The 72,089-nt window shown below is 38.4% G+C and overlaps 3 protein-coding genes across 3 annotated transcripts; 2 read left to right on the forward strand and 1 right to left on the reverse strand.

Annotated features, from left to right (window-relative positions):
• Nucleotides 1-11,705: 11,705 nt before the first annotated feature.
• Nucleotides 11,706-14,107, reverse strand: LOC125471076 (transcription factor MYB75-like). The gene is made up of 3 exons (XM_048570951.1): nt 13,916-14,107; nt 13,580-13,709; nt 11,706-13,151 (listed from the first exon to the last, which is right to left on the reverse strand). The coding sequence occupies exons 1-3, from the start codon at nt 14,040-14,042 to the stop codon at nt 12,554-12,556; spliced, it is 855 nt and encodes a 284-aa protein (XP_048426908.1). The 5' UTR covers nt 14,043-14,107; the 3' UTR covers nt 11,706-12,553.
• A 33,353-nt stretch (nt 14,108-47,460) lies between these two features.
• Nucleotides 47,461-47,871, forward strand: LOC125471061. The gene is made up of 2 exons (XM_048570926.1): nt 47,461-47,758; nt 47,855-47,871. The coding sequence occupies exons 1-2, from the start codon at nt 47,461-47,463 to the stop codon at nt 47,869-47,871; spliced, it is 315 nt and encodes a 104-aa protein (XP_048426883.1).
• Nucleotides 47,872-52,141: 4,270 nt separating this feature from the next.
• On the forward strand, nt 52,142-52,828 carry LOC125471062 (ATP-dependent DNA helicase PIF1-like). Its single transcript, XM_048570927.1, has one exon. The coding sequence runs from the start codon at nt 52,142-52,144 to the stop codon at nt 52,826-52,828; it is 687 nt and encodes a 228-aa protein (XP_048426884.1).
• Nucleotides 52,829-72,089: the final 19,261 nt, after the last annotated feature.

The following is a 72,089-nucleotide window of genomic DNA, read 5'->3' on the forward strand; positions in this document are numbered from 1 at the left end:
TACCCTCTCTGGCGGAGCTCTAAATTGGTATTGTCATCTTCCACCTGAGACAGTAGACTCATTTGAGAAACTGAGGAAACTATTTGTCTCTCAACACATCTTCCAGACAGTTCGCTTGCATTTCGCAGGTGACTTGTACACTATTCGCCAGAAGCCGGATGAGTCACTACGAAAGTATGCCGGCCGCTTCAGCCATGAGTATTCTCGCTGCGCTGAGGCAGATGACAAGACCGCCCTTAAAGCCTTCACGGCAAGCCTACGCGACTGTTTCTTCAAGTACATGATCAATACTAACACTTGGAAGACTTACTCTGAGGTAATGGCACAGGCTTATAACCATGCCTCCGTCGAGGCAAGGACATATCAAGGGAAACCCCCTACAGCCATCCCTTATCAACAAATGGGGAGTGGAAGCCAAATCCAACCGAATAAGGGCTGGTTTGGTATTGCTGTGCTTTGAAAAAAAGTTGATTTTGCTGTGCTGTGAGAATAAACGGCTGTGAAATAAAGCAGCAGAGTGTTTGGTAAACCTTTTTGTAAAAGTGCTTTTGAAAAAAAAAAAACAGTATTATAATGTTTGGTAAACTTTTATGTAAAACAGATGTGAAAAAAAGCCGATTTTTCAAAGCTGGGTTTTGCAGCTTCTTGTTTTTGGCTTTTTTTCACCCAAAACTGTGAAAAAAAGCTGAAGCTGAATGTTTACCAAACACAAAAACAGCTCCCAGCTTTTTTTGATACCAGCTTTTTTCAGAATCACCTCAGTACCAAACCAGGTCGAAGAAGACCTCAACCTTCCAAACAGCAGCGTCGCTTCCCCCTGCCCTACCTAATACCTCGCTAAGTCAACAGGCGTATCATTCTCAGGGCAAGAGGAAAGACTTCCATACTCACCAGTCTCACTTTAATAAAAAGAGTAAGGGGCACTATCGCGATAACCAAAGATGTCACCACGACAATACCCGCCCCTAGGCGGTTAATGCAGTGGGCCAAACACGTGTCAAGAATGGTCCTACCCCGAGGTATGAGACATACACACCTTTGAACGCCACATGCACAGCCATTTACCCCAGTATAGCTCACTTGATACCAAAGCCAAGGCCGAGGGAGCCAGATTTCAAGTCCACGAAGAACACAGGCATGTTTTGTGGTTACCACGAGTATAATGGCCATGACGGCGAGAAATGTATCACCCTCCGTGATCATATTGAAGCTTTGGCACGTGAAGGAAAAATTGACCAGTTCCTCCTTCACCCTCCAAGGGATAACCGCAACCAACGCCAAGTGAATGTGATATATTCCATAAGCGGTGGCACACCCATATCTGAATCTTCCAATAGGGCCATGAAAAACAATGAACGAATGTTGAAGCCTGGCCACCAAGTGTTTCACGTGGAAGACATCAGGGGAGGCAAGTATCAAAAGCCTAACTGGGATCCAATATGTTTCTACCCTGAGGAAGAAAGAGGTATCATCTATCCTCACAACGACCGACTGATTGTGGAGGCTCACATAGCCAACTTTGATGTACGATGAATCCTGGTAGACACGGGGGCGTCGGTCAATATCATGTTTGCTGAAGCTTTCAAAACACTTAATGTAGTTGAACACTTGCTCGATCACTCGGTTTCTCCTCTGATAAGCTTCTCTGGTGATGTCGTGCAACCTTTAGGGAGCGTACATTTACCCTTCACCATCGGTACAGGCCCGTACACAGCCATCATCACCACTAACTTCTTGGTGGTCGACTGCCCAACGGCATACAATGTCATCTTTGGGCGCACAGGCATTAATGATCTCAAGGCCATGGTATCCACGCATATGTTGTTGATGAAATTTCCAACCCCCTATGGCAATGGTTACATCAAAGAAGATTAACTTAGTGCACGATCATGTTATAACACTTCAGTCAAGCAACAACACTTGCATGTACCCAAAGAAACACTTTCTATACATGACTAAGTTATCAAGACCAGCTCGGACAAAGCCAACTTGAATATTCACGGTGGTAACAATCAACCCGACGATCCTCGAGATTACTCTTTCACCCAGCAAGCACAACCTGCTGAATAGTTGGAGAAGGTCTTTATCTCAAAAGATTATCCAGATCGCATAGTGAAGATTGGCACCACTTTGTCACCACCCATTCGGTTGGCATTAATCTCTTTTTAGCAAGAGAACACGAAGTCTTCACTTGGTTATACGAGGACATGCCAGGCATCTCCCCCGATATCATCTGTCATCGCTTGAGTATTGATCCCAATACCAAGCCGGTGAGACAGAAGTGAAGATCTTATGATGTTGAACGATATGAAGCAATGAAGGCAGAAGTTAAAAAAATTAAAAGCATAGGCTTCATCCGTGAAGTCAATTATCCAACGTGGGTAGCAAATGTGGTCCTTGTTAAGAAAAATCTGACCAAGGAAAGTCTCTTGCTTCAAAAGATATTGTGGAGAATATGTGTCGACTACACCAACTCAAACAAAGGATGCTCGAATGATAGCTTTCCCATTCCTCTCATTGATAGACTTGTAGACTCTACAGCAGGGTGTGAACTCTTGAGCTTCATGGATGTTTACTCAGGGTACAATCAAATCTTCATGAACCCTTCAGACCAAAAACAGACGGCCTTCACCACTGATAGAGGACTATATTGCTATAAAGTCATGCCATTCGGCCTAAAGAATGCAGGGGCGACTTATCAAAGATTAGTCAATTTAATGTTCGCTGAACAGATTGGGAAAAGCATGGAAGTTTATGTTGATGATATGTTAGTCAAAAGAAAACATGCTGACCAACACATTGCCAACTTGTCTGAAACCTTCTCTATCCTGAAGAAGTATCGAATGAGGTTGAACCCCAACAAATGCGCTTTCGGTATGGGCTCTGAAAATTCTTGGGCTTCATGATTAGCCAACGAGGCATTGAAGCTAACCCCGAGAAGATCAGAGCAATCATGGACATGAAAGAACCAGTAACCTCAAAAGACATCCAGAGCCTTACTGGCAAGGTGGCAGCCTTGACCAGGTTCATCTCTAAGGCCACAGACAAATGCGCTCATTTTTTCAAAGCACTTAAGGGAAGTAAGAAGTAGATTACGTGGACCGATGAATGTGCCAAAGCATTTAAGAACCTTAAAGAGTACATGAGTAAAGCCCCTCTGCTTTCCAAACCTGAAGTTGGTGACACCCTAATTGTCTATCTATTTGTCTCAGCTTCAGCAGTCAGTTCCGTCCTCATTCGTAGGGATGGTAATATCGAACGACCTGTCTACTACGCTAGCAAAGCTCTACACGATGCGGAGACACGATACTCCAACATTGAGAAATTAGCTCTAGCATTAGTCATGTCTGCTCGAAAACTTCGCCCCTACTTCCAAGCACACTCCATCATCGTGCTTACGAATCACCCCCTCCGACAAATACTTCAGAGTCCTGACACTTCGGGGCAAATGATCAAAAGGGCCATAGCACTGGGAGAGTGACATCTCCTACCACCCAAAGCTAGCTGAAAAGGGCCAAGTAGTTGCAGACTTAATTGTGGAATTCACTTATCCCGTTGACATTTCTCCTACACCTGAGGCAGCGACTTCATCACCCCTAGAAACCCGGAAGATAGAACCAACACTCCCAGTATGGACTCTATATGTTGATGGCTCATCCAACCAACAAGATTGTGGAGCAGGACTAGTCCTAACTACCCCCGACAAAGTGGCAATGGAGTATGCTCTCCGCTTCAAATTCAAGGTGTCAAACAATGAAGCCGAGTATGAGGCCCTTTTAGCAGGCTTACGTTTGGCCAAACACCTTGGAGTTAAACAAATTAATATCTTCAATGACTCCCAATTGGTGGTTAACCAGGTCACGAACAACTTTGATGCTAAGGATAACTCCATGGCAGCGTATCTTGCGCAAACGCAGCTTTTGCTCAAGCACTTCCACTACTAGATCACCCAAGTCCCTCGAGCGGCAAACAATCATGCAGATGCTTTGGCTCGCCTCATCTCAGCAGTGGAAGACAAGATTGGGAGAAAAATTCATGTCGAATTGTTGGCAATATCAAGCACCATGGTCACAGAAGTGTGCAACTTGCAACAGGGGGATAGCTGGATCACCCCAATTTATAAATTCCTTGTTCATGGCACTCTCCCAGATGATAAAGTCCAAGCTAAACAGGTTCGATACAAGTCTACCCGCTACCTGATCATTAATAACCAACTCTACAAGTGAGGTTTCAACCTACCATACTTACGGTGCCTCACACCTGCGGAAGCGGAAATTGTCCTTCAAGAAATACATGAAGGAGTCTGCGGAGATCATGCTGGATCTCGATCCCTAGCACACAAGGCTTTTCACCAAGGATATTACTGGCCAACACTCCACCAAGATGCCATCAGAATATCCCGCTCATGTGATAAGTGTCAACGCTACGCAACTATTCATCACTCCCCTCTCGAGCCTCTTACTCCTATGATCAGCCCTTGGCCCTTCGCCCATTGGGGACTTGATTTGATCTGCCCAATGCCTGCAGGAAAGCGCAAGGTCCACTATGCAATCGTTGTAGTTGACTACTTTACAAAGTGGGCCGAAGTAGAACCCTTGGCAACCATTACTGAGGCAAAAATAGAAGACTTCGTATAGAAGAACATCCTTTGCAGATTTGGCATTCCTAATGCGATAATCACGGATAATGGGCGACAATTCGACAATAAGAAGTTCAGGATGTTCTGTTCTAAGTTCTACATCAACTTATATTTTGCCTCCCCAGCTCATCCCCAATCTAACGGACAAGTTGAAGCCATCAACAAAATAATCAAGCGCACTTTGAAAACCAGCTTGGACAAGGCTAAAGGTTGTTGGCCAGAATTTGTACCCCAAGTTCTTTGGTCATACTGCACTTCATATCAGACTTCAACAGGAGAAATTCCATTCTCACTTGCCTTTGCTATAGAGGCTATTGTCCCAGTTGAGCTTGAGCAAGCAAAGTTCCAAGTCCAGAACTACATGCAAAATGAAAATGACAAACAACTCACCCTCAACTTGGATCTAGTCGAGGAACACAGAAACCAGGCTCACTTGAGGAATGTCGCCTACAAGTAGCGCATCTCTAACTACTATGACTCAAGAGTCAAACCTCGCTCTTTCAAAGTGGGGGACTGGGTATTGAAGAAAAGACTACTCTGCGACAGAGTCCCGAGTGAAGGCACGCTTAGCCCAAATTGGGATGGACCGTTTGAAGTTATTGGCATCAGTCGCCCTGGTTCTTACAAGCTCAGGAGCTCCGATGGTAAGACCCTTGGCCATCCATGGAACGCTGATCACTTGAAGTACTATTACAAGTAGACTCACACTGTACAAGTGTTGAGCTACGGCCATTTGGCATCCTATGTAATGAAGGCCATTTGGCATCAATTCAATAAAGAGGTGATTTAGACAACTTGGTCCTAACTCCCTTACATCCCTATCACTGAAACGCTCAGGTTCAAAGCTTCAACACGAATGCTTACAACATGAAATAAAGTCTAAGTATATGTCAACATGACTTATATCCAAACAAAGGATCCCTTCATGCATAGCAAAACATTCATAAGCATCATTCATGTCAGTCAACATAAACATCATACATTCCAACACATTCATACATAAACATCATACATTCCAACACATCCATACATAAGCCAACTGTGCTTCAAAAGGGTTCAACACACTTTGTGTCATTCGACACTTGCTACAATGTGCCTCGACACCTTGCCCTTATTCTCACCAACCAAGTGATGAAATGTGAAGAAAGAACTCATCTTCATGCTACCAACAAGGTGATGAAATGTACAACCTGTACTCTCCTTCATGCCACCAACCAGGTGATAAAATGTACAACCTGTACTCTAATATCATTTGGCAACTTGCCATTCATGCCACCAACCAAGTGAAGAAGGAACTCATCTTTGTGCTACCAACTAGGTGATGAAATGTGATGAAAGGTGATAAAGGAACTCACATTAGTACCACTAACCAAGTGATGAAAGCAACTCACCATTCATTACACCAACCAGAAGACGAGTGGTACAACTTGTATATGTGAACTCCTAGTATTCACAAATAATAAAAAACTCTTAAGCTTTACAACTTAACTAGGGGAGCACTTATGCCTAACAAGAGTTATAGTCACCAACAAAGTCTTATTGCAAGCCAACAACAGCTTCAATGCATGGTATACGAAGATCAAGCTCTTCAGCCCTCTTACATCTGCTTCAAACATTTCTCCTCTGTAACAATGCAAACACTACAACTCGTAGAAAGCTTCACATACTCTTTATGTTTGAAGTAAATTCAATTTATATGGTTCATCCAAACCTTCGACTACTACAAGGTGTGGCTTGCATCACAATCTCTTGCTCAACAGTGTGGAAGCAAAATTGGTATATGTTGTCTCTCCCACATTTTCAAATTTCTAATTTTCCGCAAAAATAAAAAATAAATAAAAAAAAAAAAAAAAAAAGAAGAAGATGAAAAGAAATTGGGAAATTCAACAACTTCAACAAATGTCAAAAGCCTCACACACTCTTGATCAAGATAGTATGAAGCAAAATCAATTTATGGTGCCAACAAAAGCTTTAACAAGTGAAGGGCAAGAACAATTCTCAAAAAACTTCACACACTCTTGATCAAGATAGTGTGAAATAAAATTAATTTATGGTGCCAACAAAAGCTTCAACAAGTAAAGGGCAACAACAATTCTCAAAAAGCTTCACACACTCTTGATCAAGATAGTGTGAAGCAAAATCAATTTATGGTGCCAACAAAAGCTTCAACAAGTGAAGGGCAACTACAATTCTCAAAAGCTTCACACACTCTTGATCACAAAGCTTCAACACAAAAGCTTCACCTACAAAGTTTCAACATCAAACAAAGCTTCAACAACAAAGCTTCAACAATGGAGAGCAACTACAATTCTCAAAAGCTTCACCCACTCTTGATCAAGATAGTATGAAGCAAAATCAATTTATGGTGCCCAACAAAACTTCAACACAAAAACTTCACCTACAAAGTTTCAACATCAAACAAAGCTTCATCAATGGAGAGCAACTACAATTCTCAAAAGCTTCACACACTCTTGATCAAGATAGTGTGAAGCAAAATCAATTTATGGTGCCCAACAAAGCTTCAACACAAAAGCTTCACCTACAAAGTTTCAACATCAAACAAAGTTTCATCAATGGAGAGCAACTACAATTCTCAAAAGCTTCACACACTCTTGATCAAGATAGTGTGAAGCAAAATCAATTTATGGTGCCCAACAAAGCTTCACCTACAAAGCTTCAACACAAAAGCTTCACCTACAAAGTTTCAACACAAGAGCTTTACCTACAAAGCTTCAATACAAAAGCTTCACCTACAAAGCTTCAACACAAAAGCTTTACCTACAAAGCTTCACCTACAAAGCTTCAACACAAAAGCTTCACCTACAAAGCTTCAATACAAAAGCTTCACCTACAAAGCTTCAACACAAAAGCTTCATCTACAAAGCTTCACCTACAAAGTTTCAACACAAGAGCTTCACCTACAAAGCTTCAATACAAAAGCTTCACCTACAAAGCTTCAACACAAAAGCTCTACCTACAAAGCTTCAACACAAAAGCACAAAGCTTCAACACAAAAGCTTCACCTACAAAGCTTCAAGACAAAAGCTTCACCTACAAAGCTTCAACACAAAAGCTTCACCAACAAAACTTCAACACAAAAAACTTCACCTACAAAGCTTCAACACCAAAGCTTCACCAAACAAAGCTTCAACACAAAAGCTTCACCTACAAAGCTTCAATACAAAAGCTTCAACACCAAAACTTCAACATCAAATCTTCACAAAAAAAAAAAAAAAAAAAAACAATTTCGAAAATTCAAAAAAAAAAAAAAAAAAAAAAAAAAAGGGAAAGAAAGAGAGAAAGATGAGCCTAGGCCTTCCTTTCTTTGGGCCTAACAACTTTCATACCAAATATATATGAATGAGGAGTTTTGGGCAACCACTTAGAAAGGAAAATGGTGAAGTTTTGTTTGGAAAATTGCCTACTAGCAAGACACCTCCCTTGTCAACTCCCTCGATTGGAGACTTGGGGGACTTCTACCATATACCACTACACCTTGGTACTCAGAAATTTCGCGACTACTCAGTGCCTTGGATTTTTCAAGTCCCCAACCGAGAAGTTTTCCTCACTCAAGAAATTAGGGGAGCACTATTTCAACCCACAGGGTCCACCCACGAAGTTTCAACATTCAAACTTCAACAAAATAAAAAATTCAAAGATTTAGTGTTGAGTACTATTTAACACAACACGTTGAATGAAGTAAAGCTTATTTATTGATATCTTCGATAAATTACAAATACATGCATACACATGAATCAAAATAAACAAACAGGAGGGCGCCTTCACAAAGGCTGCTCAGGAGAAGTCTCAACACTCGGCAAAGTCCCAGAAATAGGAGGCACCGGAGGGTGATTATTTGAAGCCTCAGTATTGGGCAGAACCCCAGAAAGAGGAGGCACCAGAGGTTGATCATTTGGAGCTTCAGTATGTGGTACAGTCCTCGAGGACGAAGGCAACAAATGCCTTTCGAACAAACTCATAAACCTCTGATGATCATTTAAAATCTAACCCTCGGATTCCTGTAACTGGTCAAGCTTTCTCTTCATGGTTGTAGCATAGCTATGTGCGAGCATGTGTAATTGTCTATTCTCGTGCTTAAGCCCTCTGATCTTCTGTTTGAGACTTATTACTTCAGTCGCCAACGATTCAACTTGGCGGGTTCGAGCAAATAGGCGTTGGGCCATATTAGACACAGAACCTTCACATTGAACACTGAAAGCCAGAGAATCCTTAACAGCCAACTCATCGGATTGTTTGAAAAGTAGTCTGTTGTCTTTGGGAGTAAGAAGATTCTTGACCACCATCACAGCGGTCATATCATTCTTCATCACAGAGTCCCCAATAGTAAGGGGACCAGTAGGAGATAAGAAGGATGGGCGCCATATATTATCTTGAGGAGACATGGCTACCTCTTCTATAGTATTCAAGTCCAAACGACGGTCGGAGGGGTTAGACATTCTGAGAAAAGATGAAGAAAAAAATGAAGTACAATAAGTCTCAAAAGTACGAAGATAAGGGAAAAAATCCTACAAGCAATAACTTTCAGAACGGACTCCTTGAACTTAATTGGTGCTCCTATAAAAGAAAGAGCCAAATCTTCAATAGGGCTACTTGTTCAAAAATCGAAGAGGCACCACTTTCCAAATTTCGAGAAGCGGATTTCCTGGGTTAAAATTTATTAGCAATCTCCACACGCGACATCAATTCCTCGGATACCAAGGACAACTTTGCCAAAGAACTCTGACAAAGTTAAGACAGGTAAATGTTGAAGGCCCAGTTACCCTACTATTACCCACAAAGATAAAGGAATAGCACCACTGCTTGATTATTGGAAAATCCTTATGTGTGTCAACCTCTGTGCTCCGTGGCAAAGCAGACTTGCAAAAATGCCCAACCTTTCTTCACATCAGAGAAAACACTCCCAACAGGATTGCTTGCCCAGAAATCGAAGAGGCACCGCTCTCCGAATCTTGAGAACCATATCCCAACAAGATTGCCTGCTCAGAAATCGAAGAGGCATTGCTCCCCGAACTTCGAGAAGTCGGATTTCATTGGATAAAATTTGTCCACAATTCTCACACGCAACATCAGCTTTCTGGATACCACAGACCACTTTTTCAAAGTGCTCTGACAAAGTTAAAACATGTGAACCTTGCAGCGACCACTACATTGTTTTGACCGAGAAGGGTAAAGGAACAACATTACCACTCGCTGTTGGGACAATTCCTATATATGTCGACCTTCATCCTCCACAGCCAGGCAGACCTGCCAAACAAAAAAAAAATGCTCAACCCTTCCCCACATCCAAAATGGCACTCCCAATCTAGCCTTTCGAAATACTTCGTTTTCTTCTCCTTCGATAATACCCATGCCAACCAGCCACATCAGAGCAAGAATATCTTATATCATCAGGGTTGAAAGCAAGAGTATCCCATATCATGCTTTTTCCTTGTCTTTTCCTTTGTCATTGCTCTTACCTGCAGGACAAGGAGAAAGAATGCAATCAGTCGGAACCTGAAATCAAACTTCCGATCTAGAATTGATTGCCCAGAACCTTTGCCTGGTCGCTTGCCTAGTATTACTCTCGAGTACTCATCCTCAACTGTTGTCAAGGTCATGAATTCCTTCGGCAAATACCTCAGAACAGTTGGTACGATATTGGCTCTTTACACTGAAGCTGCCAAGCATGGATGAGTCACTGAGAAGTAGTGCTTTGGAGGACCATTTAAATGCAAAGGTTGCGCACCATTTCTGCTGTACAAAAGATTAAAGCAGAAGGTTCAACGGTGAGCTAGAACAGATCACTACAACACGACGCCCTTTCTTGTGGAACCGCACAATCCAGACGGAAGAGTCTAAGTCAAATCCAAGCTCGGCATCATTGCTTTAATTGAAGAGATCGAGAAGCCTCAACAGCCTTTTGCTAGCACCGTTGTCGAAGAACAAAGCTTCGCCATACCACATCTACTACTTTGTCAAACAGCAAAAGTATCCCATATCATCAGGATCGAACATACTCCAGGTCTGACGGACTTGTTTTGACCCTCAAATTCTGGAGTCAGCTCGCTTCTTTGGAGGAAACCAGAAAACCCTCCAACCCAGTTCAAGAATACACCTGTGGAAAGTCAAGTACAGCAAAGCATGTGCCAATTCGTCCATCTTTTCCAAAAACAAGAGTACCTTATATCATCTATTCTCCCTGTTTCTTCTCTTTATCCTTATTGCTGAATGAGAGACAGGGAGAATGAGTGCAATCAGTCGGAACCCAAGATCAACCTACCGATCTGAGACTGATTGCTTGGAACCTCGATTGCTTACCTTGTCTGTCACCTCCTACTATATGGTTTGTATCGCACTTGACCAAACCCGAAACTACAAGTAAGCTTCAAATGAAAATGATACATTACCTTGTGCGTCAACGCCAACCAAAGATACCACTCCTGGATGAAGGAAAAGTACTTCCAAGAAAAGATGCCACATCTACTTACAGGACAAAGAAGGCAAGTGAAGGCGACACCACACTTCGGTACTTGGAACTTTCGTGATTACTCAATGGCTTGTATCTTGCAAGTCCCCAACCGAGGAGCGTCCCTCACTCGAGAACTTAAGGGAGCACTGTTTATACCATACTTGACCAATTCCGAAACTACTAAGCACCGGTCAACAGCATACTGTCAAGGACCCACAAGACTTTTCCTCCAACCAGGAGGCCAATCACAACACGACACATGTCGGTATCAGAGGCCAATCACAGCGCAACACGTGTCGATATCAGAGGCCAATCACAACACGACACGTGTCAATGTCAGAACAAAGCTAGAAACTCTCTTCTATAAAAGGGGATCATTCTCCCATAATAATCTCTAATGTCATTTGTACTAAACTATTCACTAGAACTCACTAAAAGAGAGCTTGAACCTATGTATTTGTGTAAACCCTTCACAACTAATAAGAACTCCTCTACTCCGTGGACGTAGCCAATCTGGGTGAACCACGTACATCTTGTGTTATTTACTTCCCTGTCTCTATTCATTTACATACTTATCCACACTAATGACTAGAGCAACCTAGCGAAGGTCACAAACTTGACACTTTCTGTTGTCACTTTGTGCAGCAACAAAAAAACTGAACGGTTTCAATTATGAAATTTATATGGTGAATATATGTTATTCAAATGAAGGATATGTGCATTTCCCTATGGGGGAACACAAGCATATCCTAAACTAAAAAAAAAAAAAAAAAATGGAATAATACTTGCATTTCCCTTTTGGAACCCCTTTGTGGGATGAGTTCATTCCCTCACTTGCAAACAATGTATCTTCACCATACAAGTTTCATAATCAAAACCATATATATGTTCAATATCTTCATCCTCGTTTGAAGATCATTCCTACAAAAAAATAATTTGAATCCGAGATCATTGGGTCATTCAGATGTATCAAATAAATCAGTGGTATAATTACCAAGTAATGATGACGAACTGTCCATTTACTTGATATTTTTGGATGACTAAACGATCGCTATTTCAAATGATTTTTTGTATAGATGATCTTCAAATGACGGTTAAGATATTAGATGGTTCCGATTTTAAAATTTCTAAAGTAAAAATACTTTATTTCCATGAAGGAGAATGAGCTCATTCCCTAGGAATATACAGTATTATTCTAAAAATTATAATACGTAACATACTACAATAAGGAAAAAAAATTATATTAGATTAATTATTATTTATTCAACAACCATACTAAAAAATGATAGTACCCAACATACTACAATAAAAATTAAAAATTAAAAATTAAAAAAAGACAAAAATAAATAAAAAAATAAAAAACAACAATACAATGTAGAAGAATTCCAAAAAAAAAAAAAAAAAAGCAGGAAAAAAAAAGAAAGCCATATACAAATTGCTTTAGTTCAAATACATGCTTTTGAGTTGTTCCAAATATCCATGTCATCAAAGGAGAAGAAGTAGTCCATCCTACTCATCAAACCTTCTTCCTGTTGAGTAGTACTACAATTGACACCTATTCTTCTTGTTGTTGATGTTGTATGGGCCATAACATCATCTTCTTCAATCCAAAAGTTTGTGAAGAGATCATGTTCCTCCTCTAACTGCAAACCAGACCATAATAGTGCTCTTTCAACAGTACTACTACTGTCTTTGTTATCATCACCTAACAAGGTTTCACTAATTCCATTAATCTCTATAGGTGTTGATGATGAAGTCACTGCCAATGGCTCTTGTAATAACACTAGATTATTGTGCTGTTGTAAATTAGAATTAGTTGCAGCTAATTTACTGCTCAAATAATTCAAGTTTTTGGAGAAGGTTCGTGGTCGAGGTCGTATTACGACGGTCTTTGTTGTTTCTACTTTAGCTACTTGTTGTAGGGGTTTATGATTTTTCAACTTGTCACATGAAGCCGACTTCTTCCTCCTTAATCGAGTACTCCAGTAATTTTTCACATCGTTTGCTGTTCTTCCTGGAAGTCTTCCGGCAATCATTGACCACCTAAATTGTGTACATATGTGGAGAAAAATTAGAAAATCATTCTATGTATTCATTCACCAGAGCCAATGAAGCCCAAGTCATTCATTTCATAAGTTGGAGCAATCATAACTTTTCGAAAGCCCAACTTAAGGAAACAAATTTGAGCACACCACTAATATCATCGATATTGTCCCCAACTTAACATCTATTAGTAAGGCCTTGGTGATATTAAGAGTTGAATCTTGCATATGTAAATTGTAGATGTTTGGTTATATTTCTGATGTAGAACTCTATTCTCCAACCGTTATTTTCAATCCAAATCTTCTAAAATATATATGTAATTTTGAATTGTAGATATTTTGTTATATTTCCGACGTAGAACTCTATTCTCCAACCGTTATTTTCAATCCAAATCTTCTAAAATATATATGTAACATTGCATGACTTGCCTGTTTCCTACTAGTTTGCGAAGTCTGATCATTAGATCTATTTCATCCTCTCCAAAGTCTCCTCTTTTGATACTTGGCTTCAAGTAGTTCAACCACCTCAGTCTGCAGCTTTTCCTGCATCTGTTTAAACCTGCAAACAAACTTACATTCACTTACGTACTGCAAATTAAAACCCTAAAACCCTCTCTATCTCTCTATCTCTCTATTTTATATATATATATATATATATATATCGTGAAACACATCCGTATAATGTTGGACTATGAATCTAAATAAGCTAGCTGACTCTCTCAATAGATTACTTACACTTGAATATATGTGTTGTTTGATAATTACCTGCTTTGAGAGGAACCTGATGCCATTTTCCTTCACCATGCTGTTGAACGAAGTGCCGGAGAAGATCGTCTTCCTCTTTAGTCCATGCACCTTTTCTCACTACTCCCAACGAATTACGCTCTTCCATCCCTTAATTTTTAGCTTGATGCTATGTACGTCTGCGTTTGCTTGCTTCCAAACACGTCGTCCTGTCCGTCTAATAAAGGCCATCTAAATCCCAGGTACGTACGTGCATCTCTACCATCCACACAAGTTAAGGGAAGACAAAAACTAACGTTAACCCTTACTCGGAACATTTAGGTCCAGTTGGTATCCTATTTGAAAACTTTTATCATTTCTCAAAACATTTCTTAAGAACATTTCTTGAAAACAATTTTCTTTAAGACTCAAAAACTTGATTGGTTTGCGATTTAAAAATTTTAAATCTTTCAACTTAAACTAGACAAAGAGATCTAAAAAGAGGGAGTCGCATGAGAGGGAGAAACAAGAGAGAGAAGGAAAGAAAGTAAGAGATGATTGAAGGAAAGAGAAAGAAGAGAGGGGACCAAATGGGATAGAGAGGAAGAGAAGTGAGAGAAAGAACCGAGAGAATGAAGAGAGCGGATTGGAGGAGAGACGAAAAAGGTAAAAAAAAAAAAAAAAAGAGGGGAGAGAAAGAAGAAAAGATAGAGAGATAGATTTGGAGTGAGAGTGGAGGAGGGAAAGAAAAGAAATGAGTGAGTTCAAGTTTAAAAACTCTAAAAACTCACTTGTTATGTTTTTAGAGAATAGACTATATTTTTTAGTTAGTCTTGAGTTTAATTTTTGAAAATAGTCCTACCAAACAAGTTTTTAAGGCTTAAAACTTGAAAATTATTTTTGAGTTTAAAAAGTTGGATTCAAGTGCCCTTATTATTTTTGACTTTTTTTTCGACGTATAACGACTAGGCTAATATTTATGGAAACATTTTCGCTCAGGTACGCTAACTTTTAATTTCGTTCTATCAACAAATAAGTTGTGTCTCGTGGACGAAAATAATTGACAAAAATTTCTGCATTTTTTGTAATATAAAAGAAGCTTGAATTTATTGACATTTCAGAAAAGGCATTTTGTTGTAACAGGAAAAAAAAAAAAGACATTTTGTCTTATATATTTTTGCGTTTGAAGTGTCCTTAACAGCTCTCATTAGTTGTTTTGACGCAAGAGTATCTTTAACAATTTTGTTGAAAAAAATTTGCTAATTTAGTAGGTAAATAGTCTTAAATTTTTTTTTTTTATCTATTCTCTTTAACTTGTCATCTCCAATAACGATTTCTATTTCAACGAATTTTAAATATTTTATTATAAATCATTTCAAAAGAAAAAAAAAATCACATTATTACCACTTCCTTTTCCCTATGACTTAAGGAGTTTTATTAATTTTTTGATGTTTAACAATCAACAATTGCTTTATTAATTTTTCAATTCCCTATGCTCACACCCAAACAATGTTGTAGAATGCAATCATTAAATACCTTTAAATGATCGTACAAACACTTGGTAGCGAGCTGAGCAAGCTTCCGGTTTTCTGCATAGAGCTATGTAATATTGCATGTAGTTATGTTGGTTCACCTGAGGTCATGCTACCCAATCTTATTTTTGGCGTTACAATTGGTAACTGGGTACAAACCTGAGGTTTCGTACCTACACGCTTTGGGTCTACATTTTATGTGCCAATTGCAGTGCCGCAATGTATTGCTATGGGTCCTCACAAAAAAGGTATGAATCAATGTCGATTATGATTCTCCTACGCCCTTGTAAGCGACCTTTTTACTTCTTAATTAGTAGATTCTCACTTCAATGAGATAGTCTTCCCACCATTAGGGGAAGATAAGAATGTCAACGTTCCTAAAGAACTGAGCGAATTATTGTGGAAGTCCCCACTACGTCTCATCTCGATCCTTGTTCTAGATCATCAGAGTGTTACTAGACGCTTTCTCTAATCTAGCAAACATAACAAGATTTCATACCAGCTGTAAACATCGTTGCAAGGATAGATGAATCTAACAAATGTTGTTCTCCTAAGAGGGATAAGACGCTGCTAGTAGGTGGCTGCACTTAGTGGTCGATCTCAGTACATCGGTGACTAGCCAATCAATTTTCCCTCACTCAAAGTGCAACAAATTACTTGGTTCGAAGGATTTACCTCCCCAAAAGTGGAGGAACACGGCACAATCGAATCCCTTCCTTGATCGTTGTCTCAATCATTTCCACCTCATGAGATTAATTTGGATTTCGATTTGAAGTTCTTGGTCCAAGATACTAGTTTGGTTGAGATATAGAATTGGAATGAGATTATCAACGATGATGTTTCACTTATATAGTAACTATTGACATAAATGAAAAGCAATGATATCGAACCTCATTCTGTTGATTACCGGCAACGTAGAACTGATTGATCAACAAAAAAGAACAATCCATGTCGAGTGAAAGGAATGAAATATTGCAATATAGCGCCGCCTTATGGCGCTAGGCTTCTCTCATATGCCTTGTGATTCATTGCAGCATTATAAACATGGTTGTAACGTATCTCTAGGATCAGGATACGAAATCTACATTAAGTTCCCAAATAATTACATAGACTGATTCAATAGTTCTAGATCATAAAACACCCTATCGATTTTAGATGAGGCTTTCACTTAACCAATTCAGAACAATCTGGGCGGATGTGGTATACCTGTCTAAGTGAATTTTGATCTAGTAAGGATATATACCCTGCGAATACGAAATTTGAAATTGCTAGAGACTAGAGTTGCAGTTTATGTCAATGGCATGAATCTCACTAAGACTCCAGAATAGCTTGAGAAAGCAGACTGGCACCTGAAGTCAGACTTTGAGATGAATGATCTTGGAAAAACTCAAGACTAACTCAACCTGAAGTTTTGAGCATAGTTCTGAAGATATTCTAGTCCACTAGTCGAACTATACCCGGAAAGTGTTACTTTTGAGTATACCCTTGATCGTCTAGACGCTAGATGTAAGTGAGACCTTCGAGGAGATTATGGAGCTAATAGTTCTATATCTAAGTGCAGTTGGCGTTTGTTATACTTAATTCAATGCACTAAATCGGACATCTCAAGTGCTAATAACTTTTAGGATAAAGCAGCATTGCACCTACATTCCACCACCAAATTTGTGTTAAAGATGTTTTCCGTTACTACAAAGTTGGACTTATCATGTCCCTATGCATCTTAGAATGAATCGCACCTCCTTGGTTCTCGGAAAAATGCTTACTTTATGGGATACACTGACTCAGACTATCTTTCTAATCTACACAAGGTACGTGCCCTTGGTTCTTGAAAAGAGGCCTACATTCTTTCTCTTTCGTTTCCCTTGGCTGAAGGAGTTCTATTAATTTTTTAATATTTAGCTTATAAACAGTTGCTATAATGAAAACTCTTTTTTTATAAAATCTGTTGGAGATGAGTTTATTAAATTTAACCTTAAAAATAGAGTTTTCAATTTTATAGATTTCTTTTGAAGATGCTCCAAGTGTTTACTAGTCAATATATTAATCGACAAAAAAAAAAAATTCTAAATAACAATGAACTATCACTGTTAAACTAATAATGATGGATCCTCTCTGGAACCCTTCCTCCTAATCCTTTTTGTATTCTTTGATTTATATCCATACAATGCTTGTTGATTGAGCCGATTCGATGTTAATAAATAAAAGTATATAGAAGTTTTTGTTTATATTATTTTATTTTAATAAACACAAAATAGAATTTTATTAGATAATAAACTCGCGTCAAGAAAATTATTTTTGAAAATAAAAATCGAGAAGAGATTTTACATTTTATTATCATTTTGTTAACATTGTATTTCAAATAAGATATTCTAATTTATTTATTTCTACCCAGAAAAGAATTTAACAGTACGAACGTGACATATTTGCTCTAGGGAAAAGGATTCTTGTCCCATTTTTTTTCTAATGATTCAGTAATTGTGTCCGTTCATCGTACATCGTAAAGTCAATTTTTGTTAAGTATTATTTATATTTGAATTTTAAATTTTAAATAATTTCTAACCATATAATGTACGATAAATTGACACGATTATAAAATCCCTAAAAAAATGTATTCGGCGAGGATCCTTTTCCTTGCTCTAGAATGGTAGCTACCGTGTCAGTATATGTTTGTCATGTAAGCCGACATGTGGCTCGATGTCTGGTCACTATAGAGATATATCAACGTCGCAGAGACCGTTTTGGTACTAAATTACGAGAAAGGCCTGTACCTTCGAGTCGGACTGGCTTGCAATTTGCATGGCCGTACGTGGTAAGCCCCCCAGCCCCACTACCCTTCTTTACTCATGAACTTGGCCTTGCCACGTTTGTTTGTGCATGGACTATTACGTATTACCCACTCTATTATTAAGATATGACGCCTATGCTATTCTTACAAAAATGACGCCTTCTCAACCTCTTTCTCCAACTTTTAATACACAGTAGTTACAATATAAGGACAAAACAGTAATATGATATTTACCTACGTTAGAAGAAACTAAGGTTCTAAAAGATGCTAGGCAGTTTGGGGTTTAGCGCATAGGCGATTTATAAATAAATATCTGCTTATACTTAAAAAATAGATAATGAAATATATTGTGTGTTCATCTAAGTATTCAACAAGTTTCTTACAATTTATTGGAAAAAAAACATGCATAATGAAAATTATGTATTTTCTGTGTAAGTGAAAATCGTAACTTAGGCGGGCACCTAAGTAGGTTTAGGTGCCCTTTATTAATTTTCAAACGCCCAAGGATTAATCGAGGTGGTGGCCAACCGCCTAGCTAATGCCTAGGTGGGGATTTTTAGAACAGTGGAAGAACTGCTCCATTATTATCCCATTTTTCATCGTTGAATTTTTCTTTTTGGAATTTTAAAAACTAATCACACTCCTAAGTGAAAAAACAAAACAAAATGAAATTGTTCACACGCACAAAATGTATGGGCATCAGCTGGAATTACTTATGTATAGGAGGACCCTTCCTTCTCATATGAAACCACTAGTTTGAGATCATCTATTTTTAAAAAAACTTTATGATATTTCCTTTGTGAAGCCTTTAATCCACATCCATGATTCTAAAAGTCTGTTTAGGCATTGGGCAGTTAGTCAATGTGTCGATTAACTTATAATTGCTCAAATAATCTAATAGTTTATTACAAGGGGCCTAGGCAAGCGCCTTAGAGGGTTACACAAGTTGGGCGGGCATGCCACAAAGTGACTTTTTATTTATTATTTAAAAAAAAGACTTAAATTGACACACCCCTGATCCAAAATTTGGGGCGTGCTGGCCGTCACGTGAGGGTGACGTAGCCAAGTGCACAATTCGGAAGTAAAAGAGTGAAAATATGAGGAAACAAAGTCAACAAAATAATTACAATAAAAAGATCAGCGAGTGATAGTGACAAACATGGAAGGAAAAAGGCAAAGTAGAAGTTCAAGTATCCTAGGTGCAGTCCAGAATAAACAAACACTACAGAAGTGATAACTAGAAAATCCTACATGGAGGGTGATCTGTCAGAACTACCTTGATGCCTCGTTCGCCACCCACGTCCTTGCTACCTAAAACCTGGAGGGGCACAAAACATAAAACGTGAGTGGGTAAAAGCAAAGTTTTCCAAACCATTTCAATACCAAGTTATAATCCTTCGTTGTAAAACCTGTATACTTTCCAGAAAATATTATACGTACTCGTATATCAAATCATACTAAAAACGATAAAGCTCAAATATGCCATGCCAGAATATGCCTCATCAGAATATCCAAACAAATAGTATAAGCATCAAGCAGGTGAGATAAAACAATCAAAATATGCCGATAATATCAGTACGTCAGCCGGAGTCACCGAAAGTGACCTGTACGGTTGAAACTATAGCTCCTCAACCACTATCCTGCACACGAGTCGGAACCACCTATAGTGGTCTGTACGACAGGTTGGTGTATACAAATACGCTCAGCGCTATGATCATATGAAGGTTGTGCGATGTATCGCAAGTCACCTACGAGTCGAAATCACCTATAGTGGTCTGTACGACAGACTGGCACCTGCCTTGGATCTAAGGTGAGCGTACGGTGCGGGAGGTGGACGATCATGTGAAGGCTAGGCCCTACTCTGGCGGAGCACAATCATCGAGGTGCAGGAATATAAGTTATAACTCAATCTCAACAATGCCACATCTATCACTAACAACATACTCACCTGACTTACCTGAGCGTCCGTGGCACCAAAGCATAACCAACATAATCACAATAATAATAACGACGATATTTGATATGGCATTTCAATTATAAACCATTTCGATTATAAAATCATTAAAACGTAATTTCTGGAAATATACCAATCATAATATATATATATATATATACTGAAAACAAAAGTCCACTCACTGGTATGTAGAAGGGTTGTAAGCCCCGATCCTCACATGGCTACGCTCGTCTTTCGGATAGTCCTCACCTATATGCGAAACAACTATAAACCATCAATTTAAGGCACATAACCAACCTTAGGTAATAACTTCTCATACATTGCTCAATTAGGGTGTTTGAATATACCACCATGATTTACTCAACCTCACGAACATCCCCATACATTTAAAATAATTTTTCGACCATCCACACGCCAGCCAAGGCACGGCCAGACGCGCCAGCCACATGCGGGCACGTGCCAGGCACCCTGACGGAGACCCTAACGACCTTAGGGAATATTCCATCCAAGAATGGAATATACCGTTAAAACTAACATGACGCCGTTAACTGCCATTAGAAATATTCCGTCAGAGTTGACGGAATATTCTTTGTCTTCTTTGGTGATCCTCGCCGGAGCCGCCGCCGACTGCTGTTTGCATCGCCAAAATTGGGAAAATTTTCAAAACTTCATATCTTCTTCATTTCTCAACCAAATTCCATGAAATTTGAATCAAAATGAAGCTTACAATGAGTAGAACAAAACCTTACCACTTTGGGGGACCTAAAACCAATGGAAACTCACCTAGAGAAATTCCACAAAATCCGGCCAACCTTAGAACTCGCTATCCCCACGTCCAAAATCCTTCAAACTTGTTCCCCTAGCTTCGTGAGAAGGTTTTAAAGCTCCCTACGACCTCAAAACTCGATGAAACCTCCGCGATCACGAGTGCATGAACAGTGCATGAAAACTGGGTTCTCGGGTTCTCAGGTTTTCAAAGGTCTCACGTCCTAAAATTGGTATAGATGAGTTCCTGGGCTTGCTAGGAGTCCAAAACCAACCTTCAAACCTTCGATCAGTGCATGGAAAGTTGGCTTCGAAGTTTGTCTATACATTTGCATAGGAATGGAAGAAATCCGAGAGAGAGAGAAGAGAGAGAGAGTCATGGGAAAGAAGAAGACGGGTGTATGTGTGTGTGGTCCAGATGGCAGCCCACCAACCAAAACAAAACAAATAACACTTTACAACGCCAATTAACGTTCAGGGGCAAAATCATCTTTTCACACCTACGGTAGAAATAATTCGGGACGGGCTGTCACAACCTACCTACCTTAAGAAAATTTCATCCCCGAAATTACACAACAAAACAAACCACTAGTAATCATAAAATAAGCGGGGATACAAATCTCTCATCTGATCCTCCGTCACCCAAGTAGCCTCATCCACTAAGTGATTCCTCCATAAAATCTTCACCAAGCACATAGTCTTGTTCCTCAGAACCTTATCTTTCCTGTCTAGAATAGTCACCGGCTCTTCATCGTATGTCAAATCAGGATTAATTTCCAATGGCTGCGGAGGTAGCACATGTGATGGATCTGAGACATAGTGACGAAGCATCGAAATGTGAAATACATTGTGCACTCAAGACAGCTCTGGAGGTAACTCAAGTCTACAAGCTCTTTTGACGATCCTGGGCCGTTTTCAGGTTAGACTTGATTACTTGAATATTTTGGGTAGCCTTATCCACTATCTCTGGGCCCTTCAAAACTCTTTCGCCTACCTCTAACCATCATAACAGCGTACGACAGGATTTACCATACAATGCCTCGAAAGGGGACATATCAAGGCTTGAATGGTAGCTGTTGTTGTAGGCAAACTCCATCAGATTTAAACGTTTATGCCATGCATCACCAAACTGCAAAACAGAGGATCTCAGCATATCATCCAGTGTCTGAATAGTCCTCTGAGATTGCTCGTCTGATGATATGTCGTACTATACAGTAATCTCGAACCAAGAGCTTCTTGAAATGCTGTCCAGAATTTAGAAGTAAATCTCGAATCTCAATCAGAGATGATGCTGACTGGTACACCATGGTACTTAACAATCTTCGACACAAAGAGCTCATCTAACCATTTCAAGGAAAACTTCTCTTGAACTGGAATAAAATGCACGGACTTGGTGAGCCGATCAACCACTACCCAAACGCCATCATAACCATTTCGTGTACGGGGAAGCTTATACATGAAATCCATGGTAATATTTTCCGATTTCCACTGTGGAACGGGAAGTTGCTACATCCGTCCAAACTGTTTCTTTCTCTCGGCTTTAACCTGCTGGCATACAATACATCTGCTAACATACTCGGCAATCTCTCTTTTCATACCCGGCCAATAGTAAAATGGTCGTATGGTATGATACATTTTAGTGCTCCCTGGATGCATAGCATATGCCGATACATGTGCCTCATCCAAAATATCCCTCTTTAACTCTGCGTTGTTCGGTACAAACATTCTACCTTCTAGCATGAGCATGTTATCTGATTCTCGAATCCGAAGGTCTTTCTTTTTCCCCTTATTTCTTAGCCGAATCAACTCTTAAGTTTCATCGTCATCCATCTTTGCCTCGAGTATACGATCAATCAAGATTGGCCTGACTTGAAAATGAGCAAGTAAAGCTTCCTCTCGAGCTTCTACTTTTAACTTCACTCCGGTCGACCTCAAATCAGTAAGAAGAGGAACACGGCTTGCGTAAAATGCATCAATTCTGCCTTGAGATTTCTGACTAAGTGCATCAGCATCCACATTTGCACGTCTTGGGTGATACTCGATCGTTCAGTCGTAATCTCTTAAGTTTCATCGTCATCCATCTTTGCCTCGAGTATACGGTCAATCAAGATTGGCCTGACTTGAAAGTGAGCAAGTAAAGCTTCCTCTCGAGCTTTTACTTCTAACTTCACTCTGGTCGACCTCAAATCAGTAAGAAGAGGAACACGACTTGCATAAAAAGCATCAATTCTGCCTTGAGATTTCCAACTAAGTGTATCCGCATCCACATTTGCACGTCCCGGGTGATACTCGATCGTTCAGTCGTAATCACTTAGCAACTCTATCTACCTTCGTTGGCGAAGGTTCAAATCTCGCTGAGTAAACAGGTACTGGAGACTCTTGTGATCTGTGAAGATCTTACATCTCTCATCATAAAGATAGTGTCTCCAAATCTTCAATGCAAACACGATCGCCGCCAGCTCAAGATCATGAGTAGGATAGTTCATCTCATGAGGCTTCAATTGTCTCAAAGCATAAGCGATAACCCTGGCGTGTTGCATTAGTACGCAGCCCAAACCATTTAACGATGCATCGCTGTAAATCTTAAAGTTACCACTATCATCTGGAAGTGCCAACACTGGTGCATGAGTGAGACAGTACTTCAATTGTTGAAAATTCTACTCGCAACTATCGTCCTACTCGAATCTAACGTTCTTCCTGGTTAACCTCGTAAGTGGTAACGTAATAACGGAAAAATCTTGAACAAACTGTCTATAATAGCTTGCCAGACCAAGGAAACTCCGTACTTCAGAGACGATTCGTGGCTGCTCCCAATTTTCCACCGCTGCTATTTTCTAGGAATCCACCTGAATACCTTGAGCTGAGATAACATGTCCCAAGAACGCTACTTGATCTAACCAAAACTAACATTTACTGAATTTAGTGTATAACCGATGCTCCCTCATTTTCTTTAACACTAAAGTAAGATGTCTCACATGATCTGCTTTGGATTTGGAATAAATCAAAATGTCGTCAATAAAAACAATGACAAACCTGTCCAAGTACTGCTTAAATACCCGGTTCATCAAATCCATAAAAGCAACAGGTGCGTTAGTTAACCCGAACGGCATCACTAAAAACTCATAATGACCATAACGGGTTCTAAACGCCGTCTTAGGGACATCCTCACTCTTAATCTTCAGCTGATAATAGCCAGACCTTAAATTGATCTTCGAAAACACGCAAGCTCCTCGTAGCTAATCAAACAAATCGTCGATATATGGCAACGTATAACGGTTCTTAATCGTCACCCAGTTCAGCTGCCGGTAGTCTATACACAGCCTTAAGGTACCATCATTCTCTCGCACAAACAAGACTGAAGCTCCCCAAGGCAAAGTACTAGGTTGTATAAAACCTTTATCTAATAACTCTTGCAACTGAATTTTCAACTCTCTCAACTCAGCAGGAGCCATCCGATAGAGAGTCAAGGATATAGGGTCTATACCTAGCAATAAGTCGATAGCGAACTCTACATCACGATCAGTTGGCAATCCTGGTAAATCATCTGGAAATACGTCGGGAAAATGTATGACCACTCTAATGTCCTCCACATGGCTAGAAACGTTATCATTCAGTACAATATGTGCCAAATATACCGGACAACCCTTCTGTAGCAACTTCTTGGCTCTCACTGCCGAAATAATGCTGTGTTTCACGCCGCTACGCTCGCCAACAAACGTAACCATAGGTAGTCCCCGGCGATGAAATGTAACTTTCTTCTCATAACAATCAATATTGGCTCGATTAAAGTGTAGCCAATCAGTGCCCAAAATGACATCAAACTCAACAATATCCAACGAAATGAGGTTAGCTGGCATAACCTCATCCTCTACTAACATTGGGCACCCTGAGTACATCCAGCCCACCTGACACGTCTCTCATCTAGGCATCCAAAACTCTAACTCAAACCCGAGAGGTGTGAGATTATGTTGTATCAATTGAGCAAATGTATGAGAAATAACCGAATGAGTAGCACCACAATCAATCAACACTTTAGCAAAGTGACCAAGGATATTTAACGTACCCATGATCAAATCTGGGTTGTTCTGGGCATCTTGCACTGTGAGGTTATAAATACGGCCCTGAGGCTGCTAGAAGCACCCTCTTTCTGCTGAGACTGTACTCTTGAATACCACTGTGATTCGTCGGCTGGATAAGGAGGATATGGGGTATACCCTCCAGGGTACTGCTAATATCCGCTCTGGTAGCCACTTGGATAATACGGATCCTGAGATAAGGGTATGGTGCTGCTGAATAAGGGGCAACATCTCCTTGGTAATGGTAAGTACCCCCATGACCTGTCTGCCCATAACCGCTCGGCGCTAGAGCCTACTGACTAGGAACTGGTGGTGGTAAGGAAGGCATTTGGGGCCTCTACTGACCCTGTGGACAATTTGCTGCCTGATGTCCGACCTGTCCATAAGTAAAACATCCTCGACTGCCTGTCTACACTCGCCAAAGTGTCGGCTGTTACATCTCTGACAAAACGAAGCTCCTGAACCACCAGAACCGCCAACATCTCGCTGCCTCTGAAAACGTGGGCCTCCGGCAAACCTACCACATCTACGTTAGCCCGTAGAACTTATGTGTCCACTAGACGAACTAGAGCTAGCCCCGCTTCTTTTAAAACTCTGAATCTTCCAGGGTCCCTGAGATGCTTGACCTTTACCACTATCCTCTTTCTTTTGATTACCATCATTCTCTTCTTCTTCACTTTCACTAGGCATATTCTCAGAATCATCAATCCTCAACAAAATCTAGTAGAACTCTTGATAAGTATCGTAAGGAGTAATGGTCGCCATAGAATGCCACTTCTTCTTAGTACGCAATCTGAAACGACGAAGCATCTTAACTGGATTAGCAACAACTTCCAGGTGATAACGGGACAAATCAGTGAATCTTCTGTAGTACTCATTTGCTGTCAACTTCCCCTGCTTCAAATCAATAAGTTCTTGCTTCTTGCGATCAATATACTCTGGTGGAACAAACCTTTTCTGAAACAACCATTTAAACAATTCCCAGTCAGCAGCTTCCTCTAGGGTCAAATAACGAACCTCCTGTCCCCACCAGGACGCCGATTCTTTACCTAAGAACCATGAAGTCATCTCTACCCACCTTTCAGAAGGAAGATTCCCTTGACTTTGCAACACTAGAAATGTCTTTTCAATATGCTCAAGCCACCGCTCAGCTCCCTCATAACCTTTATGACCCTCAAACTTATCCAGCTTAAGATTATACATGGTCTCCAGAGGAGTCCTCTGAGGACGGCAGAGTGTAGACTGAATTGCATGAGCTATAGCTTCCCCAACTGAGTTATATCGGGGAAACTAGGCTCAGCTGAGCGACGTGGTTCTCAACAAGGCGGCATAGTTCTGACAGAAAACACCAAAAATAATTAGAATACTCATGAATAATGTAGGACTGCCAAACCTAGGCTCTGATACCAAACTGACACACCTCGATCCAAAATTTGGGGCGTGCTGGCCGTCACGTGAGGGTGACGTAGCCAAGTGCGCAATGCGGAAGTAAATGAGTGAAAATATGAGGAAATAAAGTCAACAAAATAATTACAATAAAAAGATCAGTGAGTGATAGTGACAAACATGGAAGGAAAAAGGCAAAGTAAAAGTTCAAGTATCCTAGGTGCAGTCCAGAATAAACAAACACTACACAAAGTGATAACTAGAAAATCCTACATGGAGGGTGCTCTGTCAGAACTGCCTCGATGCCTCGTTCGCCACCCACGTCCTTGCTACCTAAAACCTAGAGGGGCGCAAAACAAAAAATGTGAGTGGGCAAAAACAAAGTTTTCCAAACCATTTCAATACCAAGTTATAACCCCTCGCTGTAAAACCTATATACTTTCTAGAAAATATTATACGTACTCATATATCAAATCATACTAAAAACGATAAAGCTCAAATATGCCATGCCAGAATATGCCGCGTCAAAATATCCAAACAAATAGTACAAGCATCAAGCAGGTGAGATAAAACAATCAAAATATGCTGATAATATCAGTACGTCAGCTGGAGTCACCTAAAGTGACCTGTACAGCTAAAACTATAACTTCTCAACCATTATCCTACACACGAGTTAGAACCACCTATAGCGGTATGTACGACAGGCTGGTGTATATAAATACGCTCAATGCTACGATCACGTGAAGGCTGTGCGATGTATCGCAAGTCACCTACGAGTCGGAACCACCTATAGTGGTCTGTACGACAGGTTGGCACCTGCCTTGGATCCAAGGTGACCGTACGGTGCGGGAGGTGAACGATCACGTGAAGGCTAGGCCCTACTCTGGCGGAGCACAATCACCGAGGTGCAGGAGTATAAGTTATAACTCAATCTCATCAACGCCACATCTATCACTAACAACATATTTATCTGACTTACCTGAGCGTCCGCGGCACCAAAGCATAACCAACACAATCACAATAATAATAACGATGATATTCGACATGGCATTTCAATTATAAACCATTTCGATTATAAAATCATTAAAACGTAATTTCTGGAAAGATACCAATCATAATATATATATATATATATACTAAAAACAAAAGCCCACTCACTGATACGTAGAAGGGTTGTAAGCCCCGAGCCTCGTATGGCTGCCTCGTCCTCCGGATAATCCTCACCTATATGCAAAACAACTATAAAACCATCAATTTAACGCACATAACCAACCTTAGGTAATACCTTCTCATACATTGCTCAATTAGGGTGTTTGAATATACCAACATGATCTACTCAACCTCACGAACATCCCCATACTTTTAAAATAATTTTCAGACCTTCCACGCGCCGCCACGTGCCAGGCACACTGCGGAGACCCTAACGGCGTTAGGGAATATTCCGTCCAAGAATGGAATATACCGTAAAAACTAACTTGACGCTGTTATCTGCTGTTAGGAATATTCCGTTAGAGTTGACAGAATATTCTTCGTCTTCTCCTGTGATCCTCGTCGGAGCCGCCACCGACCGTCGTCTGCGTCGTCGAAAACTGGGAAAATTTTCAAAACTTCATATCTTCTTCGTTTCTCAACCAAATTCCATGAAATTTGAACCAAAATGAAGCTTACAATGAGTAGAACAAAACCTTATCACTTTGGGGGACCGAAAAACAACGGAAACTCACCAGAGAAATTCCACAAAATCCGGCCAACCTTAGAACTCGTTATCCTGACATCCAAAATCCTTCAAACTTGTTCCCCGAGCTTCGTGAGAAGGTTTTAAAGCTCCCTACAACCTCAAAACTCGATGAAACCTCCACGATCACGAGTGCATGAACAGTGCATGAAAACTGGGTTCTCGAGTTCTCAGGTTTTCGAAGGTCTCACGTCCTAAAATTGGTATGGATGAGTTCCTGGGCTTGCTAGGAGTCCAAAACCAACCTTCAAACCTTTGATCCGTGTGTGGAAAGTTGGCTTCGAAGTTTGTCCGTACACTTGCAAAGGACTGGAAGAAATCCGAGAGAAAGAGAAGAGAGAGAGAGTCACGGGAAAGAAGGAGATGGGTGTGTGTGAGTGTATGGTCCAGATGGCAGCCCACCAACGAAAACAAAACAAACAACACTTTACAACGCCAATTAACGTTCAGGGGGAAAATCGTCTTTTCACACCTACGGTACAAATAATTCGAGACGGGCTGTCACATAAATAACTAGTTTTTCATTTAGTTTTATTTTATGTTCTATCCATTGCGACTTCTCTCTCTTAAATAATTTTACTTAATTTTTAAAAATAAGTATATTATATAGAACTATTTATATCTTTTCATTTTTCATCTTTAATAATAAATTTAATTTTTTACACAAATAATAACAAAAATTAAATAAAATAAAAACACCTTGGGAACTAGGCCTCTTTTTTCCACCTACCTACCGCCTAGCGATATTTTGAGCATTACAAAAACTTGTAAACCCAAATCTTGCATAATATTATTTATCACTTTCATGCGAAGATCTAATTTGAGTCGACGTAGATCCTTGATGTCTCTTCATTTTTGTCAATCATACAGTATGCACTTATGTGGAAAGCGTGGGGCCCACGGCTGTCAACTTGTCATTAACGATCCAAAATCACGAAAAGAACAAAAGAGCATGCAGGTGGCCACAGAGGTTTTAAATTTTATAGGCCGGTTGGTGATGAATTGTGTCCCCATCTGCTCGATCTGTCAGGACTCCGGACTCCGGACTCGATACCGCAGTGGGAAGCTGAGAAAAGCAAACTGGGACGGCGGTGGTCCACGGTTACTTTTGCTGAAAGGGACGCATCAACCACGCGTCTGGTATATTATTAATTAGCACATGAGAGATTCTCTCGTGCCGTTAATTTAGCACTTGTCGATCATCTGTTCCATGAACGACATATTTTTTTAAATACGTAATAAATATTTATTATACAATAATATTTTTGAAAGTAAATCTTGATTACATGTACAAGCATGCACGCTCACATCGGTAATTTTAGAGTGTGTGTATATTACAGTCCAACTTAAACATTACTGTTTCCAACCACCAAAACTAATTTGAACGCTAAAAGGATGTGAAGCGAGTCCTACGTCGGAGGAGAAAACAATAACTTAAGATTTAAATCCAGGCGGTTCACTTATAATTGCATCAGGGTCTTGAGATAAAATCCTATACCCAATACCATCTAGGATAGTTAGCCTCGTTGGTTAAGTTGAAAATAATATTAGTGCATGGTTTTAAGATAAAAACCTATGCTTCGATATCATCCACAGTACTAGGTTTGGATAATTAAATTGGAACAATATAAGTGCACTTTGGACTTGAAAGTAGAAAGTTGTCTATAAGTTTGAACTGAGTGTCATTGAACTAGACCTGATAATTTCTTACACAACTCGTAAATAACATGAAAATAACAGGTTTCGAATCAACACGATAACTAATGGGATCGTTATCGGTTCACACGATAAGAACCCGTTAATAACGGATACTTAACAAGTTTACACGAGGATGACACGCAGGTAACCTGTTTCGGCACGTTAAGAAAAAAGTTACTTTAATGATTTTATTTTTTTAAAGTACTAAAAATACTTAGTATAAAATACAATAGCCATAGTTTGTATATATTGTGTATTAAATATGTATTATTGTATTATTATTATTATTATAATAAATTTTAAAAAATTAAGTTTTATTTATTTACTTATTTTTATAATAGACTATAGGTAAAGAGTGACAACCCGTCCCTAATTCTACGATTTTATAAATTTTTAAAAGTATGAATTGACGAAAATGCCCTTAGAGGCAAGGATGTTGATTTTCGTTGACCAATGGATTGTAAGATGTATGAAACATTCTTGTAGTATATTCTCGTAGTGCTAGTCGCTAGGAACGCATGGGTACAAGCAGATTTGAATTTGGAACAAAAACAAGATATTACGGAATTCGAAATGTAAGGATATTTTGGTAATTTCACAAACGGAGATATTTCTTCACTTTAGGCCTCTACATGACTGACATGTGGTGCCCTTTTTCTTTCCCCTACCGTGATCTCTCCCTCTAGAACTCTCTCTCTCATCTCTACCCTTTTCTCTCATCTCCAGCAAGCATATACACAGACAACAACCACAAAGACCACACCATCATCACCACCATTTGGATCCCCCCTCTCCCTCACCTCTCTGTGATGCGAGAATTATACGCACTCAAATTAAACCCTCTTTTTATCAATTGTAGTAAGTATGTAAGTAGGGATCGTTCTGGACCGGGGATTAGGAGGGATTGTTAATCACTTGGATTTGACTCAAAAACGTAAAAACACAATATAAGACACCAAATTAAACCATATTCTAAAAACACAAACTAAATTGATTTCTAACTACTATGACTCAACAAAGTAAAAGGGGGGGGATTGAGGTTTGGATGAATTCAAACTAAAATGGATAGATTGGAAAGAAAACAAATTGTAAATACGAATTTGACGGAAATGAATGGATGGGAAGCTAGCTAAGGGGTTCATCTCCACACATGTTATACTTGCATACAAAATGATTTCTAATTGCTTTTCAATAAACCATGAATTCTCAACACCCCGGGTCAATTAGGTCCGTTTAAATTAACCGTCAAGTTTTCCTTAAGTTAATGAATTGGATGATTGCATACGACAACCCAAAGCATTCCCCACAAGTTCCCTACATGAATTGCATAATAGAGATACAAGCAAGAATCATTAAGTTCTTTGAAAACCATAAGTGTTGACGAGGCATTCGTTACTATGATTGCATGAAACTTATGCCAAGAATTTACTTAACGCGATTGTTTATAAGCAACCTCCACTACTTGTGAATATAAGTTCAAAACTATTAGGTGAAACTCACTTATATTCTAGCGTCATATTCATGCATGAAAATTAAGCGTGCACTCTCAATAAACATACATAAATAAGTTATCAATCAAACAGTTAAACAAATTGAATTCACAACTTATGAAACGTAATTAGAAGTAATCAAATCATATTGCAAGCATAAACATATATTTCGAATCCCCCCTTAGCCAAGGGGGGGTTTAGTTCCTCATACGTACAAGACAAAGAGAATTGAAATTAAACTTTGAAATCGAGGAAAAGCAACACCTAAAAATTCCAACAACTCAAACTTGAATTGTATGAACGTTTAGGCACTCTTCTCCTCCTCTTCGTTGTGGCACAAGGTCTAAGGATAGGTTGATGGTTGGATAGTGTTTTGGAGGGTTGGGGAGTGGTGGAAATAGAAGAGAAGAATGATAGAAATGGAGTGGAGGCCATGGCAAGGGAATTTCAGGATGGATCTTTGTGTTGTGTTGTGTGTTGTTGTGGTATTGTTTAATCACAAATGAATGGGAATGCAAGGGTTTTTATAGGAGGAATGGAGGTGTATATGGCTGTTTGTTTAGGATGCATATGGCTAGTTAATGATGGAAAAACAGCTAGGAAAGCATGTGAAAGCTGGAATTGCATGTGGCAAGGTGTGTGTATGTGCTGGAATGGTGTGTGAAGGCCACGGCAAGGCTGTTTTCTTGCTGATTTTCTGGCTACATGATGAAGGGTTAATAAATAATGCATGTAGGTGGCTGCAATGATGAAGAGTGAGAGCTGGAAAGGGTATGAAATGCACGGCAAAGATGTTAATGGTGCTGAAAATGCATGTGAAAGCTGGAAATGGGATGGGTAGCCACGACATTGAGTGTGGATGAGCTGGAAATGCATGTGAATGCATGCTGGAATTGCATGTGAATGATAGCTAGGGTGTGTGATGATGAATGTGAAGGAAGATTTGTGAAAAACATGTTCATTTAAGCAACATCAATAGCATGCAATTAACAATTAAAGGGGGAATCATGCTTGTATGCACTTAAAAACAAAACATTTACCCATGAAATTCAAAGCCTAGTAGATAGGTGAACCAAGACTCAACTCAAAACAAAGTGAGTTGAGAAATCAATACCTTTGTAGATTCCTCTTTGCATAAGCAAAGGCTAATCACCCAAAGAGAGGGCCTTCATTCCTTGCATCTTAGATCCATGGATTTGGATGGATGAAAAGGTTTCTCCAAGTTCCCAAAATTGAGAACCTCTAATGATTCATCACCAAGGCATAATGAAGAAGAAATGAGTGACCTTGGAGGAGTTTGATTGCTAGATGATCCCTCCAAGGTGGCCTAAATTTTAGAGAGAAAGGAGAGCTTGTGTTCTCATCCTTTCCCCAAAAATTACCATATGTAAATTTTAGGCTATAAAGTCCTTTATATAGTCCCTTCAAATAAGTGACCTAATGGACCAAAAGCCCTATTCTTCTAATCATGGCCGGCCATAGGGTTTATTGGGCTTTCAAGCCCTTTGTTTATTCAAGTTGTTGTTGGAAATGTGCCCTAAAACCAATCATATGATGATACTTTACGGACATTTCAAACTAATGTAGTTTAAATGTAAAGGGCAAAGATTATTGTTTGAGCCGTCTCATATAAATGTTATATGCTTAAACGATAAGTCCAAGGAATATGTGATTGGAAGAATGCGATCTAAAGAAGTTAGATTCATGAGACCATTCTTTCGTTGACACATCCTAAACGTTCCTGATCATAGGATTGTCAATTGGGCATTGACAGTCCGTTAAGATCAGTACGTGCTATGTCTTCTCTCAGGGAGAGTGACTAGTCTCGAGTCATTGGTGTGTGTGACATCAAGACAAGTACGTAGGTGCTCAATAGAGAATGAGTTCACTAAACACGATCAACAAAGAGTTCTCATATTCATGTCACATGAGAACTCATGGTTGGGATAATGCAAATTAGTCTTTTGACCTGAGGCATCACAGTTGTCTTGTGGTTAGGTCCTTAATCTTTGATTATGTCAAAGTCACTCTATCAGGGTGTCCACGGCATCGTCGGGGTTAAGCCACTTAGCCATGGAGGCAAGTGAATGCGCAACAAGGGATCTCTAACCTTCAAACTGTTTGAGGGAGAATACTCTATGATATGATTTAGAATCTCTGGCCAGAGTATGAATGAGATGTTGGAATGCGTTCCAGATCACATTCAAGGTAATCATATAAGTACAAGATTCACATTGGATAGTAGACATGAATAAACTATCAAACCAAACAATGTGGTCAAGAGTATTGTATTAGAGAAAGACCGTATTGCATTTGTAATCCTAAAACTGAATAGGTTCTCCACCTCTTCTGATTAGCTTGGGTAACCATGACATGCTGCTAGGCGTCAACCATGGTTTGTGGAAGCCCTAAAAGTGTATTATCACTAACGGGAGAATTGAAAGTAAGTTTCAATTCACAATCGATTTGAAAGAGTTTGAATCGCCCACTGCCTCGCTAAAAGGAACCTAATGGATCGTACACCGTGTAAGGTAGAGATTGAAGATTCAACGGAGATGAGTAAGAATAATTAAATGGTTTAATTATTTATGGCAAGGATTAATTAATATGATTATTAATCAAACGAATAAGTTCGTTAAAAGACCTCGGGATAGTTTTGGACCTTAAGGCCCAATGGGCTTCGAACGTCAAGTCCATTGACTTAAGTTGTATGACAACTTAATGAATAATGATTCACAAAGGCCCAAATAGCCCAATAAATCCCTAAGGCCGGCCATGTTAGAGAAAGAGTGGGTTTTGACTTATTTACAAGTTTGCCACTCAAATGAATTAAGGTATAAGTGTGACTTAATAGCCAAAATTCATTAAGGGTTATTTTGGGGGAAAGGATGAGAACACAAGCTCTCTTTTCTCTCTAAAATTTCAGCCACCCTTGAGGAAAACATCTAGCAATCTTACTTCCTCAAGGTCACTCATTTCTTCTTCAATCTTACCTTGGTGTGGAGACTTAGAGGTTCTCAATTTTGGGAACTTGGAGAAACCTTTTCATCCATCCAAATCCATGGATCTAAGATGCAAGGAATGAAGGCCCTCTCTTTGAGTGATTAGCCTTTGCTTATGCAAAGAGGAATCTACAAAGGTATTGATTTCTCAACTCACTTTGTTTTGAGTTGAGTCTTGGTTCACCTATCTACTAGGCTTTGAATTTCATGGGTAAATGTTTTGTTTTAAGTGCATACAAGCATGATTCCGCCTTTAATTGTTAATTGCATGCTATTGATGTTGCTTAAATGAACATGTTTTTCACAAATTTTCCTTCAGTTGTCATACAACTTGAGTTAATGGGCTTGACATTCAAATCCCATTGGGCCTTGCGGCCCAAAACTAACCCGAGGTCTTTAACGAACTTATTCGTTTGATTAATTAACATATTAATTAATCCTAGCCTTAGATAAATAATTAAACCATTTAATTATTCTTACTCATCTCCGTTGTTTCTTCAAACTCTACCTTACTCGGTGAACGATCCATTAGGTTCCTTTTAGCGAGGCAGTGGGCGATTCAAACTCTTTGAAATCGATTGTGAATTGAAACTTATTTTCAATTCTCCCGTTAGTGATAATACACTTTTAGGGCTTCCACAAACCATGGTTGACGCCTAGCAGCATGTCATGGTTACCCAAGCTAATCAGAAGAGGTGGAGAACCTATTCAGTTTTAGGATTACAAATGCAATACGGTCTTTCTCTAATACAATACTCTCGACCACATTGTTTGGATTGATAGTTTATTCATGTCTACTATCCAATGTGAGTCTTGTGCTTATATGATTACCTTGAATGTGATTTGGAACACATTCCTAAATCTCATTCATACTTTGGCCAAAGATTCTTAATCATATCATAGAGTATTCTCCCTCAAACAGTTTGAAGGTTAGAGATCCCTTGTTGCGCATTCACTTGCCTCCATGGCTAAGTGGCTTAACCCCAACGATGCCATGGACACCCTCCTGATGGAGTGACTTTGACATAATCAAAGATTAAGGACCTAACCACAAGACAACTGTGATGCCTCAGGTCAAAAGACTAATTTGCATTATCCCAACCATGAGTTCTCATGTGACATGAATATGAGAATTCTTCGTTGATCGTGTTCAGTGAACTCATTCTCTATTGAGCACCTACGTACTTGTCTTGATGTCACACACACCAATGACTCGAGACTAGTCACTCTCCCTGAGAGAAGACATAGCACGTACTGATCTTAACGGACTGTCAATGCCCAATTGACAATCCTATGATCAGGAACGTTTAGGATGTGTCAACAAAAGAATGGTCTCATGAATCTAACTTCTTTAGATCGCATTCTTCCAATCACATATTCCTTGGACTTATCGTTTAAGCATATAACATTTATATGAGACGGCTCAAACAATAATCTTTGCCCTTTACATTTAAACTACATTAGTTTGAAATGTCCGTAAAGTATCATCATATGATTAGTTTTAGGGCACATTTCCAACAGTTTAGCAGGCTCGTCATCGTCTTTGCTTGAAGATGGCACGGTTTGCCCTTTTTGCTTTGCTTTTTAGGCATGGCTTGCCACTCTTGTTTTTTAGGTGCTGCTTTGCTCGTGGATTTGATCTCTTCTGGAAGAGGTTCAGGCACCATGTTTTTGGGAGAAGGCGAAACATTGCCCGTCATCATTTCATCAAGTCTCACGGCAATGGAGGAGGAGAAGCTTGTGAGGGTGCTGCGAGAACACAAAACGGCCATAGGGTGGACTTTGGCCGACATTAAAGGAATAAGCCCTACCACATGCATGCACCGTATACTTCTTAAGGAGGGGACTAAGCCATCCCGAGAGGCTCAACGCCGTCTCAACCGTCCGATGATGGAAGTGGTGAAGAAGGAAATAATCAAGCTTTTGGATTGCGGAGTGATCTACCCTATCTCCGATAGCCGTTGGGTCTCTCCAGTTTAAGTCGTTCCCAAGAAGTCCGGAGTAACTGTTATCAAGAATGATGAGAATGAGCTCGTGCCTACACGCATTCAGACTGGATGGCGAGTATGTATCGATTACCGGAAGCTAAATGCCATGACTAGGAAAGATCACTTTCCTTTGCCATTCATCGACCAGATGCTCGAAAGGTTAGCCGGTCATGCTTTTTACTGTTTTCTTGATGGATACTCTGGATATAACCAAATTGTGATAGCCCCGGATGATCAAGAGAAGACCACATTCACATGTCCCTTTGGAACATTTGCTTATCGTCGCATGCCATTTGGCTTATGCAACGCATCGGCCACTTTCCAAAGGTGTATGGTAAGTATATTTTCCGATTTTGTTGAAAAGATCATTGAAGTTTTCATGGATGATTTCAGTGTTTTTGGGAGTTCATTTGATAATTGCTTGGATAATCTGACCTTAATTTTGAAACGATGTGTTGAAACTAACCTTGTCTTGAATTGGGAGAAATGTCACTTTATGGTGAAACAAGGTATAGTTTTAGGACATATTGTTTCAGAAAAAGGAATTGAAGTAGATAAATCAAAAATAGACCTTGTACGTCACTTACCCTCTCCTACTTCGGTTAAAGAGGTACGTTCGTTTCTTGGCCATGCAGGGTTCTATAGGCGTTTTATCAAGGACTTCTCCAAGATGTCCAACCCTCTTTGCCAATTGCTTCAAAAAGATGTGCCATTCAAGTTTGATGAAGAGTGTAATTCGGCATTTAACCAACTCAAGGAGAAGCTAGTCTCGGCCCCCATTATTGTACCTCCAGATTGGAGCCTTCCGTTCGAGCTCATGTGCGATGCATCCGACTATGCATTAGGAGCTGTTCTAGGACAAAGAAGAGACAAGCGGCCGCATGTCATATACTATGCCTCTCGGACTCTCAATGATGCCCAATTGAACTACTCCACGACGGAAAAAGAACTTCTAGCTGTGGTTTTTGCTTTAGATAAATTCCGTTCATATTTAATTGGTACTAAAGTAATCGTTTATTCTGATCATGCAGCTTTGAGGTACTTGCTCACGAAAAAGGAAGCAAAGCCGAGGCTTATCCGTTGGATTCTTCTTCTTCAAGAATTTGATATTGAAATCCGGGATAAGAAAGGAAGCGAGAATGTAGTGGCTGACCATTTAAGCCGAATGATCCACGAGGAGCATGAACATGCCGTACCTATCCCTGAAACTTTTCCCGATGAGCAGCTGCTATCCATTGAGGTAAGTGAACCATGGTATGCAGATTTAGTGAATTACTTGGTGGCTAAACAATTTCCAAATGAACTAAACAAGCACCAACGTGATAAGCTTAAAAATGATGCACGTTTCTATGTTTGGGATGACCCTTATTTGTGGAAGTATTGCTCAGATCAAATTGTACGTAGATGTGTGCATGATTCTGAATTTCACTCAATTCTAAGCTTTTGTCACACATATGCATGTGGTGGTCATTTTGGCACACAACGCACTGCCCTCAAGGTTCTAGAGTGTGGTTTTTATTGACCGACTATATTTAGGGATGCTAGAATCTTTTGTATGTCTTGTGATCGTTGCCAACGAATGGGTAACATAGGTACCAAGGACCAAATGCCGCAAACCCCTGTCTTTAATGTTGAAATTTTTGATGTTTGGGGCATTGATTTCATGGGCCCTTTCCCTCCATCTTATGGTTTCACTTATATCTTGCTAGCCGTTGATTATGTTTCTAAATGGGTGGAAGCAAAAGCCACCCGTACTAACGATTCTAAGGTGGTTGCAGATTTCGTGAAAACTAACATTTTTGCTAGGTTTGGAATGCCGAGAGTAATCATAAGTGATGGAGGGTCTCACTTTTGCAATCGGACCATTGAGGCGTTGCTAAGAAAGTACCATGTCAACCATAAGGTCTCCACACCTTACCATCCTCAAACAAATGGCCAAGCCGAGGTGTCTAACCGAGAAATCAAACAAATTTTGGAGAAGACCGTTGGACCAACAAGGAGGGATTGGAGCTTACGTTTAGATGATGCACTGTGGGCATATCGTACGGCGTACAAAACACCCATTGGGATGTCACCTTTTCGGCTCGTCTATGGTAAGCCATGTCATTTGCCCGTAGAGTTAAAGCACAAGGCACATTGGGCCGTGAAGACTTTCAACATAGACATAGATGCAGCGGGAGTTCATAGGAAGCTCCAATTGAATGAACTTGAGGAGATTCGGAATGAAGCCTATGAGAATGCCCGGATGTACAAAGCCAAGACCAAAGCATTCCATGATAAAATGATTCGAACCAAGACCTTCACAGTTGGGCAGAAAGTGTTACTTTTCAACTCTCGCCTACGTTTGTTTCCTGGTAAGTTGCGTTCTAAATGGATTGGCCCGTTTGTTGTTACTAACGTTTTACCTTATGTTGCAGTCCACATAAAAAGCTTAAGGAATGGCGTAGAATTTAAGGTGAACGGGCATCGGTTGAAGCCATATTACGAGCATGGTGTGGGGCAAGTGGTGGAAGACATTCCTTTCCATTCCATGGGCTCAAATGAAGATTGAAGAGAGTACTCGTCCGGCTGCAAGACGTAAAAGAAAGCGCTACTTGGGAGGCAACCCAATACAGTAAATAAAACAAAGCTTGTTCATTGATTTTTTTTTGATAAATTACAATTGTATTTAAACATGGCAGAAAGATGGAGTCTTTACAAAGGTTGTGTACGTGAGGCCCCACTACGTGGCAACACTCTCGGAGCAAGAGGTCTCGGAGCTGGAGGTCTCGGAGCAAGAGGTATTGGAGCAGAAGGCATTGGAGCAAGAGGCATCGGAGCGGGAGGCACCGAAGATAGATCATTCAAGGCCCCAAACCTTGGTGGAACGCTGGATGACCCAGGAAAAATGTGCCTTTGGAAGAAAGCCGCAAGCTTTTGACGGTCATCAAGCTCATCAAGCTTCCTCTTCATGCCTGTAGAATAATTGTTGGCAAGCACGTGCAGACTTCGATTCTCGTGCTTAAGCTGTCTGATCTCCTGCTTAAGACTCTCCACCTCCGCCATCAAGGATTCAACCTGACGGGAGCGAGCAAGAAGGCGTTGGCCCATGTTGGACACAGATCCAGCGCACTGAACACTCAGAGCCAGGGATTCTTGAACGGCCAACTCATCGGACCGTCCTGAAAGCAGCTGACTGTCTTTGGGAGTGAGGAGGTTCCGAGCCACTATCGTAGCCGTTGTGGGATCCGTCATCACAGAGTCCTCATCTGTAAGAGGGCCATGAGAAGATAAGAAAGACGGGCACCATACCTTACCCTGACGAGGCGCGACCGGATCACTGCTTAGACTCAAATCTAAGCAAAGGTTCGATGGGTTGGATGAGCTAGCCATTGTTCAAGAAGTTAAAAGAGAAGGGTTGGATGAAGGAAAATCTCGACGGGCCAAAGATGATTTTTGGGAAGTCTTCAAAGTGTGCAGATAGAGGTGATCGATCACCTCTATTAAAGGAGAGGCGTTCACCGATTCAGAAATGAAGAGACACCACTCTTCAAAACCGGAATTTCCGGCGTAAAGATCGCCAGCTCGTCAGACGCAATCCCGGCTTTTCAGAAAGCGTGTGTAACTTTGTCAAAAGCTCCCAGCTTTTCAGAAGACGCGTGGAAGGCGAGAAATCTGCTGCACACTTTAGCCGACAAACGTGGGTGACAAAGCCGAAAGCTCCAGGCTTTTCAGAAAGCGTGTGCCACTTTGTCAAAAGCTCCCGGCTTTTCAGAAGACGCGTGGAGGTAATTTCTGCATCCGCATTGCCACTTGCCATTACAATTCCTATATACATCAACATTCATGGCAAGGCATACACCCAGAAGCGCATGATTTTCCTTCTCGGCCGAGAATGTAAATGCAACCAACCGGCACAAACATGCTCAGTTTTCTCCTTCTCTTGAGAACACACTTTCAACCATGGATGTATCCCCCAAAGAAGATACCAAAGGCCCGGAGAACAAAGGAGGCAAGAGGAAACGGTGTATCGAAGCATGTCGATTCATTTGTTGCCTCCTCGAAAGCAAAGGTATTTCATATCATCAAGGGCGAAAGCAAAGGTATCTCATATCATGCTCTTTCCCTGTCTTTTCCTTTGTCCTTGATATTACTTGCATGGCAAAGTGAAAGAAGCAATCAGCCGGCACTTGGAGTCTATCTAGACTCTATTCCCTGGTTGCTTACCTAGCTTTGCTGAGCTATCCTCTAACCTCTTCAATACGAATTGGAGAGATTGAACAAAGAAACAGATAAGAGGAGGAAGCTCAGACCTTCGGGGGAGACCAAAAGAATCCTGCTACCCAGTTCAAAAGTAACACAAAGGAAAATCAACGATCGGAGGAAACCAAAAGAATCTCCAGCTTAGTTCAAGAGGAAGCCTGTGGTCAACAAAGGAAGGCCGAGAAAGCACTCCAATTTCAGATTTGCATCTCTAAACTCTTCTCTTGTTAGATACATTCTGCTATGTTTAGTATGTTTAGTTGCTGTTTATGTGCTTACTTTTGTTTGGTGTGTTTTAAGCTTAAAACATTGAGGACAATGTTTGATTTAAGTGTGGGGGGGTAACTAAGTTTATTTGATGCAAATTCGTTGGATTTTATCACCTATCACTTCACATGTTGTTTCTCACTGTTTTAAACTGTTTTAGTGTGTTTTGTTTTATAACTCCGAAAATCACATAAAAATTTGAAAAACATGTTTTGAAAAGCCTAAAAAGAGTGTTTTGAGTCGTTTTTGTGTGTTTGTGTCTTAGGGTACCTTCCAACACAATGATAAGGATTTGGTTTGTAATTGCATGACTTTTAAAAAGAGTTATGAACATAGAGAAAAGTTTGATTTACTCTTGGTATATGCTTGGTTATGGTTATAATGTATGACTTCACATGCAATCATAAAAGAAAAAAAAAATTGTTTTTGTAACATGCTTGAAGGAAGGAACTCAAACAAACGCTACAACCTTGTGAGACTTGAGCCTAAATGTTCTTTGGAGAGTCATTTTCTGTGATTCTTTGTTTTCTAAAGTTGTTGCATGATCTCATTATTCCTTGCTTGGTTGCTACTTAGAATGCAATTGTATCATGATAGAACTAAATGCTAGAACTTATATCCGTTTCATTCAAAGCATGACATTGAATTGCATAACATATATCAAGATGAAGTTGTGTAGTTGCCACCATAGCCAAATAGCCTCACTTCCCATATTTTCGTATATGTTGTAAGTTTTACCCCCGTTGAGCTTTGTTTAGCCTTTATTCTTTGTTAACCCGCATCACCCCTTACCTAGCCTAGAGTAGGACTTTTCTATACACTTGTTCTTAAAGTATAGTGAGCATGACTTAAGTGAATTCCTTTTGAGTACATTATGCAAGAAAATGAGTGTGGGGGAGTAAAAGTTTGTTCTTACGTTTATATGTATGTTTTGAGATTCAAAAGAAATAAGTAAGAATGAACTCACGAGCGTTGATGGTTGAAGAAAGGGTCCAAAAAGTGAATATGGCCCTAAGTTTTGTGTGACTTTCCCTTGGGTGTTCAAAGTTGACTTCTGCGTTCTTAAGGGAATTCTAAGTGCCTGATTCAATACTTTGCTCACTATTGCTTTAAGAATGTTTGTTTATCCTTCACCTTTCATTGTTAGCCAATACCCTAGCCCCGTTACAACCCTTTGACTTCTATCTTGAGTGTTATGTGTTTCAATTTGTGGAGTTTGAACTTGGTATGAGCATATGGTGTCACTGGTTCTCGCATCTAAGTAGTAGCATTCCATTCATGAGATCATATCTAAACATGCTTATTAACTCCAGAAATTGCATTCTTTGTGATACATATATGTGAGTGTTCGTTTTCATGTTTACATCAATCTTCTCACATATGACTAGATTAGGGTGTGTAGTTAGAAAATCTGAGTGAAAATTGAGTGCATATCTTGAAAGGAATTGAGCAAATTCTCTAAGGCATGTTACTACATTCAAAACATGGTTTTAAATGCTTAATTGCGAACTAGTATGTGGTGACTATGATTAAGAATGTACTTAAGGGTAAAGATGGCTAAATTCTGTGGGAATAATGATTTTTAACTTGTCATGTGCATTGGAAATCCTTGAAACGATTGTTGGAAGGTGTAGGTTGTGTTTTACGTGTTTAGTGTCATTTTGTTTATTTGTTTTTATTCTGTTTTGCTCGAGGACTAGCAAAAGTTAAGTGTGGGGGAGTTTGATAGGAGCATATTTAGGCGACTTACTTAGCTTGTTCTCGTACATTTACGTTATGTTTCTTGAGTTATTTTAGTTCTTTATGCTTCTTTTGTGTGTTTTCAGGATTATAAGACATATTTGACGAAAGGATGCATTGTGGAGTGTTTTGGGGCCTTTTTGGAGCACTATTGGGCTAAGGATGGATAGCTTATTCTTGGAACCCAAGTGTTGGATGAAATTGAAGGCCTTGTATGCACTTGAGGACACAAAACAATGGCCCTAACCCAATTACAATCACATTGCCATGGGCTTAACACAAACACCATTCCTTGCCATGCAAGGGGGAGCAATTTGGGTCCATTTCATGCACTTAAACCCTAGCCCAATTACACACCATTGCAGCCCAATCCATTCTTTATCATGCACATTCACCACCAATTCAACCACATGCACTTATTCCTAGGGGTGGGTTCAAAAAACCGAAAACCGAAAAAAACCGAAAACCGAACCGGACCGAGACCGAAAAAAACCGAACCGAAAAAAAAACCGAACCGAAATTGTCAAACCGAACCGAACCGAATCTGACCGGTTCGGTTTCGGTTTTTGAGGCTCGGAAACCGAACCGAACCGAACCGAACCGATATATATATAATTTTTTTGAATATTTATAAATAGTTTAGTCATACAATCATAACAAAACAGAACCTGTTGCCAAGTTGGTTTCAGTGAAACTTTACAAGCATGGAGGCATGGGTTCGAACCCTCATGCCTCCAGGATTTGTGAGATTATTTTTAATTTTTTAAGTTGTTGTAACCCTAACCCTCCCTCCTCCTCCTTATTTTTCATTCCCCTGGCCGCCTGCCTCTTCTCTCTAGACTCTCTTTCCCTCCCTCTCTCTCTGAGACATGGTGGCCTCGTCCTCATCGTTGTCTGAGTACTCCTCGGACTCGTCCTCGTCGTCTTCGTCTTCGTCCTCGTCGTCTTCCTCGGATTCTTACTTTTCCTCCTCTCTTCTTGCTTCGCCAGCTGTTGCTCTGCTGCGTACTCCCTCAGTCTCTCTCCTCTCTCTCCTCTCTCTCGAGGCTGTATATTATTTTGCTTATTCGCAAAGACGCCCTTATACATTAGATAGTCATAATCCATCCACAGCATTTGATGTCGGCTGGCTGATCTACCTCTCGATCTGCTCTCCTCTGCACTGCACTGCTCTGCTCGACTCTATTCGACTCCACTGCGTTCACACCCGCTTGTTCGATCTGCACCGGTAAGTCCAATCTCATCTCCGAAACCCTTATATCTCCCACTTCTCCTCAATTTTGATCCACTTCAGACTCTGAATTCACTCGCTATAAACGGAATTAAACACATTTAATTTTTAAATTTTGCAACTTTAATTTTGGGCTTATGTATGGTGGCTTTAATTTTGTTATCAGAGAGAGAGGGAAGAGTCGAGCTTCTGCAAGGGAGGGTACAACGAGGGGTTTGGGAAACCCTAGCTCTCTTTTAGCAACCTCCAATTGTCCTCTGCTTCTCTCTCTAGCGTTCATCAACATCATCAGGTCTGTCTCTCTACATCTCTCTTTCTCTCTCTATCTCTCTCATATGTTTATACATATTGTTGTGTATCTATATATCTGATTGTAAAGTTGTTAATTTGATTGATTGATTTTATTGGTGAAAGTATTTTTTTTGGTGATCGATTTGTGGGTTTTAATCGTGTCTTGGATCTGGATCCATCTGCTTGATTTGTTCGCAAGTTATGTTCACAATGCTGTGATTCATATGCTTGTTTCGTGCAGAGAATTGGAGGCTGCACAGAAGGTGTTTGATGAAAGTTGTGTGAGAGATTTGGTTTCTTGGAATTCTTTGATTAATGGGTATGTCCGATGTGGGTTGGCATGCGAGGCGTTGAGGATTTATCGGGAAATGGAGGTGGAAGGAGTGATGCCGGATGAAGTTACAATGATTGGGGTGGTTTCTTCGTGTGCTCAACTTGAAGATTTGAGTATCGGGAGACAATTTCATTGGTTGATTGAAGAAAATGGACTAAGTTTGACCATTCCTCTTGCTAATGTGCTTGAAAATGTGAACTTTCATATTTCCATTTTTTTTTCAATTTTGGAGGAAAAAAAAAAAAAAAAAAAAAAAACCGAAAAAAAACCGAAACCGAACCGAAAAAAACCGAACCGAAAAAAAACCGAACCGAGAAAAACCGAAAAAAAAATGAACCGAACCGAACCGAACCGAAATTTCGGTTCAGTTTCGGTTTTAAGAAAAAACCAAACCGAAATAAACCGAACCCAGCCCTACTTATTCCTCCATCATTACACATCATTACACACCATTCCTCCATCATTACACACCAATTACACACCATTGCAGCCCAATCCATTCTTTATCATGCACATTCACCACCAATTCAACCACATGCACTTATTCCTCCATCATCACACACACACTTTGAAGCTAGAAAAATGTGTTCTTGAAGTTCTTGATTATGTTCTTGGTGTTCATGGTTTTGTTTTTTGAAAATAGTTTTATTTAAGTTCATAAATTGTTTTATGGATTTGGATGATATTCTTATCATCAATATTTATTACAAAAGGTTTTTTTAATCCTAGACTTCTTTAGGATATTTTAAAACTTTTTCCCTAATTTTCTTAAAGCAAAATCAACTGCAAGCATAATTTGAATTCTTTTTCTTCTTTATGTTGAAATAATGCAAGGTGGGTGAGACCTACCCACTTCCCCCCTCATTTGGCCGGCCAACTCAAGTGGTTTGTAATCATGAAAAGTTTGGTATTACTTTTAGTATTTATGGTTTGACCCCTAACTTTTTCATATTTGCATTGAGACCCCTACTATTTAAAAATTGAAATGTTTGATTTTAATTTTGTTTAATGTTTAAACTCATCATTGAATTATGCCCATATGCACTAAATCTAATTGTTTATATGTTGCATTCCATTTGATTATTTAATATGATTAAGTAGTTAGAAAATGGGTGACTATGGACTTATGCCTTAAACGATAATTGAGCTATGAGATAAGGCGCTAAAATCAAATTGTTTGAACCTTGGGAATGTGTTTTAATTACTGTTTCAATTGGACCTTGTCACGTTTCGACATTAATCTATCTCTCCCTCTTAGTATGTGTAATTTGTAGGAATTTGTACAAATCGGTTTGTAATTCTTATTACTTCTTAAACTCTTTTAGTTAGTTGATTCCCTCTAGTGCTAGACTAGAGTTTCTTTAACTATTGGTAAGGAGACATAACTAAAAGAGGGTTTTGACATGAGATTCAAGATTAAATGGGTCCAACGCCCTAATAAGCAATGAATGATTGTCTTTCATTTCTAATGGCTCAATGAAAATGTTTTAATTGGATTGAAAAGCACGTAATTAAAATGACACAACCTCCCCGAGATCTTATTCAACAATGTTGGCTCGTTGTTGCAATAACCCAATAAGTCCATGGTCATCCAAGAGCCTAAGATAACTATAAAGTCCAATTTCAAAGGATTGCAAAAACCGTAGTAGTAGTAGTTACTTCCAATATTTGAAAAATTCGTTTTTGATATTGATTTGTTTTTCTCAAAACAAATAGTGGGAGTATCATACGCTACTAAACTATAATGATTTCAATTAGTAGTTATATATATCTCCAATATTTTGAAAAATGTTTTGATATTGATTTGTTTTATGAAAACGAATAGTGGGGATATCATATGCTACTATTTCATTAACTTTGGACTAGTAGTTGTAATAGGACAATTTATTTGAATATGTTTAAATAAATAAAATTGATGAGACCTTAAAATCCCTCAATCAAATACAATATTAAGTTGAAAGCGTAAGAGTGTTTTGAACATTTTTTCGTGGCCTTCCACCATGGTAGGCTCCAATCGTTTATGACTTGTACACCGCCTTCACCCTATCATGGGGGAGTGCAAAGTGCATGCTTATATTCAGGAGGAATCTATTTAAAGACATTTGATGTGGTGAAAATAGGCAACGAGTGTAACCAACATCGTATCATCGTGAGGTTATACTTGGATCCCTATCTAAACCGGCATGGTGGGTAAGAACTTAACTAAGAAGAAATGGTGCCAACATCGTATCATCGTGAGGCATTATTCTCTAAAGGCCAATAAGATAGGTAATCACAAGAGGTTGTTGTGAATGGGTAAGTGTACCCTCTCATTATTATTTTTGCTAGCCGACATCGTATCATCGTGAGGTGGGCTCGGTAATAGTGAGCCTCCTATAACCTGCTAGGAGCTTTCTTTGAAATCTCCCGGATTCCATCTTGAGGGATATGGAATTTGCCAAAAATGGTGGGTGGTGTCATTCGGTTTAAAGACCCGAATCGTGTGACTTAATCAACAATTAAACTAATTTATTTTATTGTTTATGTATTTAGATATGGTTGGAAGCACATTCGCGAAAATACTCGACAAACATTGCCTAGAGGGGCACAATTTCCCATCATGGTATCGTAATGTCAAGATTCTCCTAACATTGGAGAAGATTATTTACGTACTTGATAAGCCTCTTCCTGACATACCTCTTGGCCCTGAGGCCACAGAGGATGAACGTGCTAAGTATGACAAGCATGTTGAGGATGATACATAAGCCAAGTGCTATCTGTTGGCTTCCATGAATGAGGAGCTACAGAGACAGCACGAGGGCATGGACAGTGCATTTTCCATAATACTCCATCTTACGGAGTTATATGGTGAAGGGACGCGCAACCGTCGCTTTAACACTGTTTGTGAACTTGTGAAGACCAAGATGGTCAAAGGGGCTCCAGTGCATCAACATGTACTGAAGATGATAGGATTCATAGAACAACTGGAGAACCTAGGTACTCCACTTGACGGGGAATTGGCCCAGGACTTTATATTGGCTTCTCTTCCTGATTCATTTTCGCAGTTCGTAATGAACTACAACATGAATAAGATGGATCATACTCTCTCTGAGTTACTAAACATGTTAGTAACTGCTGAGAAAACTATGATGAAAGAGAACGTTGTAGGGACTTCTGCAGTAGCCTACAACAAGCCATCCTCTTCCAAGTCTAAGCCGCAAGGCAAAGGCAAAGGGAAGGAGAAGAAGTCACCCACTCTTAAGCCGAAAGGGGGAGTGAAGAAAAAGAAGGCAATGGAGCCCAAGGGGGCTTGCCACCACTGTGGAAAGGAGGGGCATTGGAAGAGGAATTGCAGGTTATACCTTGCAACTCTTAAGGACAAGCCACAAGGTATGGTTTATGTTCTTATCTTCAATTCTAATTGTTAGATCTTCTAAATATTTATATTTGATATAAAGTGCTAATCACTTATATAATTGTATGTAGGTGGAGGAGCTAAGTAGAAGAAGAACAAGCAAATAAAAGAGTGGAGAAGGGTTCGGTCACCATGTTTTTTGCTTACTACTTGGGAAGTTTGTTTAGGCATTTAAAGATTGTCTTTAAACTTTCTTATTGTGTTAAGAACTTATTATGTGGCTTCATATGATGGAAGACCACTATTAATGCCTAAGTGTTTGAAGGTACTTAAATAAGTCTCTAAATGTTTAGAGATAATTCCTTTTAAGTTAAACATTGTGAATGTTTGTGTTATCATATTAATGTAATGTGATGAATGCCTTCTAATAAATAAAATATTTCCTTAAAGTAATGTTATGAATTGAAGATTGTCTTGTTGTATCCTAGATGAGATACATGATTATAATGATATTAGAAATAAGAAAAACGTTTCTTATATGGTTATCACTTAAACCACAATAATCAAGATCACTCTTGATTCAATTAGTAGTTTTGAACAATTAATTGGACATTCTTAAAATTGTTTTAAAATGTCAAGTGTGTTTAAACCAAAAATTTAAGTGTCTAAATCAATAAAATGTTTAAAGGTTTTAGTCACTTAATAACAAGACATCAACTTAGTGAAGAGTGAAACAAATGAGCTTGAAAGGTTTTAAAGCTACTACACAATGTCCTCAACCCGTATACTCTACGTTTATACAATTTTTGAATGTATGAAATGATTTCTCATTAAAGTCATGAGAAATAGTGGGAGGTGAGAAATTGGATATAAACTTGAATATGATTGGTTTATAGTTGTCTAAATAATAATAGTACTTGACTATTATTGAGAGTTTATAATTTTAATTGTTAAAAGACTCAAGCTCTACAAAACATTAATATTCTATGTTGTGTAACATTCTAAAAAATAGTCTTTGAATGTAGGTTTCGTCAACCTAGCATAAAATGGTTATATGTTGGGAGTTGTCCATCATTCTCTTTTATGAGAACAAGCTAAATAACAAAGCATATGGACAAGTTGATGAAACAAAAGGGAATAGTTTCAAAATGAGTCACAACATATAGTTTAACAACAAGACAATCCGAATTCGTCACCTTATGTAACTATAACGCTCTATGTAGTTTTTTGATAAAGAATTATATCAACCACCTAGAAGGAATGGTTGAGTTTCTATATCCTTAGTAGAAGCCTTGCTTTCACTAAAGACTTGGACAATTCTTATATGACTACATTAAAGTCTTAGTATGACTAAAACTTGAAGAATGGTGTATGACACCATTTAAATGATTCATTTAAATAACTTGTGTTAGCTAGCATTGTTGATAGTCTCAAAATTGTTGAGACATCATTAATAAGCTAATGGATCTCAATGATTGTCAATAGATCCAAAACAAGTTAGTGGGAGCAATATGCATTCAAATCAAGAAAATTTAAGTGTTAAGTTTTGAATGAATGCTAAGTTACAACAAGCCCAATGGGAGTGATGTCATAATTTGAGCAACAAGATATGAATAAAGTCTATTTGATAGACTTGATCAAACCTAGATGTTACTTGAAAAATGACAAGACATGACACGGTTAATTTTAAGTATAGACTTGAAATTGGACTTATTGATATAACAAAGGCTATCTCAAGGAAGTTATATGGGGAAATTAAATCTCAAATGTTGAAGATTTAAGAAAGCATTTTACTATATGATAGAAAAACACTTTCATAACCCTTATAATAAATGTGTCATAAAATCACAAAAGGGACACATGTATGGACTTGTGAGTAAATATCAAAAGGTGAAAAACCACATGGGTTGTCACTTTAAGATATTACTATATCCCAAGATCAGAACCATAGCAACTGAAAGAGTATTATTACCTTTAAGAAAGGAACATCAGAGTGGGACTCTAGAAGCGTGCATTCACTTAGGTTATGAACCAAAGTGAAAATAATCCATTTTAAACAAATGGAACTTCATAATGAATGAAGTACTAATCGTATGAATATATTGATAGTATTGTACTACAATGGTCTCAAGGATTGGAGCAAAGTTTGTATAAAGAATACAAACGAAATATATGTCGATATATTGTTTTAGAAACTGCTTCAAAAGGTGTTTTGAATGGAAGGGGTTCTTTTAGAACCAATGATTGAATCCAAACCATAAGGTCGTTATTAGGATACTACGACGTAATGGGGCGATAGCTCAAGCCATGGAATCAAGGTCTCATCAAAGTATTCGAACACAAGAAAGAGACATCATCAAAATGTTTTAGAAACATTTGATAAGTAAATCCTTTTTTTTTTAAATTAAAAAAAAAGGTGATTAAATACATAACCAAGTTAACCTACGAGCATAAGCTCACTCAACTAGCATGTATAAGATACACTAGTGATTGACTTTAGTGCAAGTGGGAGATTGTTGGAAATATGCCCTGAAAGTCAATCTTTGGAAGAAACCTTTCAGGACAATGAATTGATGTATATATGACTCTTATACATCGGAAGGCAAAGATACTAATTAGGACTATCTCAAAGAACAAAATATGTCCTAAATAGTGAATCCATGGACAATGGATCGATGGAAGAAGTAACCTAATGATGTTAGATTACAGAGACCTTCTTCTCATAACCATCATGTCCAAAAAGGTTCCTGGTCATAAGGATTGTCGGAGGGATACTGACAATCCATAGACTGGTACATACTATGTCCGCTTCAATTGGAAGGATGGAAAGTCTCATCCCATTCGTGTAGCGACACTAAGACAAGCATGTAGGTGCTCATTAAGGGAATGAGTTCACTGAACACAATCGAACGAGAGTACTTGCATGGAGGTCTACTCACATGTCAAGCAAGTAACTCTAATGGTTGGAATAATGTAAGTAATCCTTTGACCTGAGGCATCGTCGTTGTCTTGTGGTTAAGTACTTAATCTTTGATTATGTTAAAGTCATTCCATACGCGAGTGTCCAAGGCATCGTTGGGGTTAAGCCACTTAGCCATGAAGGCAAGTGAATGCGCAACAAGGAATCTCTAATCCTCGATAAGAAAGGATGAATACTCTAAGATATGATTCGGGAATCTTCGGCCGAAGTATCGAGCGTAATAAAGGAAAGCGTTCCTATACGTCTCAAATGAATCGTATAAGAAGGAATAATCACATTAGGGGTTTGACATTATAAATTCCATACCCTAGTGATGTGATTGAGAGTATTGTTTTAGAGAAGGATCGAATTACATTGTAATTCCAACTGAATAGGTTCTCCGAATAAACTTCTACATTAGCTTGGGTAGCCATGATATATGTTTAGATGTCACTCATGGCTTGTGAGTTCTTCAAGATGATTAAATGTAGTCATCAAAGAAGAAGGTGAATTAAAAGTAAGTTTTAAATCACTAAGTGGATGGATTAAATATAATCAATTGGATTGGTGCCAATCACCTCACTGCCTTGCTAATTAGAACCTAAAAGATTGTTCACCAATACACTCTTGTAGTGAGTAACTAATGGATGATGGAAATAATTAATTGGATTAATTAAGTGTTTTGATTAATTTAGAAAGTCTAAAGAAATCATAAAAGCGATAAAGATCGTTTTGGGCTTAAAGAAACGTTCGGGTTTAATTAGGCCCATTGGGCCAAAACCCATTGGGCTTTTATTCAAGCATTGGATGACTTGAAATAATTAAAAGCCCAAAGCCCAAACCAAACACACATGGCCGGCCAAAGAGAGGAGAGAAGGTCAATTGTTGACTTGTTTCTTTATGTAATAAAAGGAACATAATAATGAAAGAAGAGTTAGTGTGTTTTAGATTATTCAAAACACAAAAGAGAAGAGAATATCAAACTCTCTCTAACAACAAAGGCCCGGCCACCATGGGGGAGTTTTAGCTAATCATTTCATCACCCCTTTGGTTATTCCTTCATCCTTCTCACTACACTAGTGGGTGAGGATCTTTAGAGGTTTTCAATTTTGGAAACTTGAAGAGGACCTAGGAGCACTCATTCTCAACAAAGTGGAGGAGGCAAGGAGGGAGGCTAGGCTCAAGGAGTTCAAGGAGCAAAGAGCTTGGAGGTGGTCAATCCTTGGTCTAAGATCTAGATCAAGAGGTATAAAACTACTCCTAAACTTTGTTCTTCAATAAATTGTTTTTGATGCATCATATATAAACCTATGCATCTTGAAGGGGATTTGCATGACTATAGCTTTGATAAAATGTATGACATGCTTCCGTTGCTTTCGTATATAAATTTTGAATTGTATATGCATGCTAGTCACTAGAAATCCCACATGAATCTCATATTTTCCCTTCAGAAGCACCAATGGCACACAGGTTTGCATTTGAGGCTCTCGATCGAACGTTGAAAGATATAATGGGCGTTGACCTACCATATGGAGGAAAGGTCATAATCTTTGGAGGAGATTTTCGACAAGTTCTTCCAGTTGTTCCAAAAGGTACAAGATCTGAATTGATGCAAGCAAGTATGATTAATGCTTCATTTTGGGAACACGTGAAAATCATTCGTCTTAGGCATAACATGAGATCCATCAATGATCAAGACTTTTCAGAGTTCTTACTTCATGTTGGTAATGGGGAACAAGAAACTATGATAGACGACATGATGCAATTACCATCATCTATGGTTATTCCATGGAATGGTGAAGAATCTATTGTCCAATTGGTTAATGAAGTTTTCCCCGATTTGGAATGTCATGTATGTGATGCAAGATACTTGGTGGAAAGAGCAATTATAACACCAAAATATGAGGATGCTGACAAAATCAATAAAATGATCATCGATAAATTTTCGGGGATTGAACATATCTTATACTCTTTCGATTCAGTTGAGGACGATGTGAGAAATTTGTATCAACAAGAATTCGTGAATTCAATCTCACCTGGTGGAATGCCCCCTCATCAGTTAACTTTGAAAAAAGGTGCCCCGATAATGCTTTTGAGAAATATCGATCTGAAGATGGGGTTGTGCAATGGTACAAGACTGGCTTGACATGGAGCTTACAATAATCTAATTGATGCCGAAATCTTATCTGGACAATTTGCTGGAACTAGAGTGTTTTTACCAAGAATCTCTTTAAAGACCACAGAAAGCGCAGGACTCCCATTCGAAATGATGAGAAAACAGTTTCCAGTGAAATTGAGTTTTGCACTAACTATAAATAAATCACAAGGGCAGACAATACCAAATGTGGGTATTTATCTACCAGATCACGTATTCAGTCATGGACAATTGTACGTGGCTTTATCAAGAGGAGTTTCAGCGTCTACAACAAAAGTCTTGGTAAAGAAAGGAGAGTTACACGGTAACGAAGGAGTCTTCACAAGAAATGTTGTGTACAAAGATATTTTGCTTCCCTCGAATTCAACATAAGGTTACATTCTTTCTTTTAATGTTTAATTCCCTTTTTCAACTTTTAATGCACTTCAATTACAAATAATGTTAATATTTGATTTTAACCAAACGCATTAAATTTTCAACAGGACGAAATGATATGAGTTCATTATATTTTTTGGTGTCATGTGCATCAAGGTCAATTAAATTTCTCGGATTGTTTTTATACTTTTTATTTAACTTTTAGTTGCAACTAAGTTATAAGGATCTTCTCTGTTATTTATTACTTTTTTTTTTTTTTACATATTCTAGACAAAATACTTTAGATTCCGCCTGTATTATTAGAGATGATAATCGCCTTTATTTTATGTTTCTATACTTTGAACCAATCCTCGCATATAAATACATCTAAAATGTGTAAGTTGCGTGTAGCGTGCCGTGATTTAAAAAGTGTCTTTCGCACATGCTTGAGAACACCGTAATAGGCATTGCTGTGTGTGAGAGAGTATCCACGTCAACAACTTCAATTTATTGCTTCCAATTAGGTGCAGTCATCTTCTAGATTTCATACCTCACCTCCAAACTTGGTATCATACTTTCTAAAGCATATACATTGACAACCACAATGGAACAAAACTAACACAATACACATTTAGGGGCGCGTAACGCCCGTGATGCAAAAATGCCTCTCGCACGCACGTTAGTGCGTGCAGAGAGGCTAGTTAATATTAGAAAATCAGCAATTAATTTTGGTGTCTAAAGGATTCACCAAAAAAATTTAGACAAAAACACCCTTGAAACAAAAAAAATCTACTATTGATTGAAAATAATGCAATCAAAATAGCAGGGATACTTTTGTCAAAAAAATTAGAAACAAAACAGAATTAAAAAATGGAAAAAAAGAAAAAGAAATAATAACGTGGGAGAAAGAATCACCACGTTCAGCATTTAGTTTTCAAACTGTCTGGCATTTCCCGTTCAGTTTGAGTTTTCAAACTGCATAGTAGTTCCCGTTCAGTTTTCAAACTCCCACACCCTTTCATCATAACTTCATAACTTCTCTGCTCCATTTGTTCGGTTACAAAATTCTGATCTATTTTCTTCGCCCAAGCTCCTCTCCCAATCTGAGCACTCATTATGTCTTTTCTCTTGCTCTGATTCAGCCACCGCCGCTGGTTCGCAATCGCCACCGCCACCACCAGTTCAGATGGTTTTATAATTTTACAGTGTCATTGTTTTCACTTCCCTCGCCTTAATTTCTTGATTGTTTCTTCTTTGCTTTTTTATCCATTTTTGGTTTTTTAACACATTTTATTACTGTGAACAGGTATTGGATGAATTATAGACCCAGACCTTTGTGTCGATAAGAACAAAAAAAACTATTTGTGGTTTTAGATTTAGAGAAGAAGAAATGGAAATTTTCACTGGGTATGTATTTCATTGTGTTTAAATTTCACTAGGTTATTAATTTCGGCTTGATTTTTTGTAGTCGTGCAAAAATCAAGGAGAAAAACAAAGAGACAGGCCAACAAAGACTCTCCATTTTCTCTGAATTCCTTCCAGAGTTTGTCCACCATTCACTAAATTCATTTCCTTCTGTTTTCATGCATGATTGTTGATTATTTCATTTCTTTCTTCATTAGTCAAATATATGTATGCATTTTAGTGATTTTTCTGCTTCCGTTATATGATGCATTGAAGTTTGAACTAAACGCTTACTGGATTTATGCTTTGGTTTTGATTTCCCTCTTTTTAGTATCTAATTGGGGTTGCTTTTGGGTAATCGATCTTTCTGATCTTCATTCTTTTTAGTATCTAATTGGGTTTATTTACTTTTTTGGAGTAATCAATAGCTTTTTTGATCTTCATTCTTTACAGGTATGTTTTTTCTTTCATCAACTCCTCTACAAATTGTTGAGTGTAAGTTGTGAGTGACAAAGAACATGTGTAAGTTGTGAGTGTCAAAGAACATGTGCTCGCCGTTTCTTGACATACAAGTAACTTGGTCAATCCAAGTTAATAGTTGAGGAAATTATGAAACCTTATTTGGTTAGGTTTAGGAGTCCTTATTTAGTGCAATTAATTATGAAAACCTTAATTAATGGACAACAAATTCATTACCATTTAGGACTATTATGATATCCTAATTGATATGGAATATCCCATGTAATCAATTAATAAGCCGGATTATAGAGATAATTATCAGTATATTAGGAGGTCCCTACACTCATTGTAATCATCCTTGTTTTGTGCTAAACCCTATTCACTAGCAAAAGGACTTATGACTGCTTGAGTGGAGAAGACTCTCCTGAAACACTAGCATCATGTTTTCCACTTCTACAGATAAGTTTATTTCATTTTCATGTCGATTTGGCTATTGCATTCGTGATTTTAATGTCTTCTTGTTGCTTTTATGATTTCAAATTAATGTGTTACATGTGGTATCAGAGCCACACAACTGAGGATGATTGACACAACTGAAGCACAATTTGTGTTTATCATTTGGTTGGCTATTTTGACTAACTGATCATGTGAGACTTAATAAAGATGCTTCCGCAATTTTGTATCACTTGAGTCTGCAATTTTGTTTTAGGGATTTAGGTCCAAATAAATTGAAATTGGGCATGGAAAATAAAAAAGGGGAAATAATTTAATTACATGTTGAATTGGAGTTTATAGTTAGTGTAACAATCTGTCCCTAATTTTACGATTTTATTAATTTTAAAAGAGTGAATTGACGAAAATGCCCCTATAGGCGAGATTATTGACTTTCGTTGACCATCATTTCGTGATGTGTATGGGCTATTATTTTACCATATTCGATGTACTCGATGGTACGAATGAGTAGGCGCAAACGGAATCAAATTAGGAGTTATGATGAAAATTTTACAAAACTACGAATGTGAAGGGCGATTTGGTAATTTCACGCTTACGGGAGATTTTCTTTCTGTTTTTTCTTTTATGGGATTGTAGTGTGAGCCGAGTGGGACCTACACCCCACTCTTTTCCCTCACTCCCGTGTTCCTTTCCAAATGATCTCTACCTCTCATTGGTTGCCACCTCACTTCTCTCCCTCTAACTCTCTCTGCCCTCTCCCCTTCTCAGACACTCTTCTTCCCAGCAAAACAAAACCACCATCACTGTTTGCTCATGCCAGTGAGTTACACCATGCAGCCACCACCTCCACGGCAAGGCACCCAACTTGCCATCACCATACGTGTTTCACGTGAACCACCAAGCCATCCACTTGCTGCATACCTCGCATCAAGTCAACACCAACTTGATACTTCCCCAATTGTCTCTCAAACTCTCTTTGCAAACTGTGCACAGTGCACCAAACCACCATCGCCAACCACATACGATGATGACCACTTCGACGAGTCCTCAGGCCACACCACCATGTTTCACCCTCTCTCCCTCTTATGTTTTTATCTCCTTTACCGTTGACCCACTGCACATAAACACATAGAAACTTATCAGCCCTCCGGTGAGATTTCACAGTTCTCTGTTCTTGGTGAGCCTCGAAACGTTTTAGTTTCTTCTTATTTTGGAATCTGGATACTACCTTTAACCTAAATATTAAGGTTGGGGGACAATTTAATGCAGAAATCACCCTGGGAAGGATTTTCCCTAGTTTTTCGGCAAGGAGTCCGCCAACTTTCAAGCCTTTTTTCGACGAAATCCGGCCACGACCTAAGAAACCAATAGTAATTCGAATCCTTGCTCCCAGATCTTCGTTTTGGTATATTAAATGGCTAGGTTTAGTGAAGTTTTTAGTTAGTCGGCGCCGGGATTTATCTCGGCCATCTCATTTCCAAATCCAGCAGTTGCAACAACATATTCCATCTGAGGAGAGAATATTCTGTTAAAGTTAAATATTGAACGTTAGTTGACTTTTTTGAAATTTTCTCGAAATCCTCTTAGGCTAATTTTGACGTTCGAAGTCCGTTTTTGGCATCCATTTAGTGAGATTCCAAAGTTTTAACATAGTTGACCACCGGAGCGTCTCAGTTGACTTTTTAGAGTTGACCGTTTAGTTTCTCGTTGACGTTTTACAAAATTTACACAAGACCCTTCTTAGCATATCTCGACGCTCTGATTCCAAATCTGCACTCTGTTTAGCCAAATTTAATCGTTTTAGTTAAGTTTTACTAATGAATCCCAATATTATACTTAGGTGCAATTACTATCAAAGACTCCGGCTTCCTAGCTTGAACGGATGTGACATCGCAAGTAATTGTGAGTGAGTCTTTCCTTTTATGTAGCGCATATATATTTGTTAGTTTCCATTTATATATTTCATAAAGAATTTGCTACGATACGCCTAGATTAGCTTAACGTTTAGAAGATTTAGTGCGTTGATAGCAATGATGCTACGTCCTACAGGATGTACATGTATGTGTATTATTATTGATGCCTTAATTATATTTATGGCCATGAATAGTATTATGGTAATGTGAATTATCGATTTACCGTTGTATGATTCTATTTACGTTATCTGCTCATCGTGTGCTACACTGGTGTTAGTACTCGCCTGGGCTAGGGCCTGTCTTTCATGTGTATGTTCACATCGCACCATACGCTCACTTTGGATCCATTTTGGGTGCCAGTCCTGCCCTAGATTGCTATAGGTAATTAGGACTCGTATGTGATGCGCATAGTACCAGTCTTCACGTGATTGTAGTACTAAAGTGTAAATCATTATTACACCAGTATTGTTCATGTCAGAATACCTATGCATGAACTCGTGTCTCAGCATATGTCGATAAGCACTCGATGTGATATGTTTATTTCTACGAGATATTGTGATTACTATAAGTTATATGCCTATTTACGAATTTTGTGACGTATTGAATTCTTTAGATATTGCAGTCTACGGTAAGTATTTTCATACCATACCAAACATGTATATTTTGAAAACTATACTTGTTTTACGGCGAGGGGTTATAATGTTTTCAAAAAGGTTTTTATAAAACTTTATTTTTAGGCTCACTCACCCTTATTTTTCGCCCCTCCAGGTTTTAGTGCTGAGCTTTCGTGTCGACGAGGATTCTTAGCAAATCTTGGTATGGGTGGTTACATTCAATGGTATAATTCTCATCCTACTTTATTGTACTTTACTTATACTCTGACATCACGTGCGAAATGAGTTCATTCCTGCTTTCAAGCGCACTCTTATATTTAGGCACCTTTAGGGTTAAATTTATTCACATTTTCGACATCACTACAGTTATGGCTTTGTCACCCTCCTGGTGTCGGCCAGCACAACTCGATTTGGAGTCTAGATAGACATTCTGGGTCGGGGTGTGTTAGTTAGCCATCAGCTAATTGTCCTTTTTTTCTTCTTTTTCGGCATAGTCTGGAGTTTTCTTGAGTATATAGGCCCTGTTTGGCAGATCGGATAAAGGATCGGATAGGATTAGTTATACGGACCCGGGTGTTTGGCGTTCACTCGTACTAAATAAGCACCGGATTAATTTAACCGGTCGGATAGGATAATACGGTATACACCCGCTTAATAAAACCAACCAAAACGTCCGGATTATTTAGTCGGGGAAGAAGAATATGGGAGAGAAAGGGAGGGAGTTTGGGGGGTGTGGCGGAGAGAGCTGGGGAACAATTATTTGGGATTCTTCTATCGTCGGGGAAGAAGAAGGGAGAGAGAGGGAGGGTGTTTGGGGGGTACGGAGAGACCGGGGAACAAAAAAATGATTTCATTTTTTAAAATTTTTTTTTTTAAAGTTTGATGCCTCCTATCTAGTATAATATCAAACACAGTATAAATAATACGGTCACTAGTCCGATACTGCACCAAACACCCGACTAATTTAGTCAGTACTATCCGGTGGCTATTTATCCTATCCGACAGAAATAGTCAGTACAGTTGTCTTCTTTTCCAGAACAACCTCACGCATGGTGCTGACACCTGCTCCCTATTACAAAAGCTTTTGGTTCCAATTGATTTTCTATCTAATGCCAAAATTAAAAAACTATGAAAAGGGGTTGTTGAATCTGGGCGATGAGTGTTTTATTCAAACCTTGTGCTTGTGTTTTTCTTTTCAATTTATTTTCTCAAAAAAATAAAAATAAAAAATTTGTTTGAACTGAGAATCCGCTTATTATTATGGAAAAACTCATCCTTTAGAAATTTTGTATTTTGGTAGGTTTTCTTGTATCTTTTGGATTTCTACTTGAATCACCAAGTTCTTTTGAATTTCTTTTTAGTTGTTCTCTATTATAATCTTTTGATATTATTTTGATTTGATGGATCAAATTAATCTTATGGATTTGGTCTTTTGGCTTGTGTCATTTTGTTGGATTATATTGTTAATTCTTGTATAAGATTCAGGATGCTAATTACCTTTTTTATCTTACGAAACAAGAACAAGGTAACAATTGATTGTGGTTTTTCTTCTTTATATCGATGTTGTGAATTCACTTATTTACTATTCGTTGCTTATGCTATTCTAATTTTGTCTTCCGTTAATGCTTTTGATGAATGGGCTAAGGCATATGTCTAGTTTTAGAGGTTTTACTAATAAAAATCTTCTCTTCGTTTATGTGGGTTTTGATCACTGCAATCTTGCTATTTTAATACTGATGTTTTTGTTGAGCATATGCAAATCAACAAGTATTGGTTCTTGATTATTTTGAAATCGATTGTTCGTTTCAATTATGACATGGAACAGAATAAATACTACTTAAGTGCTTTATGTGACACACCTCAACCTAAATCGAGGCATGCTGGTCATCACGTGAGGGTGACATAGCCATGAGCGCAGTGCGGAAGTGATAATGATACAAAAATGTGAGTAATTAAAAACAAAAACTAACTAATTTACACTAGGTAAGTATATAAGCGCGAGTGAAGATGTTTAAAGCATGGATACACATCATCAGAGCATAGATAACCTAAGTGCAGTCCAACAGGCTAAGTACTAATTATACAAGATATGAAAGAAAACCCTACATTATTTGGAGTCTGTTAGAACCGTCGTAGAGTCCTTGTGAGCCACCAACACAAATGTCTAACTAGAACCTGGAGGGGTGCAAAACAGAAAACGTGAGTGGGCAAAAACAAAGCTTTTAAAAACCTTTTCACTTTTCAAAAGTAATAACCCCTCACCGTAAAAGTCGTATAATTTCCCAGAAAATAATAATACATATGTATTTATGGAAATCAAGCTCGAGAGTAAAGAAAACCAGGTATATACCATGTCACTATCTTAGCAGTAAATATGTAAGCCAGGTGATATAAATCAATGTAAAAGTGATATGCCAGCCGGAGTCACCTAATGTGACCTGTACGGCTGAACCTATTGCTCATCAATCCAGCCGGAGTCACCTAATGTGACCTGCACGATAGTAAACCTCCACACGAGTCAGAACCACCTAATGTGGTCTGTAGACAGGCTGGGTGTAAATAAGTACGCTCAAGTGCTACGATCATGTGAAGGCTGTGCGACGAATCGCAAGTCACCTACAAGTCGGAACCACCTAATGTGGTTTGTACGACAGGCTGACACCTGACTTGGATCCAAGTTGAGCGTGCGATGCGGGAGGTGAACGATCACGTGAAGGCTAGGTCCTAGCCACGGGCAGAGCACTAACATCGGGGTGCAGGACAATGAGCTCTACGTGCATCAACTCATAATCAATTACCATGCAACCATACCGTCAATATATACTCACCTGAACTTACATGAGCCTTCGCAGCATCATGCAATATTATGCAAAGCTATACTAATGCATATGCTAAAATGTAAAGCAAATACGACATGGAATTTTTAATAAATTTCCATTTAAAACAGTTTCTGGGAAACGCCTGTGTGTGTGTGTGTGTGTGTATATATATAGAAAACCAAAAGCCCACTCATTGGTATGTAGCAGGGTCATAACCCCCAAGTCTTGCCTAGCTGTGCTCGTCCTCCGGAAACGTCTCACCTATATGTGAAACAACTATTTTAACGTTAATTCTAAGCACAACCAAAACCGTGTAACAACTTCTCATACGTTGCTCAATTAGGGTGTTTGAATATACCATCGTGGCCTGCTCAACACCATGAGCATCCCCATATTTTTAGAATAAATTTCCAATGACCCACGCGCCCTCACGCGCCGACCACCCGCAGGCAGGTGCCTGGCACACGTACGGAATATTTAATGCCGTTAGGGAATATTCCGTTAAATAGTAGCATATACCATTAACTTTTACTTGACGCCGTTAGTATATTCCGTCACAGTTGATGGAATATTCTCCTTCCTTCTCCGATGGTTCACCGAAATTTGACGCCAGCCATCGTTGCGTCATCGTAAACTGGAAAAGCGTAAAACTTCAATATCTTCTTCGTTTTTCAACCAAACTCCACAAATGCTATATCAATTTGAAATCCTAAATTCATAGAACATGATCTTACCTCTTAGAGGTCCTATAACCGACAAAAAGTGGCCGGAAAATCCTTCGATATTCTGGCTAAGTCTGCAAATTGTGGAACTGACCTATCCTGACGTCCAAATCTTCCCAAAAATTGTTCTGAGGTCTCTATGGAGTAATTTTAAGACTCCCTTAAGCTTTAAAACTCCGTGAAATAACCACGATCACAATAGAGGAACAGAGCACCATGTCGGAGCTCTTAGGTTCTTAGGTTCCTGTGATCCATTCTTTGATCCAATGGTACAGATGGGTTCGTGAAGTTACCAAAAACACGTTGGTGCAAAGCTCAAGCTCGATCGATGAAGTTTGGATAATGTTTGAGGATTAAAGGCTCGGATTGTGCGGACGAAAGAGAGAGTTCGAGAAAGAGGGAGAGGATGAGGGAGGTTGGCACGTGTATGTGTGTGTGTGTTCGGATTGGGCAAAAATAGAAGAGTAAGGCCTTGATTGGGCCATAAGGTTTAAGGCTAGCAATTTAAATCAAAACAAACCCACAATTCTAATTGGACCCAAGAAAGTAGGAGGTATGATGATTGGTCCATTTCCTTAGCCCGACTACACGATCGTTTATTCGTAACATTTTCGTTACGAACCCAACTTGGCCCTAAATCACATCAACACTCTCGTGACATCGAGTATGATTTAATTACGTCAACGGGAAAATAATTTAAACCCATATACCTACATCCACATTACTATGACTCGAGGGTAAACTCATCCTTTCCACACATTCGAGGATAAAATATATCTATTAATTCGGGACTTGTCGTCACATTGTGTAACTAATGTAATTTTGATAAGGAAAACCATTCATGTCGTCACTAACCCGCGCCTGATAGACTATCTATTTTTTGATAGACTTCCCTTGACACACCCTGACCGAAATCAAGGCGTGATGACATCCCTAATTTCAAATTTTATGAAATTCGGTCTTGTCGTAATATTAAATGGATTATAGATGTTGGTATTTTTCTACGTTTTTTGGACAAGAAATGGATTTATGGTAAACTTTTAAATGTGATACCATGTTGCTGGAATTCTACAGACTTCTGCAAAATAGTCTATTTGTGATATTATTTTGATATATCTATGTAACTCAAAAGTTCATGAAATTTTAGTATGATATACATTGAGATGCTTATTTAAAATCTGAAAATTTTCACGAGGATTGGTTTAAAAATGAATTAGTGGTGAATTTGTTAATCTCTGGGCTATACTGCAGAATTTATGCGGTTTCTCCAGATCATTCCATTTTGATTTTATTTTTAGCCCACTTGTAAAATCACAAAAATTATGGAATTTTGGGTGACAGTATATTTATGTCTAATTCATTTCTAGAAATTTTCATGCACATTGGAGGAAAAATAAATTTTTAGTGAATTCTTTAGTCTAGGGTATGCACTGTAGAATTTCTGCAGTTTCTGCAGCACATCCTATTTAAAATTTACTTTTGGTACACTTGTAAAATCTCAAAAAATATGAACTTTTGGGAAATTGCAGTTTTGCATGTCTAGTTTTATGTCTGAAATTTCTTATGCATATTGAGTGAAAAGTGAATATTTAGTGAATTTTTAATCTCAGGTCTATACTGTACATTTTTTGCAATTTCTGCAGCACATCTCTTTTCGAATACGTTTTTAACTCGCTTATAATTTAAAATCATGAAATTGTGTGAAATAGTATCCATATATGTCTAGTTCATACTTGAAAATTTTCATGACAACCTAACAAGAATTGAGATTTTAGTGAATTTTCAAAATAAGTTAGTACTGCTGAATTTTGGGACTTCAAACAACAGGTTGTGTTTTGAAATATTGTTTTCACTTATTTGTGCACATCTATTGGTACCAATTATTAGGCAAGTTTATTGTTCCAATGTGTCCTTATTTTATGCAAATTCTCAATAGTAATGACTTTTATTAGGCAACCTTGATTAAATTTTGATTTAAAGATGTATTGGTTTATTTTGCTCAAACCAATGTTTTGTTTGGTCATCAATTCTGGTTATGATGATAATTGTCTTTTGAGACAAAATTGGAAAGTGGCATCAATTTACTAATTGATCATTTTGGCCCCTATCGAATAACTGAATAAGCATGTTTCCTCTTTCGAGAACTTTATTGTTCAATGTCTATAACAACATACTTTTGTATCTGATTTAATCTTTTGAGAATCATAGAATATCCAACAAAACGGTTATTTAATGCTGATCTAAATGATTATTTTGAAAAATCCAAATTCTAATTTATGTGGTGAATACTTTTGTCCCAAAGGGAATTTCAGGAAATCATTTTATAGCAAATCATAAAGTACTTCTAACATATTTTCATCTGTCTAAAGCTATTAAAGCTATACGTATTTTGTGTATTTTATGTTTTGATTAGCTATGCATGTATTTTCTTTGAATGATTTGTTTCTGCCCAAAGGTGTAACAATCATGCAATTTGCAGTTGGTTCGATCCTCCACAACTTGACTACTTCCACGATGAATCTTGCAGAATAAGAATGAGTAGGTAAATTTGCATGTTTTGCCTTACTTTTTTCTGAGTTCTAAATTGGATTAAAGTTTCTTTAAAATTATTGTTGAAAATTTGATGTTACTGAGATATCTAAATGTTTATTTTAATCGACTTTGTTTTAGAATTAAAACATAAATTTTGAGTATGGATTCTCTTATTGGGTTTCATTTTAATTTTTAACCTAATTTTTAACACATATGTGAGTCTTCTCTCATACACTAAAATAAATTAAAATTTGTAGTTATTGCATAAGTTTTTATTTATGGAACTTTTTAATTCTAACCTACTTTTAGGAAAAATTTATGTATTTGATCTTTATTGATTCAACTTACTTGCACTTTTGGTTGTTAATTAGACATTAACACGAGCCTATATTTTGTTATATGAAAACCAATTTCTCTAGTGTTTAATCTTGCAATTTTGAGTGTTTGCCCAAGTGGGAGAAATAATGTATTATGGGTTTCACACTCATCAATTTTGCATACTTTTAATGGTCATGGTTTTGGTAGATAAAACATTACATTATCGTACTTGTTTATATTTTATTAGTTATATATGCAACTAATCTTGCAGGAACTCAAGAAGGGTTAATGAGTATATTCTGCTCAAGAGTGTTTTGCTTATTAATTCTTGTTTGTTGTCCAAGAAATTGGACTTGTGATTTATATGTTATTGATGGATAATTAATTGACTCAAAAGTGTTTTCTTATTCAGTCCAACTATTAATCAATGGATGGTTAAACATGAAATTGACAAAATTATATATACTTCATCTGCTCAAAAGTGTTGAATCTATATACGTTTGTTCTTTTATTTTATTTTTTAGCTGTGAAAACCTAATATAATCAGATTCTGTCTAAAGATGATTTTGGAATTATATGCTTTTGTTGCAATCAGAAAATGTTTCGTTAAAGTTTTCTGTTTTCGTCAAATTTTAGATGAATAAAATTGACCATATGATTTTGTATAGCTTTTCAGTCACTCACTTCCTTGCAATATCTGACATAGAGATGAAGTAAAAAAAAATTAGTAGTCGATGTTGAATTCTCAAAATTCGTAATTATAAATACTTGACTAATGCTTGATCAGTGGGAGTGTTTAAGAGGTATGTGTCTTTGAGATTTTTTTTACTCTTTTAATTAGTGGGAGTTTGAAATTGCTTTTGTATTATTGAATTGAAGTGTTAGTGGAAAATGGTTTAATACTAAATTTTTATTCATAAATCTTGATAAGAGAGTAATTGTGTAACAGTATATTGTATTTGCACCTTCTCTTATTTTTATGTATTAATAGATAGAAATATGAGTCTTGCTTGCATGAGGCTCAGATTAGGAGTTGATCTTTTGATTATCAACTTGAATTTAACGAATGACGTATGGCAACATTGTGCTCATAAGTTAATAGTCGTGGTAATAGAATAAACATGTAGAAGCAATTACATGTTATTTTTTATAATCCAATATTTAAACTACAAGTGACAAGTTGTTAAAGGTATAGTTGCAAATTTTGTGGGACTCAGTGATCATCTACCACTTAGCCAAATAAAGATTATGTTCTTGGACACTCAAGTGGGAGAATGTAAGTTGTGAGTGTCAAAGAACATGTGCTCGCTGTTTCTTGACATACAAGTCACTTGGTCAACCAAGTTAATAGTTGAGGAAATTATGGAGCTTTATTTGGTTAGGTTTATGAGTCCTTATGAAAACCTTAATTAGAGGACAAGGAATTCATTACCATTTAGGACTATTATGATATCGTAATTGATATGGAATATCCCATGTAATCAGTTAATAGGCCGAATTATAGGGATAATTATCAGTATATTAGGAGGTCCCTGGACTCATAGTAATCATCCTTGTTTTGTGCTAAACCCTATTCACTAGCAAAAGGACTTACGGCTGCTTGAGTGGAGAAGACTCTCCTAAAACCCTAGCATCATGTTTTGTGGTGATACTATTCGGTAGGTTCTAAAAAGTTTTCTTCATCATTTTGTTCACTATTTTTCTTTCCACAAAAGGGGTTCAATTACAGAAGGGGTGCATATAACTGTCAATGTGGATTTCAAAGAGAATAAGACTTCATTTCTTGAGCATATATAGAACAAAGGGTTAGTTTTGTCTGTTTATCCAATCGTTATGTTGAGGGAAAATGTATAACCAAACAATATTTCCATTTTTAAACCTTGCCAGCCATTTTAATCATTCCATGACCTTTTCGGTTTGCTTTCTGTGCAACATTTGAGAAATATCAGTTAATTTTAAAATTGAATGGATGTGATGTCTTTGCTATTTACTAATTCCATTTGTTTCTCTTTTAAGTTAATTATTATTATTTTTTTCTTTTTTTGTTTAGAGACTTTAAGTTAGTTCTTTTCGAATACTACTTTTTGGTGTTTGTTTTCTTCAGTTGCATGATTGGAAGAAACTGCGATTCTTCTCTCTAAGAATGGATGTCAATAACACTTGTAACTGCCCATCGCCATTGACCTTCTTCAAATTTGGATCACAAGAAAGGAGCATCTGAGGTATTGATCATGGTTTTTTCTTCTTCAATTAGGTTGTTGATCTGCTCGGAAAATTTTCTCTTATTTGTTGCTCGAACTTTTGATCAGCATCTATTTTCTGATGCATACTTTTTCATGGGCAGTTGGTGGAGAGACGTTTTGATGGGTCAGCGTTTGTCAAGTACGACGGCGTTGAATGCGTTATTTTACAGGCATGATTGTTGTTCAACCAGCTGTTGAATTTGTTCTTCAATTGATACCCATTTGAGAAACTTCCTTCTGCTGCGCAAGGACGACGAACTGAAGTGAAAGGCCTCAAATAAAAGAGCTTGGTGTGCTATTGGCATATCTTTATCCTCCAACCTTACAACATAAACATAAGTGGAACTTACGAAATATTTGACATGGATTTTCATTATTGACATCACTTTCGTGTTACTTAACTGTCATGGTGATTTTTTTTTTCTTCTAATGTTATCTTTTCATTTATTAAATAAATTATCGTGTTCATTTTTGTTTTATTTATGAAAGAATACAAAAATTTAAAGTGGACTTCAACAGATCAAGTATGGAGGGAAATGATAAGAGCAATATATCAAACGTTGTCACCTTATCTGCGGTACTCCTTTTTTGTATTGAATGAAATTTTAGTGTTTTTCTGTTTAACGGTTCAATTATCATTTTGTTTATATTAGTATGGTTCATTTACCTTCACATAAAAAAAAAAACCCTTTTCCACTCGGACCAAAATATGGAAGTCTTGAACTTGAACATGTACGAAGTGTTTTTGTAGTACAAATGTGTTTATGCATGCACAAATATGGAGAGGAAAAACTCAGTAGTTGCGCGTAGTGCGCCATGATGTAAAAAAGACCTTTCGCACGCATAAAGTGCGTGCAAAAAGGCAAGTACAATTATAAAAATATTATTATATTACCAAAAACTTAGGGTCCTAAAAATGTTTGCAAAACCACTCCCAATCCTTTGGATACTCCACCAATTCCTTAAGGCAGCCTTCGGCTATACATGTCGGGAAAAGCCACAAAATGGTTGTGGAGGTCACGCTTCCACTCGGCGTACCGCTTCATGAAGCATTAATCCATGTAGGTGGTCTGGTTGGTGATGCAGATGCTAAGATTAGCTTATGCTATGCAATTATTATGCACATGGTAAGATGGGTTTGGAAAAAAATAAAAATAAAAAGGTAATTGGAGTCATACCTTTCCAAATCAAGTAATCAAATCAAGAGAAGCAAGTTGGCAAAATTAATCAGAAATTAGAGGTATACCTTTCTGAAGTGTGGAATCAGAGTCAACAAAAAATTGGTAGTACTGTGAAATTAACAATAAATTTAACAAATTGAATGATAAAAGTCAAAATGGAAAAGCCCTAAAAAGCAATTAAGAAGGGGGGAAACTACGTTTTCATCTCAAAACCCTAAACCCTAAACCCTAAACCTTGCACCTAAGTATAATATTGGGATCCATTAGTAAAACTGAACTTAAGCGATTAAATTTGGAAAAACGGAGTGCGGATTTGGAATCAAAATGTCAAGATATGCTAAGGTATGACTCCAATTACTTTTTTTTTCCAAACCCATCTTAGCATCTGCATCAACAATTGCATAGCATAGATAGTAATTCCACCTCACTTCACTTGAATCGGAATTAAAATTAGCTTAATTACCAAATTGCCCTTATTTAAATTTTCATGCTAATTTATAAAATTATATTTTATTAAGTACTTAAACACCCCCCCCCCAAAAAAAAAAAAAACTTTTTACTGTCATTCCAAACTGGTCTCAACCTATTTAAACATTTCAAACAAGTACGCAACCTATTGAAAATGCCATATCCGTTAAACCCTAGGTAAAAATTTGTTAATTAACTAGGGCTTACTTTGTCTTCAAAATCAATAGAAGTCATGGAAGCATAACATCCATCAACTAATGGTCACCACCACCCCTATCATGCCATCAACTCCAAACCCAACACAAAACCATCAATTCCGCCCTACAATTCAGGCCACCAACATCGAGAAGAAGGTCATGAAGGTTGCTAAAATGGTATGGACTATCATGATGCAGCCACCACCATTTTCACCACCCACTAAGGCTTAATAGATGTAACATTTTCAATAGGTTGGGTACTTGTTTAGAAAGTTTAAAAAGGTTGAAACCAATTTGGAATGACACTAAAAAGTTGGGAGGTTTTAGGTACTTAATCCTAAAATTTATCTATATAATATTAGTTAAAGAGGTTTCTTTTATTAAAATTTGGTCAATTTGCCCCATCTTTATCTATTCCCCACCCCTCTCCTTTCATCCTTGCCTCTTTTTTTTTTTTTTTTTCCAGCTACATAGCCCTCCCACCACCTAGCCTTCATCTTCATCACCCCTTAACCCCCATAGCCAATGCCCTATAGCTTGGCACTTCCTGGTCCAGTGCAAAGCAGGGTGATTTCAATCCCGATCCACTATGTCTAGTATGAGTACTGGCAATCGGATTTCGCACTGAAAATCCAAAAGGTGTTCAGATGTTGAGGAAAAACGTGAGGAAGATCACCGTCATCAGAGTTGAGGCCAGTGAGATCGAGAAGTAGATTTGAAGCGAGAGACGGTGAATTTTGAATCGAGGCTTTATAACTTATTGTTGAAGTTGGAAAGGCATCGACTGAGTAAGAGGAGCAGAGAACGCTGGAGAGAAGATGAGCAAAGAACACTGGAGAGAATGGAAGAGGACAACGAGATGGAAGGGTATTTTCAAAAGAAAAGTTCGATTCTAGATGGTGCCCTTCTCCCTAGAATCCAAATACCACATTTATCTCGATAATCCAATTCTAGATAATTCCAAAATTTGATTTCAAATATTAGGTAGACCCCACGCATTTTTTATTCCCCGAGTGTTAGTAAACTGTCGGAATGCATCAAAAGTAGTGCAATTATGTTTCTCCCTAATCATGCCCCCTTTGGTAAACACACCATCAAGGTATTCCAATGTCCTTTCCCCGCAAATGACATAGAGATTGAAAAAAATTAGTGACAGAAATTAGTGAAGATCGAATCAAGAATAATTAAACTAAAGTTAAGAAACCTTAAATCCAATATAGAAAAACAATTGATAGACTAGCGGTGTAAAAGGCAAGCATTTTTTGGAATCAAAAGCTAGATAATAAGGAAAATTGGGGTTAGGGATTTGCAAAAAATGGAAAAATTAATTTAATATTGTGATTGGGGAAAGAGAAGAGAAGAGGAGCAATGGCCAAGAGACTGGGCTGCTAGTGTTCGAGATTCAAGGTGTGAAGAAAGGATAGGTTCTGTTTGGGTTAATATTTGAATATCGGGCTTAGTAGAAAGAAAGCCCAAAGGCACTAAAATAGGTTGCATTTGCCCAAAACCCAACCTTGAAGCCTGATGTGGATTAAAAGCCTTCTCATTTAAGATATAAGCCACGTGTCTAGAACTGAAGTGACAAGTGATGGAGACCAACCTATTATTAGCCAAAAAACATTTTCTAATGGCATAAAGGTGTAAATACATGATGACTTACTACCCTCCAAAGCTTTTGGGTAAGAGCAGAGCTAAAAGCAATCGGGCCAAATTGTCTATAAAAGGGGAAGCAGGCATCAAAGACAAAGACACTCAAGCAATCAAACAAACAACATACAAACTCTGCTCTTAAGCCAGATTTGTGTCCAGAAAAGCTGAAACCAACTTAGATTCATTCTTTTTAGTTATAGTCCCCTTAGAAAAGCCATCTTTTGCCTAGCTTAAAAGCTCTGCTACCTTCCCTAGTATTGTAGTATCAATTCCCTCGCGTAAAACCTGTTTACCATCCATCCCTTTTTAGTTCAAAACCCCTGTAAACTCAAAAAGAAGTGGCAGCAAGAGGTTCAACCTTGCCCTACAAGGTGAAATCTTGCTCGAGTCCCTTTGTTTGTCCTCTAAATTAGTAGATATGTCGCCTAAATGTATTTTTTAGCATGTATGCAACTTATTTCCAATTATTTCCTACTTAAGAGTCTCATTTGCATCCAGATTTGATGAACTTAATAAATATGTGTTCACTAAGAGCAACCTGGGATCAAAATCATGGTTTAAAGGGATCTAAACTCCCTCATTTTTAAACATACAAGACTATAAACTAAAAGAACTTAATACAAACTTAACTCATCTATGACAATCCTTTGATAGCAAGAAATGTGAGTAACATAGGTGCAAGTAATCGACTTAAAACACACTTGTTCTACATCTGCTATACTGAGATAGTAGTGGCATGCCTAGTTTGTTGTTAGTTTTGACTGTGAACCTTAAGGCCTATACCTAAGGCCCTACAAAGGAACCTTTCAAACTAACTTCAAACCCATCTTGCAGTACACCAAGTAGCAAGAGCTCGACGACCAACAAACACGCTAAGTGCCATTCACCCCATGGGAGCTGTGCGAGGGGCTTTCCACCTTTTTCCTTGAACATAGTTTTGGCACGCCCAATGGGATCCAGTTAGTCCTATATGCCAAGAAGGAAAAGGAAAGAGCGAACCTTCAGGTGGAACATAGAGTAAGGGCTACCTCTTTGTCTACCAAGATTAGACATGGCAGATCATTTAGAAGATTTCCCCTCCTTACAAGGACCAGCTATTCTAGAAAACCCAACTTCATCTGAGAAGTCGGAAGGAAAGGTGACCAATGAAGACTTGCAAGCCACCATGGTACAAATGTTAAAAAGTATGGAGAAGATTTCTCTAGAGACCAGATGAGAGATTAGCAGACTCTATTCTTTAACAAGAAGTTTGCAGAGAAGACTATATCTGGAATACTCTACCCCCAAAAGATGGTATGCTAGAGAAATGATGAGAGAGGCAAGCCCTGAGAAGGAACTAGCTATTCCCTTATTTCCTTTACTTAAGGAAGATAAAGAAAAAAGAAGGAGAAAGTAGGGCCTAGAGCCAGTCATCCAATATTAGAAGAGATAATGGAAACAGATTTGCTCGACCCTTTATTTTTTCCACTAGATAATAGGGGGCAGGTCAGGCAGGATAAAAAGAAGTATGAGATGAATCGACAAGATGGAAAGTCCAATGGGAATAGTGTGTCTACAGTTGTGGGCAAACTACCTCCTTATAAGCCACCACTGATGCTTAATGAAGGAAGAGAAGTTAGATGGAGACAGCCTGAACCAAAGAATGAGACTTCCTCGGGCAATGAAAGAAACCCGAAGTGGGGGCCTACTTACACCCCCACATAACAATGCAGCCAACCAGCAACTCAGAGATAAGTTAGCTGAGCTAAGAAGAATAGTGGTCCAGAACGCTTAACCTCAAGCTCGCCCGCTATTCAGGATCACCTACCAGAAGCCCTACCCCGAGTATATTGATGAGCAGAACCCTTTTCCCCTTAACTTCAAGATGTCCGCATTCCCAATATTTAGTGGAGAAGATGACAATGTGTCATTTAGAGATCACATCT

Source organism: the organism of the source record quoted next, unplaced genomic scaffold (assembly GCF_019419815.1).
Source record: "Pyrus x bretschneideri cultivar Hongxiangsu unplaced genomic scaffold, Pyrus_bretschneideri_v1 Contig56, whole genome shotgun sequence".
Lineage (NCBI taxonomy): Eukaryota > Viridiplantae > Streptophyta > Magnoliopsida > Rosales > Rosaceae > Pyrus > Pyrus x bretschneideri.

Coding starts and splice junctions, on each gene's coding strand:
- LOC125471076 (XM_048570951.1), bottom strand. CDS start 14,042: ATGGAAGAGCGTAATTCGTTGGGAGTAGTGAGAAAAGGTGCATGGACT. Junction 13,710..13,915: donor TCAGGTTCCTCTCAAAGCAG/GTAATTATCAAA, acceptor GTTTGTTTGCAG/GTTTAAACAGATGCAGGAAA. Junction 13,152..13,579: donor CGCAAACTAGTAGGAAACAG/GCAAGTCATGCA, acceptor TACACAATTTAG/GTGGTCAATGATTGCCGGAA.
- LOC125471061 (XM_048570926.1), top strand. CDS start 47,461: ATGGATCATACTCTCTCTGAGTTACTAAACATGTTAGTAACTGCTGAG.
- LOC125471062 (XM_048570927.1), top strand. CDS start 52,142: ATGGCACACAGGTTTGCATTTGAGGCTCTCGATCGAACGTTGAAAGAT.